The sequence below is a fragment of the Pyrus communis genome, chromosome 1 (genome assembly GCF_963583255.1).
Source record: "Pyrus communis chromosome 1, drPyrComm1.1, whole genome shotgun sequence".
Classification (NCBI taxonomy): domain Eukaryota; kingdom Viridiplantae; phylum Streptophyta; class Magnoliopsida; order Rosales; family Rosaceae; genus Pyrus; species Pyrus communis.
In genome coordinates this window covers 23,040,117-23,111,206 of record NC_084803.1, presented here as the reverse complement: position 1 = coordinate 23,111,206, position 71,090 = coordinate 23,040,117, and the positions used below count along the sequence as shown (strand labels likewise).

Here is a 71,090-nt window from a genome sequence, read left to right as displayed (position 1 = left end):
AAGAATGCCGGACAATAATACTACTACTAATTTCTAAAACCCTTAACAACTCTTGGCCCATTACAATTGAACCCCCCATACTTAACTCCTTACAATTTTACCCTTAACTACCTTACAACTTAGCCCTTACTGTTATTAACTAAAACCTCTCTGTGATTAAGGCAATCACAACCAGTTCATAACAATACCTCCCCCTTATAAAACCTTGTCCTCAAGGTTTGCTCAGAGTTGAAATGTGGGGTATTTAGCCTTGAACTCATCAAAATCTTCCCAAGTAGTCTCTGATTCCTCTTAATCTTGCCACTTCACTAACAATTGGACCCCTGCAACATTGCCTTTCTTATAAATTCTCTTTGCCAACATAGCTACTGGTGTGTTTCCTGCTAACCCATCTTTGACCACCTGAGGTATGACATTCTGAGGCACCAGATTACTCCCTAATTGTTTCTTCAAATGACTCACGTGGAACACAAGGTGGATTTTTTTGTTAAATGGCATATTCAGTTTATAGGCTACTTTACCAATCTTTTCCCAAATATCATAAGGCCCATAGTACCTTGGTTGAAGCTTATGGTAATTGTGAGAGGATAAAGCCTGCAACTAATAAGGAACTAACTTCAAATACACGAAATCTTCCACTTCAAATTGCCTCTTAGTTCTCTTCTTATCATGTTGCACCTTCATGCGATTCTAAGCCATCTTCAGGTTGTTTTTTCAAGACAGATAAGACCTTATCCCTTTCCAAGAGGCTTTGTTCCACTGTTTCCACCCTTGCAGTACCAAATTCATAGGGTAGAATCTGGGGTGGTGGGTAGCCATAGACTAACTCAAAGAGTGTGAACTTGGCAGATGAATGGTAAGAAGTGTTAAAGTACCATTCAGCCCAAGGAAGCCACTGAACCCATCTCCTTGGTTGTCCTCCAACAAAACATCTTAAATAGGTTTCAAGGCACCTGTTCATCACTTCAGTTTGCCCATCGCTTTGGGGATGGTAGCCTGAGCTTATACACAGTTTTGACCTTTGTAGTTTAAACAATTCCCTCCAAAAAGCACTGACGATGATGAGATCTCTATCACTGACCACTGAACTTGGTACGCCATGTAGTTTTAAGACATTGTCAACAAAGGCTTCTGCCATTGTGATTGCAGTGTAGAGATAAGCCATAACTATGAAATGAGCACTCTTGGATAATCTGTCAACTACCATTAATATCACCGATTTACCCTTGCATAGAGGTAACCGCACTATGAAATCCATGCTGATGTCTATCCAAATTCTTTGAGGAATTGGCAAAGGTTGCAGCAATCCTGGTGGGGCAATGGTTTCCACTTTGTTCTGTTGGCACACTTGACAATCTGCTACATAGTTCTGAATATCTTTCTTTATTCCTTGCCAATAGAAGTTCATTTTGACCCTATAGTATGTTTTTATGACCCCTTGATGACCAGTAGAGGGAGTATAATGGTGCTCTTCTAGGATCTTTCTTCTCCACTCAGAGTGAGGGCTTAACACCACCCTCTTCTTGTAAAGCAACAAACCATTATCGACAATGTACTTTCCAAAGGTAGATCCTCATGTGCCATTCATTGCAAATTTAACCACTTCTTTTTCTTTGCTACAATCCACTCATCTTGTTCAGTACTTTTTCTCAAGTCATCTATCCAACCATTGTAAGGGTAAGAAATGGCATTGCATTCCCCCATGAACCGAGGGACAAGTTCATGTAATTGAGTCACTCCATGTAATCTAGACAATGAATCTGCAACTACATTTTGGGATCCACTTTTGAACTGGATCTCATAATCATACCCCAGTAACTTAGAAACCCATTTTTGTTGAAAAGACATTGTTAGCTCTTTGATGCAGGAAGTATTTACGACTGCAATGATCAGTCTTGATTATGAAATGCCTTCTCTGCAAAATAATTCTGCCATTTCTTCACAGCAGAAACCACAGCAACCAACTCTCTCTCATAAGTGGAGAGTGCTTGATTCCTTGAACAAAGTGACTGGCTGGAAAAAGCAATAGGCCTTCCACCTTGCTGCAACACAACTCCAATACCACAACCAGAAGCATCACATTCCACTTCAAATGGTTTCAAGAAATCTAGTAAAGCTAAAACTTGTGGAGAAATCATGGTGATCTTAAGCTTGTCAAATGCTTGCTGAGTTTCTGCAGTCCAAAGGAACCCATCCTTCTTTGTCAAATGACATAAAAGCTAGCAAATTTTGCCATAGCCTAGGAGAAACTTTCTATAGTAGCCTGTTAAACCCAAGAAGCCCCTCAAGTCCTTGATAGTTTTTGGTGTAGGCCAGTTTTGTATAACTTGGATTTTTCCAGGGTCAAGTGCCACTCCTTCCTGAGATACAACATGTCCCAAATACTCCACCCTATTTTGTCCAAATGAACATTTGGATTTCTTGAGAAGAGTTGATTGACCTGTAAAAGTTCAAACACCACCTTCAAGTGAGCTAAATGAGCCTCCCAGGTCTTACTATAAATGAGGATGTCATCAAAGAAGACTAACACAAATTTCCTCAAATGAGGCTGAAACACATCATTCATTAAACTTTGAAATGTAGCAGGAGCATTTGTAAGCCCAAAGGGCATTACTAAGAACTCATAGTGGCCCTCATGAGTCCTAAATGCAATTTTGTCAATTTCTCCAAGCTGCATTAATATCTGGTGATATCCAAAGCACAAGTCCAACTTAGAAAAATAGAGGGATCCATGCAATTCATCCAACAAATCATCAATAAGGGGTATGAGGTACTTATCCTTAATAGTGAGGGCATTAAGTGCCCTATAATCAATGCACATTCGCCAAGTGCCATCCTTATTCTTCACCAACAACATAGGAAAGGAGAATGGACTATGGCTTTGCCTTATGAAACCTGCCTCGAGTAGCTCTTGAACTGCTTTTTCAATTTCAATTTTTTGCAATGGTCCATAGTGGTATGGTCGAATGCTTGGTGGTTTTGTCACTTGCAGGAGGGGAATGTGATGATCATGGTCTCGCTATGGAGGTAGCTTAGTGGGCACGGCAAAAATAACCTCGAAGTCATTCAATAGCTGCTGCAATTCCTGCAAATGAGTTGAACTCAATTCACAGGATCCTAACTTCTCATTTTCCATGGAGTACAATAACAACCCCAAATTAGAGTTATTTAACTCTTTTTCAAGCTGATGCAGTGAGACTTCTTGAATGCTTGAGGCACGAGAGGAATGATGGGATAACTTATAAGTATGGTGGTTTTTGGTGAACTCCATAGTAAGGAGCTGGAAATCCTTTAACACAAGACTTACGGTGGAAAGCCATTGCACCCCCAAAACCACATCACAACCACCTAGTGGCAGGGAATACAAATCTGTGGAACAATGATACCCTGCTAAAGTCAACTCCATAGCCTTGCAACAACCAAAACTTGTAACCTTCCCCCCATCTGCAATCATGACCTCAAAAGACTTGGTGGTTTGAGCTTGCTATCCACAATGTTTTAATAGTTTGGAATCAACAAAGTTGTGAGAACTACCCGAATCGAGTAAAATCTTCACAATGTGGCCACTAACTTTACCAAGCACTTTCATAGTTTGAGCTGTAGGACCTCCATTTGTGCCATAAAAAGCACACTCACTGAGCTCTATGTGCGGTAACATAAGTTGATCCTCCCCCATATCTCTTTCTGGAACTTCTGAATCTGACATTTCCATCATGAGCAGATGCTTAAGGCCGTACTTATGCCCATGGACCCACTTGTCATTGCAGAACCAACATTCACCACGTTCCTTTTTCCTTTGAATCTAATCAGGGGTCAATTTCCTAATAGCAAGGTTGCTAGTTTTAGGCATAGTATGGGAAAGAGGTGTGACGGTGGTGGAGGAAGGTTTAGAAGATGTATAAGGCCGAGGCGGAGGCAATTTCAACTCAGTGAGTTTTGAATCAAGTTGCACTGCAATGGCAATAACCTCATGCACATTTGCAGGTTTCAACAATTTAACATCATAGTGCAGTTCCTTTTTTAACCCCTTGAGAAAGCAACTGCATAATAAAAGAAGCAAAGGAATATTCTATTAATTTCCATATCTGCCTGTTACAACCAACTTGGGAACATGTATATCCCACATGCTGCATAATCCCTAATATAAGAATGCCACCTAGACAATACTACTAGTAATTTCTAAAACCTCTAATAAATCTTGGCCCATTACAATTGAACCCCCATACTTAACTCCTTACAATTTAGCCCTTACTGTTATTAACTAAAACCTTTATGTGATTAAGGCAATCACAACCAGTTCATAACACAAATGTGTTAGGTTTCTAGTTGTAGTGGCATTGTGCATATGGTGTTTGCGAGTCTGGGTGAGAGTGACAACGAGCAGTGCAGTGGTGGGTAAACTCGTTTACGGGTTCAACGTGAAGTTGCAGCAAATCGATGAGGATTTGTGGCAGTTCAAGGTGCAGATCAGCAAGATGTGATGGTTGCAACATATCTGAGATCCAGACTCAACAACAGCACGTTCAAACTTCAAACATCAAGCGTTGGCTCCTCTCTGGTAAGACTTGTCTCATGCGGCGTGACTCAGACACCAAAAACAGATTCAATTTTTTTTTCAACGACAAAACCCTAATATAGGTACAAAAACAAAACAAACAACAACCAAACCGATATTCGACGACTGAAAAACAAATTGATACCACCAAGAATAGATCAACCCCAAATGATCGAACCTGCTCTGATACCCAGTTGAATATCAAAGTGCGGAACAAACAAGACTACAAAATAATAAGAATATTATTAATAGACAAGAATGCCGGAACGACTACAAAACCCTAAGGGGGCGTTTGTTGCGCCGGACTATCTCGGACTGGATTAGCTTCAAGGACTAAGCTGGATTGGCTTAGACTAGACTAAACTGGACTAACTTAGTGAATCGTTTGGTGCAGTATTGGACTAAGAAGCTAGATAATAACAAATTCTAATATTATTTTATTTAATATATAAATTATTAATATTTTATTATGATCTTATCTTTTTCTCCATCTTTTCCTACCATTTCCGTCCCACTCTTTTCCTCTTCTCTCATCGTCCCACCCTCTCCCTCTTTTTTTCCTCTCAGACCTCTCAATTCATGTCTCTTTCTCATTCCTGGTCAAACTCCTTATTGATTTCAGTCTCTATTTCTCTGTCCTCCCTCCCTCTCTAGCTATACGTTGTTCGAACGGAACCTCACGACTCCAATTTTTCCGATGAGTTGCAGGTTTCCCGATGTGTTTTTTGGCTAACCCTCATTAAATTGGATGAAGTTAGCATCACCAAAAAATTCATCACCATCCCTGGACCAAGATCTTAGCTTTGCATGCTCGAATTTGTCATGGATTTGAAGAAGCCTAAACAGGCCGAGACTTCCAGGCCATTTTCCGGCCACATTCAACCACATTTTGGCCTTGATTCAAGTAAAATCATAATCTTGTCACTCCCAGCTTCAATTTGGTATATTTTATATGAAAGTTGGTTGTGAAATGGATCTGAAAGAGAGTCGGGAAGTTAATGATTGATCTAGGTGACCGGCAATGACGATGAGTCTGTCGGGAGTGGTCGTTGAGCATGACAAGGATGAGAAATAGAGGATAGTCTTAGTTAGTCCCATGGTTATTGGGGGGTCTCACTAAGACCTCTTAGTGAAGGGTTTTGTCCATGCTAGTCCCCTTTAGTCTCATTAATGTTAGTCCCAGCATGGAACAAACACAGTATTGGACTAATAGCTAGTCCAGTCCAGTCCAATCCGAGTTAGTGAGGGCAAACAAACGCCCCCTAAGAGGCTACATTGTGACAAACTTATTTCTTAAACTAAATTACAAACAATATTTATAGAGAACTAAACCTAAGAAACCCTACCTCGTATGGGCTAGGCCTAATTCCTAAACTAACAAGGAAAACCCAAATACTAAAATAAACATGAATGCTAATATTTTCCATCAAAGAGAGTAAGTATGTGATAATTGCATTACCAGATATGAACCCTAGATAGGGATATTTATACTAGTAAGGAGAAAGACCTTTTAGGATAGGAATATGTATTATACCAAGAGAATATTTAGGACTATATATTATGTACTCTTAGAAGTGTGATTACTTGCAGCGCATGTCAATCCCTAGATTATAGGAATATTTGAGAATATAAGAAACTCATCTAATCCCCAATTAGATCATATTTTTATGTCTTGTGGAACCAAAATAGTCAATCTCAACGAAATCAGAAAGCATATTGTTTATGATTCTTTTGACACGTGGCAATCTGGCCTTGTTACCGTTACAAAGTAATTGAGACTTTCCGAATTCAGACGCACGATCTAAAAAAATGTGTCGTTGAGATAACAATGATGGGGGGTCATTGCTTCGCATGTGCACGAGAACTGTGAGCTACTTTTTGCTTTTACCAAGTTGCCCCAACCGCAAAAACACATGGGCAAGACAGTCCAAATTCAACGGTGAGATGATTTTAAAAAAATCTTCTATAAATAGCATGGATTTCTCCTCCAATTCCCTCATGCATCCAAAATTTTCTAATATGGGAAACCTTAATTGCTTAGTGTTCCAGCCTCTCTAAGTCTTCAAATTATCAAATTTTTTTCTCTTTTTTCCATAAAAAAATGACAGCCTTGAGTGTACAGCTAACTCCTGCCACCAATTACAACACTTTCCTTAAACCTCCAATGATCAGAGTAAGCAATAAAAAAGATTGTAATTCCTTCACCCATCATTGTTGGGATTTTCTAAATGGGATATAGATTCGTTAAAACTTCATAGGAATTAACCTCTTCTTCCTGTCAAGTTACTCATTCTTAGCCTTCACGCTCTGCTCCACAGCTAAAAAAGTGTCATTCTCCTCGTAGTTTGTGCATACAGATATGGCTTGAGTGGAGCGCTGAGATTCTTGAGCGATTCTCCTCCATTGGAGCCCTCTTGGTATCAATTTGAGGCAGACAATGATGTAAACTTTGGAACAATAAATGCCTCCACCGAAAAAGAACTGGACTATTACCCTTTAAGAATCTAAAGATTTTTTGCAAAGGGTGATGGTTTGTCTCCGGTAGAATTGTTTTATGCAATGAATACTTGCTCACACATGTTTGCTCAAGTTATTTACTCAAGCCATTGATCTTGTTAAAGTAAACCCCTTAGAACCTCTCATCCCCTACTTCCTTATTGTGGAATAAGTAACGCAGTCAAACTTGAATAAACTTGTAAGCTTATGTGAATTTTAGACCCCTTTGATAACATTGCAGGAAAAATGTATCCCCTGAACTTAGTGTTTATAAATATCCTATTGTGATGACCGGAGTACCACCCTACTCCAACATCATGTTTAAGACACATGAAAAATCTCTTGCTCTGAAACTTGCTTTGATGCATTTATCGGACTAAGGATGAAAAGGTGATCGTCTCTGTTCGGAATGGCCTCTAAATCTTAATGTTAGTTCTACATGTTTATCTTAATGTTAGTTCTACATGTTTCAGTTGCTTTTGTTAGGTCAATAATAATTGCTAACATTTGCAGAAGATTAAACTAAGCGTTGCGAGGTATTTTATGCATGACTTTGAATCCATTTATTAGTTCACCTTAACCCATTTCGAGTCTAAGAATTTTAATAATCGCAACGTGTAACCAAGAAGAGGCTTCCTTCTCAGTCTGAAACGCGTGCCCATACCTAGTGAACCTTAACGAAAAATTCGTTAGGGACTTGGTCGCTTGCATGTGGGGATCAGAAACACCTTTGGAATCCTTTTGTTAAGTTACTTCCATGAATCAGAGCTCTATTGGAATAAAATTCCATATTGAGGATTTTCAAGTCTGGATGCCTTCGTCGAATCTGCTTTAGGCAAGAGATCACTACATAACGTACTCAACTTAGTACGCTAGTCTGGGATAGAAGTAATCATACTTTGGGTCTGGAATTCAGAGCCACCACCTAGTTGATTTTTTATTCGCCCTTTTCAATTATTCCTTCGAATGGCCAGGGCCAAGGTTTGAGTGTATAACACACGACCCTTAAATTGCATAAACTTTCCGAAAGCCGGATGGTGCATTAGAAGTTTCTAGACAATGGGGCCATGTCACAACGTTTGTAGTCCGCCTAACATAACCACACTTAGTATAGCTCGAGTGTCCCAAGCTACTACCTGGAACATCATAAAATGGCCTTTATCACAAGAGACTCCTCTAACATTATTAATTTAAAATTTTAAGCTTGCACTTTTGCTGAGTTTCAAAGCTGTGTGATATTTGAAAAAAAAAAAAAACCAACCTTTTCCGATGACTAACCACACTTTATGGAAAAACCAACCATTAAAACCATCTGGTCTAAGAGACTTATTAGGGTGCATAGAGAAGCAAACATACCTATTGCCCTCTGGAGTCGCCCTTAAAACATATTACAAATGCCCTTAAAACTTATGACGTTTTCAAAGTGTCATTAAAACATTTTTAATGACATTTAGGTAACTGTCATTTACTTCCTTTTAGCATTATTGGAAGGAAACTGTTGTTAGCACTTCAAAAATCTCATTTTATGCTCCTCACAACTGAGATTCTTTTAGTGCCAATAACAATTTCTATTGTTAGATAGAATATTTTTCCTCCCCAAATAAACTCAACATAAACAATTTTTTGTTGGAAAATATTAGTATTTAAGTTTATTTTAATGTTTGGTTTTCTGGGCTTAGCCCGTTTAGCATAAGGGTTTCAATTTCTTATCTTTTAGGGTTATGATTAGTTTATTATAAATATCATGTTTGTTATTCAGTCGAGAAAAAGTCAATCAAAATATAGTTATTCGATTGTAGCCGTCTCGACAATCTTGTTTAATCAATAATATTCATAATTATATTTCGTTTGTTAGTTCAACTTAGTATCAGAGCAAGTTTGATCATTCAAAATTTAATTTGCTTCTATTCAGTATCAGTTTGTTTGTTTTTTTCTATTCACAGTTGTCGTTGGCATGTTGCAGAAAAAGTAAAGAAAAGATGGTAGAAAAAGAATTTTTTTGACGATGGTTTTGACAAAGCTCTGACCTGAGAACCACAAACTCGGATCAAGTTTGTCTTGACCTTAGGCCATCTCCAACCGAAGGGTCCAAAGGGCTAGAGGGCCGAAAATAACCCAAAAACTGTCTCCAACCGAGGGCTAGGCCAGAGGGCTCGTGGGCCCCACTGAATCTGAAAGGGCCAAAGGGCTGGTCCCTTCTAGCCAGCCAGTCAGCCCCGGGCTGGCCAAACTTTTTGCTTAAAACTGTCGGACATAACCGACAAGAATAAAAGCAATAGTGTCGGTTATAACCGACACGAATAGTTGGGAAATTTTGAATACAACGACTAGCTAACGTCAGCTATCCGTTATTTTTGAATTTTTTTTTTTTACAGTTTTATTTATTTATTTTTATTTACAAAATTTTTTTCCTATAACTTCTATTTTTAAATTCTATTTTTTTCTATAATTTCTATTTTACAAAATTTGTTTCATATATTTTTTTTAAATTCTATTTTTTTTCCTATAACTTCTATTTTACAAAATTTGTTTCATATATTTTTTTTAAATTCAATTTTTTTTCCTATAACTTCTATTTTACAAAATTTGTTTCATATATTTTTTTTAAATTCAATTTTTTTCCTATAACTTCCTAAGTCATTATGCAACATTAAATTAAAATTAAATAACATAAAACAACATTAAACAATATGAAACAACATTAAATAATATTAACCAACATAAAAATTATACAACATAAATTTAAGTTATTGTAATTTTTAAATTTAAATAATAAATTATGTTTGGTCCTATGGCTCTTTGGTTCTCGATTGGAGACGGTTTTTTGTGATAGCGCTAAAACGAGCCCTATGACCCTTTGGCCTTAGGTTGGAGATGGAGACAAACATGACAATGTACTGTTCATTAAAATATTAATATCTTGGAGAACCAGATGGCCAAAACAAGCCATCTGATCAAACCTCGATTGGAGATGATCTTGGGCCTCCCTATTGAGCCCCGCTTGAATGAACCCACCATGCCAGTATCCGCTGCCACATCTGACTAAATGCGAACCGCCCGATCCATTGACCAAATCCATCTGCTGCAGCTGCTCATGCACCCAGTCGCCAAGCCCGCCGTTGTTGTCCCATCGCACCCAGAGTCACCACATCGTACCAGATCCAGATTGACCACCAACCTGCACCCAGTTCCACCTCCATGTATTACACCGTTGCTGCTTCCTTATTATAGAGGAAAAAAACAGAAAAGAAAAAAATATAAAAAAACAAAAAAAAAGGAATAAAAGGAATAAATATAGCCTATTGCTAGGCCCACACAGGCAAAGGAAAAAATGGTAAAGTTTGTTTTAGGCCCACACGAGTTGTTGGCCTGTTTGGAATTGTTTTGTGACCGTCACTCTAGTGCTGTACATGTGATCACTCAAGTGATAGTACTTTGTTTTTGTTTGTTCGTTGCTACAATTAAGATATGGAAATCTCGTCCTTTTAGTGACGGGTTCTTTGCATACTCTCAATATTATCCAATCTGAATCTATAATCAGTTCGCTTAATGAAGCGCCATGAGTTTGACAGGATATTGGAAAACATTAGTATTTAGGTTTATTTTAATGCTTAGGTTTTTTGGTCTTAGCCCGTTTAGCATTAAGGTTTCAGTTTCTTATCTTTTAGGGTCAGGGTGAGGGTTAATTTATTATAAATATCATGTTTGTTATTCAATCGAGAACAGGTCAATTAAGATGTAATTATTCAATTATAGTAATCTCGGCAATCTCGTTTATTCAATAATATTCATAGTTATATTTGATTTGTTAGTTTAACTTTTTTTTCTCTAAATCCAAAGTCAACAACACTCGTTAAAAATTTTCCTGATTGCACAAAATATTGATTGACTCAATAGTAATATTGAAAATATTTGCAATTTAAAACAAATTACCGGAGAGGCATTCACAAACATATTCTGAAAAAGACATTCTTATTTTAGTACGGCGTCCACGTGCAACACTACGTAGGGGGTACATAACTGTTTTAACCGAAACTCGAGGGACGCCTGGCTTTGCTAGAGTCAGAGACCTCTTCCTTCTCCCTTGGACATAATTGTAGCCTCACTTGATCTTCCTCACAAATCATTTTCTTCTTCTTCTTCCCATTAACCAAATGCCCATTTCTCTCACTCAAACATAAAACATCGCAGACACTCAAATCTTTAGCAGCCATGGATGAAGAATACGACGTCATCGTCCTCGGAACCGGCCTCAAAGAATGCATTCTCAGCGGCCTCCTCTCAGTTGATGGTCTCAAGGTAATTCAACCTCTGCTTAGTTATGAATTCAAGTATTCTTTCTTTGCAAATTAATTATAAATAATTAATAAGGTTGGGAATCATACTTTCAATCACTATTCTAAAATTTCTCGCTTAGCGCTGAGGGTTAATCCTTGAGCGTTTGAAAATTAAGAAAATGCGCCTAGATCTGCTTAGGCGCTCCTACCTAGACCGCCTAGGCACCTGCCTAAGTAACGACTCTAACTTAGACAAAAAATAGATAACTTTTTTTTTGTTCCAATATTTATACTCTATATTTCATTCTACTTTGCAATTTATGTATCCTAATGCAATTATGTATTTTTTTAAGAATAAACAAGCACTTATTAATACGATATATCATAATTTACTTAAATCCGTCTAGTCTGCCTAAGCCACTGCCTAGCTGCCTAGGCGCTAGGCTCCAGGCCACCGCCCGACTAGCGCTTATTAATACGATATATCATAATTTACTGAAATCTGCTTAGTCTGCGTAAGCCACCGCTTAGGCCCCGCCTAGCTGCCTAGGCACTAGGCCCTAGAACAACGCCCGACTAGCGCTTGGCGTCTTTTAAAACCTTGCTCTCAACATGATTCATGTAAATGCACTTTGGTCTGGAGTGCTAATAGTTTTGTACTTTTGAGATGCATTTTCATAAAACTGAACGCACTGATGAGCATTTACTATAAAAGTTCCATCGGTGATCTCACTCTGATTAGGTTTCATTCATTGCAATTTGTAAGAGAGATCAACATCACCTGGATTTAAGATTGTCGTTGCTATCACTTGTCGATAAGAATGTTAAGGCTCCTAATATGTTATTTAATTACCCGAAATAGGTACTGCATATGGATAGGAACGACTATTATGGAGGAGAGTCTACCTCACTCAATCTCAACCAGGTAAGTATCTTAATAATAGTCCTTGGTAATCTTTTTGGCTACACAGTTTGGCTTACTTTCTTGTGACACATTCCTACGCATGTGATTTGTTTTACGGCTTCGGTTTGTCTTCTGGTTTTGGATTTCAGCTCTGGAAGCGATTCAGGGGCGAGGATAAGCCTCCAGAAACTTTGGGCTCGAGTCGAGAGTACAATGTTGATATGATCCCCAAGGTAAAAAGAACGATGCATATGTTTCTTATGGTTGTTCTTTGATTCCTTTTTTTAGTTTTACTTTCCCCCAATCTTCATATATAGGTGATGATCATGATGTACCATTTTCTGTGTTAATTTGCATGTTAATTTTTAAGCCTGTCAATGATGTGATCTTGATATTCAGTTGCTCGTCTTTACCACATTCAATGTTTCTTAACGAAGAAATCTGTTTCAGGAATTTCATTTTGTTTCGTTAGTCTGAACTTTGTTTATTACATGAAGTCTGCTTAAATGCTGATATTTCTGACAAGTGATCGCTTAAAAGTACTAGGTTTATTTTCGGTTTGTTCTACATGTTGTTCTGATAATTTGATTCTTTACAACCTCCGTGCATATTTTGACAGTTCATGATGGCCAACGGAGCTTTGGTTCGTGTCCTGATTCACACTGACGTTACTAAATATCTGAATTTCAAGGCTGTAGATGGTAGTTTCGTGTATAACAAAGGGAAGGTGTGATTACTAATAATTTTCAAGTTCACTGAGTGCTTATTCATGTATCATCTCTATGACATATATGGAACTATTAACTTTGGTTCACCCTAATTTTGTTAATGAGGTTTTGCATTATGTTTCCAGGTCCACAAAGTGCCAGCTAATGATGTGGAAGCACTTAAATCTCCACTTATGGGATTATTCGAGAAGCGGAGAGCTCGAAAGTTTTTCATTTATGTGCAGGACTATGACGAGAATGATCCAAAATCTCATGAAGGACTTGACCTCAACAAAGTCACAGCACGAGAGCTTATTTCGTACTTCTTCTTTCTCACATCCAAAATTTGTACAAACATGTTTAATTTCTGCATGATGGAGTTAAGATTTTTGTTACTGACATAGGAAGTACGGGCTAGATGACAATACTGTCGATTTCATTGGGCATGCACTGGCTCTCCAGCAAGATGATAATTACTTGGCCGAGCCAGCTATGGATTTTGTGAAGAGGATGAAGGTAACGAAGCATGAACTTTTTACTATGAATATGCTGGATATGAATTATTAAACTTCTTCCCCAATCGAGTCCTATACGTGTATTGAATGTGTACTAAGAAAGAACTGAGTTGCTCCCTTTCGCTACACCTTTCTTAACTAACAAGGCAATATATGGACAATGCCAGAGTTTTCAAAAGCACTAATCAGATGTACCCTAGAAATTTTTCTCAATCCAACTCTACAGTGTTCTATAATATACTCTACTTTCCTCCTTTTGGAAAGTTATATGCAGAGTCGCTCGCACGCTTTCAAGGAGGATCTCCTTATATTTATCCCCTGTACGGTCTAGGAGAGCTCCCCCAGGTATGCTTTCAACCATTATTTCTAGTATCTCTTGGATATGCAACTCAGTTCCTCTGACTTTATGTGCTACGAAATTTGCAGGCATTTGCTCGGTTGAGTGCTGTTTATGGTGGCACCTACATGCTCAGCAAGCCAGAATGCAAGGTTATTTTTTCATGCATATCGAAAATTATCTAAATTCTCTATTATAAACCTTTTAATCCATCCTTTCGTACGTGTTATTGATACTTGACTGATGTTGCGAATTTGCAGGTAGAGTTTGAAAGCGGGAAGGCCATTGGTGTGACTTCCGAAGGAGAAACTGCAAAATGCAAAAAAGTTGTATGCGATCCTTCATATTTGCCTAACAAGGTAACATTAAGAAATTTTTTAATATCAGCAGGGTCATCTGGCATGAGAAGCTTTTTTAAACTGATTTGAGTTCCAATCTCCGTCTCGTGCAACAGGTGAAAATAGTAGGGAAAGTTGCCCGTGCAATATGTATTATGAGTCATCCAATCCCAAACACCAATGATTCTCACTCGGTCCAGGTTATTCTACCCCAGAAGCAACTTGGACGTAAATCTGATATGTAAGCTGTTACCTCTCATGCCAAGATCACAAATTTAACAAATTATGTCACGTTGCAACTAGAACTAATATATCACAAGGACCGTAAGACCTTGTAATAATGGTACTCGATCTGATATGCCTCTGTTGCAGGTACTTGTTTTGCTGCTCCTACTCCCACAATGTAGCTGCGAAAGGGAAATACATTGCTTTTGTGTTAACGGAGGCAGAGACCGATAATCCTCAGGTGGAACTGAAGCCTGGAACAGATCTCCTTGGGGCCGTAGATGAAATCTTTTTTGACACTTACGACAGATACGAACCTACTAACCAGGGTGATGGGGACAATTGTTTCATATCCGCGGTGAGAATGAATGAATTCTTACATCTTCATTTGATTATTATCGTAAGCTCATACATTTATACTTCAATTTGTACTCATGACAACTAATAGTCCTCAAATCACAAACCCCGCTTTCACCTGCTTTCCACACAAAATTCAACATAAGTTGTAATTTCTCTGGTGTTGGAATGCATTGCAGAGTTACGACGCAACGACACACTTTGAGACTACCGTCCAAGATGTGATTGCCATGTACAGCAAGATAACTGGAAAGGTAACTCTTCAAATTTACTCCAATCAGCCAACTTATGTAATTGAACATGCTGGATCAATCGTGTAGAACTTAATTAGCTGCTGCCTGATAAACAAATCCGTCGAGTTCAAATTTGAATTCTTCTCACTGCACCGTGTTTCAGGCCCTTGACTTGAGTGTGGATTTGAGTGCTGCTAGCGCTGCTGAAGAATGAAATTTCGGAACAAGAGCAGCTACAACACTGTAGTTCATTTCATTTCCTCTAATTTTTTTTTCAAATTTCAAGCTTATTCATCATCTGTTTCTGAGATTCGTTGCGTTCGTTAAACATGTTAATTAGCAGCACCTTCTTTGCTTAAAAAGTTATTCCACTCCAAACGGTGTAGATTAATTTGATCATTCTCAAAGAAGGATATAGAATGTTTGTTCTTCTGAATCTGACACCAATAAATGGGTCACATATATAATTGTTAAGCAAAATTTAGTTGTTTACTGCTGCAATTTTACGTTTATTCAAGTTTAAAAGATAATTGATGATGTAAGTAGAGTAAGTAGAGCATCACGTGATATGCTTAACCTGAAATCATAACTGGCCCTAAGATTTGAGGGCCCAAGGCGAGCCACTGAAAGGAGGCCCTTGAGTTCTCAAACCCTTAACGGCGTCGTGCATTCTTATTATTTTTTTGTTCCGATAATCTATTACACAACGAAAGACTAGCTGGTGCAGAAAATAGAATCATTTAAATAGGAAGACTCGAAATGGGTTGTGCATTCACCTTCCCTCCTTTTTTCTTTCTTTTTAAAGTTTCCTATTTTTTCTTCATCTTCCTTGAGGGACAAGGTTCCTGCTTCTAACCGCCTAGCAGCAAATCTCTGTAAATACATCAACATATATTCCTGTTTTTAACCTTACCATGTTAAAATCGAATAATTTTTTATCAGCGCTAACCCGGATAATTTTTTAAGAACATATTCCATCTTAAACACAAAACCAGATGATTAATCATCTTAAGAAATACATTAAAACTTTGTTGCCGTCTACTCCCCTTTGGCTTTTGCAAGAGCTTTCTTCCCCTGTCCAAGCATATACCCGTACATGTGAGGACTCCCTGCGACAAATAATCCACGGGAAAATGAATAAAAACCAGTTAAATTGTTTAAGTATGGTAAAAATATGCCTGTGAAAACGGTGCATGCCTGGGACATATATTCCTAGGGCAACGATTGCAGCATAGAAGTAATCGAAACAGAAGTTCCACTTGTTTGGCATCCTTATAGAATACTTCTCAGAGTTCTGCAAGTGCATCAACATATTTGATGAGCATAGATCCAATAAAGACTACTCTACACGCTCTTTGTAGCTGCGGTGGATAAGCAGAAGATGATATGCAAAGTTCCCTGTACTAGATGAGTAATAAACGACACTACCCCACACCTAACTCTCAAAACCCAGGAAACCACCCCATTTACAACACCCTTCTCACAAAAAAAAAAGGCAAAAGAAAAATTATTGGTTTTACGAATTATATAGTTTGATACCTTCATGTGTGGCAGGGCAATATATATTAGACCAACTTCACTTGTGATGCCAGTTGGATACAACAAGATGAAGGTGCTATACCTGCATGGCATTAAATACGCAATAACGATGAATGAATGAATCGCAGAACTCAAACAGCTCAAGTTCTTCAACGATCTCAAAACTGATGAACTACCTGAGCCACAAGAGCCATGAAGGTGCAAAACCAAGAGTCTACTTCATGCCAAAGAAAGAGTATCGAATAATCTGCAATTACAATGAATTGAATCTGAATTGGTTTCCTCCTCCTACTACTACAACTAACGAAAAAGTAAAAATGATTACAATCAGCATCAGGATGCATGTATTAAAGCAGCCAACATCCGACTGCATGTATTACTTTAAGTGAGGAATTTTAGCAACTTAAACAGAAAAGAAAATGTCCTGGAATTCTTCAATATTCTCTGTAAACAGAGCTTGTTATAAAGGCCTTACCATATTAGGTTTCTAAGGTAATTTGGGAGCAGAAAACATATGTACTGAGTTGCTCTTAGTACATGGTTTCGATCCCTAAACGTCATTTTACGTGTGACAACTTTTCAAGCCTAATACATGGACAACATAACTTAGGTGACGTGAATAACACAATTGAGGCGACATGGATTATATGTGGCCGTTGGGCTTCACACATGAGACAACCTGCTCTGACACCATGTAAAATTATATTTGTGTTAATTGTATTGTTGATCTCACAAAGATACAAATATATACAAATCAATTGACTTGGAGTACAAGAGTGAGAAACTAAGAGAACTAAGAGACCATAAGGCTATGTTTGTGTGATGGACTTTCATGTCCCAATACATAAAGGAAGTTTGCAGAGAAATAATTACAAAATGTTTGACATGATGGATTAAAAATGCATTATATGAGTATTACAATAGCATGTGATAGAAATTTGTAAATAACTATTTAAAAAATAACGTGGGTATTTATGGAATGTACTGTGTCATGTACATGTACCTATCACTTGAATCTAAGCATGAAAATAATTCAATCCAGAAGATTGTGGGTCAAATACCATATGCACTGATTAATAAAAATATATGTGACGAAATCAACTTCATCGGCTATAAATCTGCTTACATGAGTTTATGTACTAATTGGACAAATCTAATTATTCAGAATTTTGCGTGTTGCACGCTTGACGCAGTGACGTATCTATATAAGATTCAAAGTTAGCTCATAGAATGGAGACTATCATGGTCCATGTGGTGGACCGATTAGAATTGGAGTGGAGATAATGTATTAAATTAGATATGGATATAAACCACCGTTTGATGTTGTTAATTTCAATACCGCACGAGATATCGATCCTCGATACAAGTTTAGAAAAACAAGGGTGAGGATGTCCGTTTGATATCCAAAAACTGCTTAGCAATAGTATAGTCGGACAAGTGAAGAATGTTGGGGGTGAACTAAAAAGGTTTAGGTAAAGGTAGATCTAAATGTTGGCTGAGTAAACGTCTTGTAATAAGCGGAGTAGTTATGAACCCTATAGACCATCTTCATGCCGACGGCACATAGGGACCTGGATACCCACCCTATAGTTACTTGACGTCCCAATTCACACTGTGCATCAGTTTTCACTAATTCAAGTCGTTTATCACGTTTAACTTAGAGAATCTTAAATTTACTTTAAAAAGTTGCTAAAGGTGCTAATTACAGGTGCAAGCTCAATTATCCTTGACAAAGGCAGGGCTCCTGGTGGAGACACGATCCAAATTTTTGTAAGTGGACGCCTTTTTGAAATGTTTTGATGGACATATTCATGATTTTGATAAACTTACATGCCTTTGTGTTTAGTCTTATAGACGAGACTAGTTTGAGTTGTTGAGTACCTGACATTTAGTTATGTTTACTTTGTGATTTAATTTCACCACATGATTTGTCATATATTGAGTGTAGCTTTATTTGTGTCTGTAGGATAATTGCATGTGATATTATTTCTAGTAAAAGCTAGATGTATTTGTAGACATGTAAATTTTGTTGCATGTAAATTTTGTTGCATGCAAATGATGCATCACAAAGCTCCACGTGGCATCTGACTCGTCGCAAATAGACAAGTTATCAATGACATGTGGCACAAATCAAGCAAAGGAAGCTCAAAAGGATTCCAAAATTTGGCCAAAAGGGGGAAATACCCCTAAAAATCGGCAAGGGGTCCAAATTGTTCCCAAAACCGGAAAGAAAGGTAAAGCATCTTCACAAAACAAGAAAGAATTGAAGATTGCTCGCAAAATAGGCAAGAAAGCCCTATAGATTTCGGCCAAGCAAGGGAAAGTGGTTGAAATTAAGATACAAAACATGCCTAAATTCTCCCATGGACATATCAAGACGCAAATCAAAGCCAAATCCATCCAAAGGTAAGTTTTGAGAAGTTTATAACTACAAGGTCCTCAAACAAGCATAAAGGTCGACAATTTCTACATCAAAAGGCCGAAATTCTCACAAAAGGAGAACCTCTGCCAAATCTTTGAAGACTAATACGCTGCTAAAGCTCTCTTCGAAGAACGCACAACCAAAGCCAAAGCTTTCTTTCGACCAAAGCCGAAACATTCCCTTGAAGAATCTACAAGCACTTGTGTCGATTGTTTCATGACTTTGTTACAAGCTCAAATCTTGTAACTACGTTCGATTCAAGATCAATTCGTCAAGACCCATGAATCAACAAAATCCCACAACAACATCACCTTTGCCGCAGGTCATACACAAACCTAGAGGTGAAGACTATCTATGCATTGTTTCAAGCTCAAAACTTGAAGTAACCATTCAATCGTTCGTCCAAGATCAAGTCATCGTAACCCTTGGATTAACAACCTACGCATCTACATCAAATTTGAAGACTGAATTAGAGGAAAATTGTAAATAGAGATTGTAACCCTTCAAATTCATATTGTAAATAGAGATTGTAACCCTACAAATTCATCAATACAAATCTACTTTGTACACGTGTTTTCGTTTTATTCGTTGCAGGAATTTTCATGTTTACAATTTTGGCACGCCCGATAGGACCTCTCTGTCTCTCATCTCTATCTTCAAATCCACAAGAAATACACATGGCATCAAGAAATGATCAAGTTGTTCCCGCAACCAACGTGAAGAAAAAGAACATTCTTGCAGCAAGTGGTGGCACTTTCAACGTCACAACTCGAAGTAAGGCAAAATCTCTCTCTGTCGTTCCTTCCACCCCTACATTAACTCTGTCGAATAAACAAAAGCACCCGAGGCACAAGCCCGTGATCACCCTGGCCTCGCTAAGGGCGCCAAGGGAAGAAAGCCTGATGAGGGATTCTGAGTCGTTAACTTCTGATGCCGACTCAAGCAGTAGCTCGTATCCCGTAGTCATGCAAGTCATGACTACTGGTGCGACTTCAATCAAAGAGTAGCTGAACGAATCAATCGTAAGGCTGACAAAGATCGTGGAGGAAAATGACTTGCAGATTGTTACACTCGTTAATCGTTTGGAGGCGCAGCACGACGAGAAAGCTGATCCGAAGGTTGATCCACCAAAGGAGGAAAGTGAAGAAAATGAGGAGCCTCTGATGGACAAAGCTGAGGAGAAGCTAGAGGTAGACCAAGTTGCGACCTTCATGAAATCTTTCTCTATCCAATAGCTGCAAGAGATGATCACAAGCACGATCAAGGCGCAATATGAAGGAAGCTCGCATGATTCCGCGTTGTACTCAATACCGTACTCTAAAAGGATTGACGCCTTGAGGATGCCAATGGGTTATCAGCCACCCATATTCATGCAATTCGATGGAAAGGGCAATCCTAAACAACATATTGCCCATTTCATTGAAACCTACAATAATGCTAGGATGGAGGGAGACTACCTCGTCAAGCAGTTCGTGCACTCACTAAAAGGTAATGCCTTTGATTGGTACACTGACCTTGAGCCCGAGTCTATCAACAGCTGGGACCAGCTTGAAATGGAATTCCTTAACCTTTTCTACGACACTCATCACACCGTAAGCATGCTGGAGCTGAAAAATACAAAACAGTGGAAGCATGAACCTATCGTTGACTACATCAATATGTGGTGTTCATTAAGTCTGGATTGCAAAGATTGGATTTTTGAAACCTTCGCCATTGAGATGTGTGTTCAAGGCATGCACTGGGGGCTACATTATATCCTTCAAGGCATCAAACCAAAATTTTTTGAAGAATTGACAACTCAATCCCATGATATGGAGTTGAGTATTGCCAATCATGGGAAGAAAGAGCTAATCACTAACTTAAAAAAGGATAAGGTGTTCTCTCCAAATGTAGACAAGACTGGGAAAAAGCCCGCAAAAAAAGCTTTTGCCATCCATACTACCCCCATCAACACCTCTGCCTCGCCCATCAAGATCTCCCCCAAAAGCAAAATAAAGGATATGAAATGTGCGCCTTCTCGCACCCAAGATAGGTGCAAAAACACATTGAGGGAACTGGAGTAGGAGACGTACCCTTTTCATAACTCTGACATGGTTGCAATGCTCGACAACTTGCTGGAAAAAAAGGTAATTAAACTACTTGAATGCAAGCTCCCCGAAGAGATGAATCGCGTTAACTATCCTAGGTACTGCAAGTATCATTATATTATGAGTCATCCTGTTGGTAAGTGCTTCGTCCTCAAGGAGCTCATCATGAAGCTAGCACAACAAGGACAAATTGAACTCAACCTAGAAGACATGGTTACAACACACATTACCATGATTGTGTTCAGATACTTCGATCTCGTGCCTCTCCAAGTGACGCATGACCACTTTTGTCCATGCTCAAGCCACATGACACCTTCCGTACGATCATCATTGGGGGCAAGCGACCAAAATGCGCCTACCGATGATGAAGAATGATGGACATTGGTAACTACAAAAGGACAATGAAGCCAAGACCACAAGCCACAAGGCCAAAGGTGGAACAATGAAGAAAGCACCGCCGCCGCAACAGTAAGAAACCCAAAACAAACGTAAGAGCTACTCAGCCAACGTACGTTGGGGAACCTATAGAGCAAAAGCCACACATTCATGTCTCATTGCACGAGTACTTCCCGAAAGACTTTTTTCCAACAATGCATTACCATTGCCTGTCGCATGGTTGAAGTAGAGATAGAAGAGCCTTCAAAAGGCAAAGCTATCACAATCAAGGAAGAAAAAACCCTTACGCCCAAAGAAGGCATGCCAACATACTTTAGCATCAAGGAAACACTGTTATTGCCCAAGGAGATGCAAAAAGCACTAATAACTTTGTTATGCACTCGACGCAATGAGGCTCGAAGCTCAACAACACTTGGAATGCTACCAAGCATGGTTATCCAAGACATTCAATAAAAAGGTCCGCCCAAGGTCTATCTTGTCTTGGCATTACGAAGGCCTATCATCACAACTCACAAGACAAAAAACAAGTTCACATCAAAATGGGTTTGATCTTATGTAATACAAGAAGTCTACACCAACGGTACCTACTTAATCATGGTGGAAGACGGCTTAAAGATCGACCTCATCAATGGAAGATTCTTGAAGCGTTACCACCCCTAAACTAAACATCGAATGCTCCTCGATTGCACGAGCTAAAATTGCAACATGGCACCAAATGCTTCTCGCCTGCATGAGCTAAACTTGCAACACGACACCAAATGATCCTCGTTTGCATGAGCCTAAATTGCATGCGACACAATGCTCCTTGTTCGCACGAGTTTAAAAGGTGACACTCGACACACTTTGTTTGCACAAGTTTAAAAGGCGACACCCAATGTTCCTTGTTCGCATGAGCTTAAAAGGTGACACCCAACGCTCATGGCCCGTAAGAGCATAAATTGTGTATGGAAAAACAGAAAGAAAAAAAAAATTCAAAATCACCATCAAAACTGTCAAAACCATCAAAAGCAATCCTCGCCTATTACGATGAAAAAATTCCTCCATGCTAGGAACAACCTCATCTTAAAACTTACCCTGGATCGGTAAACCTCCTATCTTATGGAGATCCCAAAGTGAAATTGACATCTCCCCTTGTGTCATGTGAAGTGTGTTGGTCACTGAACACCGATGCTCGAAAAATGCACGAAGGATGGAAGGATGGCGATCATAACTAAACAAAGATGTGTATATAGCGTGATAGAGGCCCACATTAGTAACTTCATCTTTAGATTAGCTCAAGACATCTTCAAGGCATTCCTAATAAAACTCAACAAAGACGGCTTCTCCAGTAGTAGACAAGATACAATTCCAAGTCATAGCTTACGGATGTGATCCCCAAGAAGCTCAAACGAAGCCGGTGAATTGTCACGAACATGGTGCGAAAGATTCAAGATAAGAATCTTTGACGTACACGCCTTCTTTTTTGTATTTGGTCGACCAAAATATATCACCTCCTAAGATACTTCAGAAGACCATGACTTGATATGCATTGAGTTGTCTATTGCGGAAGAACAAGAGGCTCAGTCAACGACGCATAAAGTTTCAACGTCGTTCCCCTATCTTACGAGTTGCATTCCTTTGCTAGAATAGTGATGATATTGCTCTTAAAGCACTTAAAAATACCATGGCTGCAACGAAAAAAAAAAAAAACAGCATAAGCATAAGAGTAGGGTGACAAGAAGAAAAAATTTGCTTCATTAAAGCAAAAGACATGAGAGACAAACCTCGTGAACATTGAAGGATGACGATAACAAAGTCACAATGACGAAAAGAAATTAGCCACAAAGCTTGAGTAGCACAGCAAAAAGGGTAGCTACAAGACAATCCTTCAAAGCACGTTACAGTAGCAAACAAACCAAAATGCTATGTAATCGCATTATACAACCCTGCAACGATTACGCAAGCAATTTCTTGCACTGCACGGTAACGTCACCACCGAGGGAAACCACGATCAAAAGGCACTACACATCGTAACCTCGCTGCAGTCTTTTGCACATCACCACACAGTAAAAAGTGACGCACTGCAACAAGCTTTAAATAGCTACAAACTCATGGCAGCAAGCAGCACACACGACAAGGAATTATGAAAAAATACACACCCAATTGTCCTATAAATAAGGGTCAATTGCCTCCTAATACTATAGAGAAAGTATATACCAAATAGCAAAAGGAAAATCAAAACAAGGAATCGCATTCCAGCTGTAACAAGGAAGCAAATTCCAAGCAAAAAAAGGGTAAGATGATACACTGCAATAGGGAAAAATGTTGTTTTTTTGCAACAAAATCAGCAAAGAAAAGAAAAGGAAACAAAAAAGAAAAAAAAGAAAAAAAAAAAGGAAAGGGCTTAATTTCCAAAACGTCAAAGGAAAGTACCTTTCCTTGCCAAAATACAAAAGACAATCCCTCCAAAGCAAGGACAAGCCGTCAAGTTTCCCAAACCAAAAGGGAAACACTCCCTTGGCTAAAAAATGGAAAGGGAAAGGGAAGAAAAAAATGCAAATCCTACTTACCTAAGGACAAGCATTAAATCTTTTCAAAACCTTGAAGGAAATCACCAAAACTTTGCAACACTTTGAAGGAAATCACCCTCATTACCAAAATTGAAGGAGATTCCTACCTAAGGAAGGAAAAAACATTTTTCTCACACCCACAAGGAAAAAAATCCAAGCCTCAAAATACACCAAATGTATTTTGTCAAAATTATGGAAAATCAATATGCACAATAAGTATGTGCCGATTTATCCATTTTCAAAAATTTCATTCAAGATTAAGCCTCTAGAACCCTTGAAGAAAATTTTCATTTCATTCAAGACCAAGCCTCAACAATCCTTGAAGAAATATTTAGTTCAAGCAATATGCCTCAACGTCCTTGACAAAATTCATCATCTCAATTCAAGAAATACTCCTCAACGGCCCTTGACAAAATTCATCATCTCAATTCAAGAAATATGCCTCTACAACCCTTGAAGAAGCAAACTAATTCAATATCAAGTCTTGAAACCATTGAGTTAGAACATTCACATTGCAGGACTTCAAAACACATTTCCTACACGTGACAAGTACATACCTACAACGCGCCTTGAAGTGGGAACATTTGTAGACATGTAAATTTCATTGCATGCAAATGATGCATCATAAAACTCCACGTGGCATATGAGTCATCACAAATGGACGAGTCATCAATGATATGTGGCACAAATCAAGCAAAGAAAGCTCAAAAGCATTCCAAAATTCGGCCAAAAGGGGGAAATACCCCTTAAAATCTGTAATGGGTCCAAATTGTTCCCAAAATCGGAAAGCAAGCTAAAGCATCATCACAAAACAAGCAAGAATTGAAGATTGCTTGCAAAATAGGCAAGAAAGCCCTATAGATTTCCGCCAAGCGAGGGGAAGTGGCTGAAATTAAGACACAAAACAGGCCTAAATTCTCCCATGGACGAATCAAGACACAAATCAAAGCCAAATCCATCCAATGGCAAGCTTTGAGAAGTCTATACATACAAGGTCCCTTGACAAGCATAAAGGTTGACAATTTCTACATCAAAGGGCCAAAATTCTCACAAAAGGAGAACATCTGCCAAATCTTTGAAGACTAATACGCTGCCAAAGCTCTTTGAAGAATGCACAACCAAAGCCGAAGCATTCCCTTGATGAATCTACAAGCACTTGTGCCGATTCTTTCAAGATTTTGTTACAAGCTCAAAACCTATAACGATGTTCAATTTAAGATCAAGTAGTCAAGATCCTTGAATCAACAAAATCCCACATCAACATCACCTTTGCCGCAGGTCATACACAAACCTAGAGGTGAAGACTATCCACACATTGTTTCAAGTTCAAAACTTGAAGCAACCGTTCAATCATTCATCCGAGATCAAGTCATCGCGACCCTTAGATTAACAACCCACACATCTACATCAAATTTGAAGACTGAATGAGAGAAAAATTGTAAATAGAGATTGTAACCCTACAAATTCATCAATACAAATCTACTACTTGTACACGTGTTCTCGTTTCATTCGTTACAGGAATTTTCTTGTTGACACTAGTAAATTTATTAGCTAGTAGATGCTAACAATACACAAGTAGACGTTTGTGTAGACACACATGCAAGTACTTGCACTAGTAGATGCTAGTAATCTATTGCAGTTTCTTAGGTATGATTTCTAATGTGTGATTGGCATGCATTTCTCAACTATATATTGTAGTAGATACTAGTATGGAGATGTAAACTATACGAGTTTTCTAAAATTGGAATTAGTGCTTTCAAAAGAATTTAATTAGATAAATGATTATGATCCACTCACATTTTGTTTTTAGCCCCTCAGGACCTAGTGAGGCAAAGGTGGTAGTAACGATGACGAGTGGGCTTGGCAGTAACGCATTCCTCCTTTGAGGTAGAGTGATTCTACTTCTGTCTTTTATTTATCTAGTTGTAATAAATCATAGCCAAACCTTCGGTTATGCTTGCATAACGCATATTGGTGGCGTTGCATGTACTACTGCTATGCTCTGAACATGATGTGACCTGTAATATTAAGGTTAAATTCTACTGTGTCCCCAAATGGGAAGGATGTTGTAGTCGACTTTTCGTGCATGATAATTTAGTTGTTTATAATTATTACTTATAGCTTCGTCACCATTTTGATGATGGCCAACGCATCTCCACCTTTAATTTGAGAGTTATCGGAATTAGAGTGTGTTAATCTAGTCCTTTTCACTTTTACAAACCTCACGTGTCAAATTTTACACAAAAAAACGGAGACATTTAATAGTTTTGGTTTTTCATGTGAAAAAATAACACATGGCAATTTGCTTTTGTCAAAGGTAAATTGCAAAAGTTGCTTCCAGTCTCATCTAAAAATGATAAAATCCCAACTACCAAATTTGTTACTGCAACAGTCTCTACTTTGTTTCATGTATCGACGTTTCATTTTCAGGTAGTGGCATTTTTGAGAATCTCCAAAAAGGTGATCCCTTTTTATTCCACCAATCAAACGTCCATATAAACCCAACAAAATATCCCCGGTTCCAACACTGAGCTCTCTCTCTCTCTCTCTCTCTCTCACTGTGCTCGAAAGGAGATCTATCTTTTTATTCCTGTGATCAGAGATGAATTGTCTCCAGAATCTCACAGGGTCTGTCATCCATTTCCTACGCATATATTCCGTAAACATTCACCAATTTTCTTTACCAATTAATTGATCTTTTTTTCTTTTCCTTCTCTTTTTTTTTTCCTTCAAATTTCAGATCCTCTGTTTTTCCTCTCCGGAGCTTCAGAAGCAATCCCACGGGGAGGCCGTCCTTCTCTATCGCAACTCTGGTATGCTCATCCTTCTCCATTACGTATAATCTGCGTATGCATGCGTGGTGTGAAATTTTTTGCAGATTTTATGAACTTCTCTCGCTCAAATGCAGGGAACGATGAGCTGCATCGATCTACCCAGAAGCATGGCTGTGAAGGTAGATTAAGATTTTTGAAAAGTTGTGTGATATTTTCATGCTTGGATCTTGTAGTCGTGTTTTTTACTCTATTGGCTTGGTTTCTTTTTTGGGTAATTTGTTTTTTCTCGTGTTAATGAAAGTTTGAGTATGGGAGATGGAAGTAGACTAATAGTTATGTATGTATTTTGTGTCAATTGTAATTGAGATTACTTCAGCTGTATCATTTTCCGAATTCGGAAATAAGTGTAGTTAACAGCCTGGTGTTACTGGTTTAAGCTGCTAAAGTAAGTGGTGAATTGTTATGGTTTAGGAGAAGTAGATAATGGACTCATGGTCGATGCGCTATGAAATTAACCCGCATACGGTTTAAGCGTTTGCACCAAAATTTGTACCTCCAAGTTATGGCCGTAATACATGATCGGGTATGAACTATGTGCATTACTAAACATCAACAGGGGGAAGCCATAGACACCGTTCATTTGACATAATATCATTTGTCTGTGATGGCCCAATTATGTTAAGTAGTTTCTGTGGATCTGTGTGTGTTTTTGTAGAGTAATTGGGATGAGCAGTATGCATGCCTTAATTCGATTAGTTGTTCAATTTTTGAGACGTGTTGTCTTGTATCTGTCGTCGATCATGCTACTTGGTGTGACTCTGTAGGCAATTTCTGGTTCCACCTCTAGCGCTGAGACGAGTGGTGCTCAAGCAAAAGATGAAAAGTCTGAGATATATAGTAATAACATGACAGAAGCCATGGGTGCTGGTAAGTTAAATGCTTAAAATTTTAATAGACATGGCTCGATATACTGAGAAACGAGATATGAAAATGTAAGATTTTTGAGTGTTGGCAATATGGATTAGAGGGTGTGCAGTGTTTAAAATTTAGATTGATTTCTTCCAATGGTAAATTTTTATTGTTACTTTGTTTTTGTCATTGTAGCTAACAATTTCTCATATAATCTTGATGCAGTCTTGACCTATAGGCATGAGCTAGGTATGAACTACAACTTCATACGTCCAGATCTGATTGTGGGGTCTTGCCTACAGGTGATCCTTTTTTTTATTTTTTTTTATTTTTATTTTTATAACTGGCCATATGAACAACTTTTATCCATTGTTAAAGCTTCCTAGTCTGAGTATTTTTATTTTACTTTTAACCAGACACCTAAAGATGTTGACAAACTCCGAAGCATCGGCGTGAAGACCATTTTTTGCTTGCAACAAGATTCAGATTTGGAGTATCCTGAATATGTTGTCTTCAAAGTTTTCTTTTGACATAAAGAACTCATTACTGGAAAAAAGCATATTCACGTGGTTCACTTCATTAGGCATGAGGTAATATGTGTAATGTGTTCGCCATTTGGGGCAACTGTGACAATATAAGTTTAGTTAGAAGAAAATTAAACTATAATTTCCTTAATTAGAACTTCCAGATATTTTAGTGTCGACATCGGTGCCATTCGAGAGTATGCCAACACATTTGATGACATTGAACACTTGCGTGCTGAAATAAGGTTCGTTATTTGAAAAATTATTGGTGTTTCTCTTATTCTCGTTCATTTTCTAGAATGAATTTCTGAAGCAGTTAACTTCAGTTTCTATTTCCCAATTCTGTGACAATTATTTGGAATGATCTTTTTTGTTGTTGCTCTGTTTGGAGAACAATATCAATAACCAGCTTATAAACTTTCACTTACAGGTTTTTATTTCCATTACATACATGCACATTAGGACACATGACACATTCATATATAGTTGCTTCATATATGCAGCCTGCTAATGTCTGATGTTGCAGGGACTTTGATTCATATGATCTACGTCTCCGGCTTCCTGTTGTTGTTAGCAAATTATATAAAGCCATAAATCGAAATGGAGGTGTCACTTATGTGCATTGCACTGCTGGACTTGGAAGAGCTCCTGCAGCTGCGGTATGTTGTTAATGGTGTATTTGAAACAATGTTTTAAAAGGCTCGTCGCCTCTATTTTGAGGGTGTGAGCGGAGGGCGTCGCCGGAGCCGCCTAGGCGCGCCTCAGGGCTTTTTTTTTTTTTTTTTTTGTTTGTAACTCCCAAACCCAAATTTTGGGTAGGTTTTAACTGCCTCATACCTCTTCCTTGCACTATCGTCTCTCTGCCTTTTTTTTCTGATTTTTATTTTTTTTATATATTGGATGTGTGTGCTGTGTGTGTGCATTGTTATATGTGTGCTCATTGTGCTTTTCATCCTCTATTTTATATATATATATGTGTGTGTGTGTGTGTAATATATGTATATATATGTGTGTATATATTTATAATATATGTGTGTGCTCAGCGTAATTATTGATTAATAATCTTATTTTTTTAATATAATATATGTGTACGCTTGGTGTATATATTAAAAAATTTAGGTCCCGTGAGGCTTTGCCTCTTGCCTAGGCCGGGCTATCCCTTGGACGCCTCGCCCACGCCTCACGCTTTTAATACATTGTTTTGAAAGTAATTTTATTCTTCCCAATGTTTGCGCAAAATAGCAAACACCTTATGGAACTAATGGATTAAACCATTCACATGGAAGCCCACCCACCTACTTATCAATTTATATTACTTACATAAATTAGTGTTGTGTTTGTGCTTTTGGCATCAATGGCATGTATATTTTCATCCATCAACATTTGTGTTTGTGTTTAGTACTTTGAGACTTCTTCCTCTTTTATTTTTCAGCCAGAATTAATGCTTAGTTCAATATAAATTCAAATTAATCTGTTTGACGTCCAAGGTATACTTTTAGAAAATTGACCAGGGAAAATGAACAAGGGGAAAAGGTTTTAGTAAATTAACATAAAGTGGGGAATATTTTTGGTCAAAGCCAAAACATACGTTTAGTAGATTATGTAGAAGGGAAAGCACATACTGTCTGTATAAGGACAAAATGTGGGAGTATAAATGCAAAACACTGATATTTGACATTATAAATGCAAAACACTGATATTTGACAAGCTGATTCCTGTATTGTAGTGAACCCCTGTGACATGTGTTTTCCGTGTGGGGTCTCATATTTCCCTTCAGCTAAAAATTTTGTTTTTTCTTTTAGACCATCCGCAGACCTTGCAGTTTCTTGAGCCCTCTTGACAGACTGCTTCCAATCCTGTTCAGAAATCTATAAAGTGAATACGAAATAAGCTGACTTTCTTGCCCAATGGACAATGATTGGTTTTATTTCAGAAGGCTTGGTGAAATGCTAATGTACTCAGTTAAGAATTTAGTAAAATTTGTTAGAAAATCATTTAAGTCATATGAAGCCTGCAGTGATAGACGGGCATTCACAAGTAAATGCATATCCAAATAGTCTTCGATGTGAGAAAAAACAGTGAGAACTGTTGAGAAGGCTCCCGTTAGTCGTAACATCAAATTGTTTTTAACTTCCAGGCAGTGACTCTCATTTCATATACTTGTTGGATTGTCTATTACACAGATCAGTGTGGTGTGTCAGTTATTTCGTTTTAACACTGTTCCTGAATGTTGTTATGATGGCAGTTGGCTTACATGTTCTGGGTACAGGGATACAAACTTACAGATGCTGTCAATTTACTGCTGGTAACTATTTCTTTGACATATTCCGATGGTTAATTTATCAATATTCAATACAACATATCTTGTTGGTAAAGAGTTCCTGTACATTTTATTTATTGAAAATGAAAGTTCCAAGTTATTTCTCAAAAGTAGAAAAAAAATGCCAGGAGAACCTTGAACTTGAAGCTTATTTCGTGTGACAGGAGATCGTTCTAACATAAAACCAGTCATTGATATTGGACAAGTTTTGGATTCACGAAACTATGACAGGAGAACCTTGAATATGAATCTTTAAAACCACTCATGAATTTTATGCAGTTGTAAGACATTGCTATTTTCTGAAGAAAAAAGTTTCAGAAAGTTCGAATCAGTGATATGATAGCTAATTTGAGCAAATGGGAAAGTGGGCAACTGTACTGCATAAATTAATGTGGAACTTAATAACGTCTCAGAAGTATCTTTTTTCTGGATTTAATGCAGAGCAAACGTTCGTGCTTCCCAAAACTGGATGCTATAAAAAATGCTACCGCAGATATTGTGAGTCTATTTTTTTTTTCTTTAATGTCATTTCATATATAATTGCGCAAGTTGTCTTCCAGTTTTTCAAGTTTATCAATTTTCAACTTGAAAATATGATGATATGGTAAGAAGTTTCAGGGTGCATGTTGTTACTTCATTCAAGTGCATGGTGACTCTCTCTTTAATAGAAAGTTTAGACCAATATTCACCAACAACACAGGAATACATCCATTCTTTTACAAGCCATTACATTCCTTAACAAAAATATCTTCCCAAAATTGCCAGGTGGTAAATGCTTGCTGGTGATTGTTTTAAACTTTTAATTTATGGGAACTTTAACGAAAAGCTTCCGGTACTGTTCACTTTAACGAAAAACCATATTTTTACACTAAAAAGCCAATCCTGGTACTATTCACTTTACCCTTTATTTTGTTCTTATCGTTGAAACTCAAAGTTTTCATGCTCTTTTCATTAGTTTTCCTTTTAATTTATTGATGTTTGAATTCATTAGTAATCTAAATTATTGTAGGGTGGTTATTTTCCCTTTGTTCTTTTGTTTTACTGAAATTTGCACCAACCACCTGAACTTCCAGGGTGTGCATATGCTTGCCACCCAAAGAAATATTTTTAACAATTAGCACCTAGGCTTAGATTTGGTGCCTAATTTACCACCTCCATCTATTTCTGAAACAAAGTTCATTTGATCTGATATCTGTCTTATTTTATTATATAAATATGAAGTTATTAAAAACTCATATGTCACATATCTTCTCATCATAAAGCTTACAGGCATGACAAAAAGGGTTGTCACATTGACTTGGGGAGGTGATAATTGCTCTACAGTGGAAATCTCAGGACTTGATATTGGATGGGGTCAGGTAATAACCTTTTTCAACCTTAGCAGCAGACTTAATGTTTGATATAGCTTCAAACTGTGATTTTAATGTATAGTGCATGCTATCTCTAAATGCATAGTATGGTATGGACGGTTTTGATCAATGAGGATTGACTCTTGGGTATTACTTCCCAATGCTCATTTTTCATATTAATGTGATAGAGATGATGGGGAAGATTAGTCTTGTAAGAAACGTGGATGTATATAATCATGTACAAGAGATGCTTGCACCTTAAGAAAACATGTCGTTCTCTTCATGACCAAGCAGCGAGTAGAGTTGCCACATACATATTGTTCAAAGGAGATTTTGCATATCTTAGTAAAGTACTTGAATGATAGCTGTCTGGCCTATTTGTAAAGACAAGGTCCTAGTAGCGGCTAATTAGATAGGATATACAGATGTCACTTGTAAACTCATTGCTGGTCACTAAAACATAAATTATGTCATTGTGGTGCAACCTATGACAAGCAGTGCATTAGATTGATTGTTTCTGTGCCATGGAGTTCAAATTTCATCAGAACAGAACTGCTGTTGACTTGAATAGTGCTGTGAAAAATAGTTGCTTCTTCTTTGGGTAATGGCCAAGAAGTTTTCCATTTGCATTTCTTGTTTATGGTGGACAAGTGAAACATAGTGTTTTTGAATGCTTAAGATATTGTAATTTCAAACTGTTGGAAATTCGGTGATAAATGTTTTCTTTTCAATCTATGATTTACTCTTGTGATGCTTGTCCAGAGGGTTCCTTTAGAGTTTAATAAGGAACAGGGTTCGTGGATTCTCAACAGGGAATTGCCGGTGAGCATTTTTTTGAATCAAAAGTTTGCTTATGTTTGGTCTTTCAGGTTCAACATGGGTTTTTCATAACACATTGAATGTTGCATTCATCGACCAGCTTATTAAAATAAACTCATGCTTTACAGGAAGGACAATATGAATATAAATACGTCATTGATGGTGGGTGGACGCACAATAAGCACGAGCCTTTCACCTCTCCCAACAAGGATGGCCATGTCAACAATTATGTTCATGTAAGGTTCAGCTTTGAGTCTGTACTTCGTAAATGTTGAAGAACATAAAAGGAAGATATCCTAGCGGATAGGGTGTTGGGTTTCTACTCATGCGTCCTGGGTTCGAAACTCCCCCCTTCCCTAAACTATTGTAATAGTTTTGAACCCTCCCCCCTACCCTTAATAATAATAAAAGGAAGATATAAATATATGTTCTTTTATAAGAAAATCTTGAGGTTCTTTTGTTATCGTGGGCAAGAATAAAACAGTAAAATCTCGAGATATAATGCCTGTCAGGGCTTTGTTTTTGGAAAATTTTGTTTGCGCATAAGTTTTAGTCTTAAGGAGGCAATGTGACCACTGGACATAAAAAACTTTCCGGATATCTTTCACTCTTTGTGAAAAAATGCCAGATATGTTTCAGGGAAATTGGAAAGGAAGTTATAAATTTGCTGCATACTTTGTGGGAATAGGAACCTTTGATCTCATGGTTAACGGATTCTAATTGTCCAGATCGCACCATATTTCTTCTCATTGGCTGAGCTTCTCTTGCAGGTTGTTGAGGACGACCCTAACAGCGAAAGTGCGGCCATACGGAAGAGGTTGACTGGTGATGATCCTCATCTTACAACCGGGGAACGACTGAAAATAAGACAGTTTCTCGAATCTTGTCCCAGTGATGAGTGAATTACAAAAGGGCAATACAAGTGTTCTAGCATGTAAAGTAGTAACTGTACGAGTTCCCTAACATCACATGTTAACATATATGAAATAAATGTGGTATAGTATAGTTAATGATCAATAAATTAAATTCATATTCCAGCAACAATTTCATAATAGAAAGGAGAAGAATTTTAAGTGACTGACCTGATTTATGAGTGGAGATTGGAAACAGCTGATCAATGTTGTAGAGATCTTTGCAGGAGGATGAACATAGGAAAGCTGTGTTTGATTGTCGCAGAGGTAAGTCCTGCTCAACTTGAAGTTTCCGCTGCCTTCGCTTCATGATTATTGGTTCAAGTAGATTCGATTTGATGCGAGTTTGTCGAGAGAATTTATGATAATTGAATACTTGCTACTTGCACAAAATTCTACTTATATTTGTTTGATCCGTAAACCCGAAACTTAACTGCTGGAGGGTTCAAGACTTGTAGAGATGATGATAGGATGCGTTCTGCAGAGGTTATTAGAGATTGTGGAATTCTCGGGGTTACTGCAAGTGACCAATTATTAGTAGTGAGCTTGTTTTATTGAATTCTTGCCTGTTGTTTTTCTGAATTGTAATTTATAATGTAGAAGTATTTGGGCTTATGAGTCAAACTTTCGGTCTGGTGTTCGACAAAGTGATCTAACATTTGGACTCATTTGAGAAACTGAATACGTTTATTATTTGTATGAAGGGTTGAAATTCTATTTTCTGCCAACTTATTGACAAGATTAATTGTTTTGAATGCAAAAAATCATCTTGAGGGGTTTTAACTTTAAATTTTGAGCCCCATCTTGGTTAATATTGCTTTCAAAGGTCATTCCATACCTAAGCAATGTCATACTGTTTAGTCTTTCTGACCAAAACGGTTCTTGAGATTAACATAAATCCCTTATTTTGATCCTAAAAATGAAAATCGATAGAAGTGGATGCTGATTTTGCCCATCGTAAATCATTTTGGTTCTTCCATGCAAAGTTGTCAATGTTCTCGTTAAACTGTCATATGAACGATCACGTGAAAGTGAGGAGTTATACCAATCTCAAACTATTTTAGCAAAAAAAACCTACTTATGTATAATTTAGTGGTACGCATTTTATTGTATTTCAAAAATGAAGATGGCATTTTACCATAGTGACGGAAAGTAATCATGTATATGCACTCTGATGCGGAATCAATCCCGATTGATTTTTCTCTCTTAACAACTAACAGGTTAATCTATTAATTGCATTGTTGTTCGTAAAAAAGAATTTTATTCGTTTAAATGGTGACTTGATAACAAAATGACAGGAGATATTGTTGTATAAATTTAGAGACTAAAGAGAGAAATATGGAGAGAGGAGAGAAGGGCTTGAATAGTAGATAATTTCTCATGCCTTGTGATTTTATTTATACTACTAGGTCCATCTCCAACTCTTAGGTTAAAATTTAAAATTTAACCCAAAAAATTTAGGTTTTAACCAAGAAATAGTTTTTATACTTTAACCCTTCCAGTAAGGGCGGACATAAAAATTTTGGAACCGCAAAATCAAATCAAACAAATTGTAAAAAACCGTGTTGACCAAAAAAAGTCAATCTAGGTTCAAGAATCTGACCGAACTGTACATAACGGTTCTGGTTTTTAGGTTGGTAGAACTATTTAGAACCAGACCGAATCGTGAATATAAATAATTAATTAAATTTAATAGTTGTATACAAGTGTCACTAAATGAGTGGTGAAAACCAAACTGGTTTCACTAAGTGCGACTGCATGGGAGCATTTCTCAATTAGTTTTTCATTTGCATGGTTCACCTATTGAGATAAGGCACATATTTGAAAAAATGAGGTCATTTTCTCTCATAGATCTCCAAATTTGACATTCAGGTTTTGATTTCCCTTTTTCTTTTTTCTTTTTTACATAGAATGGTTTTAAGGTGTTCAATTACATCCTACTTTTTTTTCTTTCCCATTTTCCTGGGCCTTTTTAATCTCTTGATAAGTACCTTTTGGGCTTGAATTATTGAATTCGTACTAACATTCTTGCTGCATATTAAATGTATTTGTACGTGTGGATGTATATTTGTATTATGAATGTATATGTACATTTGAATTGTGTTTCTTTTTGTTTGTTTGGTGTTAAGGACATTTGCATTTTGATTAGTATTTGAAAAGGATATGTTTTGTTTGTAACTTTGTATAACCATTTTAGAAGTCGTATTTGAATGCAAGTATGCAAAAAACAAGAAAAAATTAGGGTAAATGACAAAAAAACTACCTCAACTATTGGTCTCACGACACTGTCATACATCATCTTTTTAAATTGACAATGTCATACCTCATCTTTAAAATGGTTCAATGTTATATCTTCCGTTACTTGGCCATAAATTTTTCAATTAAATGCTAACGTGGCTTGATTCGGGGTCCACTTTCTATTAAAAAATTAATAAAATATTATTAAAAACTAAAAAAATATTATTTAATATATTTTGAAATATTAAAATAATACAGAAAAGTTAAAAAAAAAAAAAAAAAAAAAAAAAAACCCCTCAGTCCGTCCCTTTCCCCTTTCTCTCTTCTTCCCCTTCATCTTCTTCCCCCTACCTGCTTAATCTTCAAACAAAAAAAAAAAAAAAAAAAAACCCCAGTTCATCCATCCCTCCCCCCCTCCCCACCCAACCAGTAGAAGAAAAAGAAGAAGAGAGAGAGAAAAGAAAAAGAAATTTCTTTTTTTACTTTTCTTTATTATTTTAATATTTAAAAAATATTAATTTTTTGGGTAAAGTACAAAAAACTACTTTAACTATTGGGGTCACGACAGTTTCATACCTCATCTTTTAAAATTGACAATGTCATACCGCATCTTACAAATTTGTGACAATATCATACCTCTGTCAATTTTTCTGTTAAGTGCTGACAAGACAAGAGACTGTGACCACTTTCTATTAAAAAATTAATAAAATATTATTAAAAACTAAAAAAAAATATTTAATATTTTTTAAATATTACAATAATAAATAAAAGTAAAATTAAAAAAAAATTAAAAAAAAAAAAAGAAAAAAAAAAGGAAAATTTGAAAACCCAACCCCACCCGCCCCCTGGAGAAGGAGGAAGAACTAAAGAAGAAGAAGAAGAAGGAGGAAGAAGAGGAGGAAAAGAAAAAATATATATTTGAAAACCCAACCCCACCCTCCCCCCCCCCCCCCCCCCCCCCCCAATCAAAGGAGAAGGAGGAAGAAGAGGAGGAGGAAACAAAAAATAGAAACTGCAACCCAAAAAAAAAAACCCAGAAGAAGGAAGAAGAGGAGGAGGAGAAGAAGAAGGAGAAGAAGATGAAGGAGAGGAAGAAGGAGAGGGGAAAGGGAATGCCACACCCCTAGGAAATTTTTTTAATATTTAATTATTTTTTAATTCAGCTGGATTAGTGAGTGGTCCTTGTCTCTTGCCACGTCAGCACTTAACATAAAAACTAACAGAAAAATTGACGGAGGTATGACATTGTCACAAATTCATAAGATGCGGTATAACATTGTCAATTTTAAAAGATGAGGTATGAAACTGTCGTGACCCCAATAGTTGAGATAGTTTTTTGTACTTTACCCTAATTTTTTTTTATTAGTCTTATATAATTTTTTAATAGAAAGTGGGTCTCGAATCAAGCTATGTTAGTATTTAACTGAAAAATACACGGTCAAGTAATGGAAAGTATAACATTGGACCAAATTCTAAAGATGAGGTATGACATTGTCAATTTAAAAAAAATGAGATATGATAGTGTCGTGAAACCAATAGTTGAGGTAGTTTTTTGTAATTTACCCAAAATATTAAGTAAACTTTGAATAACATTTTGATTTGGCATACAAATGATTTAGTATTCGGAACTGTAAACCGGCATGAACCGAACAGGAACCGGTATAAATGAAATCGTGGCATGAACTAAACGAGGATCGATTTGAACCGATCGATACGGTTTTAGTAAAAAATTTAAGCGGAACTGCAACGAACTGTTGATATTTCCCGGTTTCTATGCCCTTTTGAGGTTGGAACTGCACCAAACCGCACTATGCCCACCCTTACCTTCTAGGTTGAATTTTTAGCTCGAAATGATAAAAGAATGAATTTATGAAGATTTTTTTTCTTAAAGTAACTTTAAAAAAAATTGTAGATTATCCTAGTTTAATTTTATGAAAATTTCAATCTAAAAATATTTAGATTCCAATAAATATTGAAAAAAAATCACTGAATTGACACCATCAAACTCGTGGAACACTATGAAATTGAAAAAAAATATGAAACACATGAACACATGAAAGATTTTTTTAAAATTATTTTAGTCATTGGATTTAAATTTGGACTTTTATATCTCTTTTTTTAGGGAGTTTTAACGAAAAACTCACGGTACTGTTCATTTTAACGAAAAACCATATTTTTACACTAAAAAGTCAATCCTGGTACTATTCATTTTACCCTTTATTTTGTCCTTATCATTAAAACTCAAAATTTTCAAGCTATTTTCATTAGTTTTCCTTTTTTTTTTTTTTTATTGTTAGATTTGATCATATTAGATCTTAGCCAGTTGATTCAATGTATTTATAAATATAAAACTAAAAAAAATATAGATATATGGTGGACCCAGCCCACTAACCTAGGGGAAATTCTGGTTTAAATCTGCCCCAAAAATGAGTTTTAGGTTAAAACTCATATTTGGCTCAAGGTTGGAGCAAGTTGGGGTAGGTTTAGATTGTTTAGAATCTAAAATTTGAGTTTTACTTCAATGGTTGGAGTTGGTCTAAGGGGAGAGAAAAACTTACTCTCCAAATAATACAAACACTAATAGGAAAAGTTTAAGGAAAGTGTTATTAGCACTCCAAAAATCTCATTCTACATTCTTCACAAGTGTATTTTTCTTTCTAAATATAGAAAGTTTGGAGTGTAGAATGATATTTTTGGAATACTAATAACAATTCACAAGTTTAAAATCTCTTAGATTCCTACATAATCTCTACTTAAAATTTATACAATTACACGAGTTATAATGCTACCTATAACAAATAATCAGTTTTTATCGAGTTCCGCCGTTTTTCTTTTCTTTTTTTAGAAAAATAGAAAAATATTGGTGGGTATACAATATTCCAATATGGTGCTTATGTCATCCACTTCCTCCTTGTCTTCCTTATCCTCCATGGCGTCTCTTGCTACCTCCACGTGTTCCAAACGCTCCTCGTGAAGGCTATTTTTGAAGGCAAATCGAAGGCTCCAGCGAAGATCCTCACCCGCCTGCGGCTTCACGTATAGAAACCGAGACCTATTTTTGAGCAGAGAAGGATGACAACGGGCTTTTTTATGAATCACGAATATGGCAATACGATATGATATGAAACGGTGATATGTAAATTTGGAAAATATAAAATACAGTATGAACACGAAAAAATTTATAATAAATATATTTAAAAAACACATTTTAAATAACAATAAAAAAATTTATTCCCAAATTTGAACATTTTAATTCAAACTCTCCAATGAAGCCACTTAATACAATGATTTTTTTGGTATTCATTCATCCTCATTTGTAAGTCGTTGTCATAGGTTTGACTTTCACTAGAGAAGAATTTAAACCAAATCATTGTGTGAGGTTTAGTTATGCCCTCACTCTTTAGTATAAATAATATCGTATGTATTAAAAAAAATCTTTTAAAAAAGGTTGGTAGTGGTGCAGGTCCAGTGGGCAATGCGTAGTTTTGTGAGTCTGTTGGGCTTTAGTCCCATTGAAACCCTAAAAAATAATTAAATAAATAAAAGAAAGAATGTGGTATCTTCTTCGGAAGGCCTTCTTCCAACAGACAGCGAGCTGGTTTGATATTGTTGTGCTTTAAAAAAAAACTGATTCTACTGTACTGTGAGAATAAGCTCATTTTTGCTGCTCCACGTTTTCAGTTTTTTTTCATCCAAAACAGTGAAAATAAACTATTTTTAAGTGTTTACCAAACACCTTTTTGATAATTGAACCTAAGACATCAAAAAGAATGTCACTAGGCTGTAATACTAAGCGGCGGAAAAAGGAATGAATATGATTCCTAACAATTACTAACACCTAAAGACATTAGGTATGTGGATCCCATCAATTTAGGTACGACATAACTCAAAAATAAAGGTACCCATTAACATAGGAAGATTGTTTATCCGATATACCCTATCTTTCACATTCTCATTCTTTTTAATCTCTTATTCCTTTATATCCCCGTACCATGTAAGTAAATATAAGTGGATTACTTTTTTCCACATGGGGCCATATTTATTTTTGGTTGGGTACAATTAAATTAATCAGTATAATTATAGCATAAGTACAATTAAATTAATCAGTATAATTATAGCAAAAGTACAATTAAGTGACTCCCAACAACTGTGTCTCAATACCTTGAAACACAAGTTCCAATAAACTCAGCCTACGGAGTACATGTATTGAGCCTTGCTTCCTGAAAACCTATCTGAATTTGGGAGGTGGGTGAAAGGGAAGGTTATGGGAGTTGATGTTAAGATGTTAAACTTTCCTCCCCAAATGTTTCTTCCAAATTTCAAGTCCAAGAAGGATCAAAATAATTGCGCTATAAAGATTCACATTAAAAGAATGCCAATCATCTTGTAATTACCAAGTCCAGTACAGTTTATGTGGATAAGATTCTTGTTTGAGTTACAATTCCAAGCAGCTGGCCTTATCTGACATAATTGACGGAGCCATATAGCACTAATAAACTCAACAAGGCCGTTAAAGAAAACCTGTTTGTTTTGATCATACAAATATTTAGAAGGGGGTAGTCAATTAGGATTTTAAGTAATTCTTTAAAAGTCTAGGTGTGTTCAACCGAGATTTAAAAAAAATTTATAACATTCCAAATGAATTTTATTAGGAATTGATTTTAAAGGATTTTAAAAAGTTGGGGAATTCTAAAGAATTGGAGAGATTTCGTAAAGTAATTCAAGCATTTTCAAATCTCACCACTCCTAAGAATTTGAGGGAATTCACTCAAAATTTTACATTAGACACAGTTTTATCACACAAACTGATTAAAAAAGGTAAAAGTTACTTGTCCAATTTTGAACATCACTTTATATATATATATTACAGAGTAAGGCTGGAGAAATGAAACATTTCATACAAAAACTTTGTAATATCTCTACAAAAGCTGAATAAGAAGGCAGGATACTGCCGGTCAATATGGTGAACATGTACACGCTCTTACACAAGTTTCAATTGTTCCAAAATATTCCTATCATCCTGCGCAAGTCACTCAGACCACACTGAATGCTGATTGAATTGTAGACGAGAACCGCGACGCAATGGTCTGGGACGCAAACTGTTGGATCTGCTTTTTCGCATCTGGAACCAACATCAAAGTGTTTTTAATCAAGAATACATAAACAAATATCCCATCGCATGCTACAGGGAGAGGGAACAGATTGAATAAATAAATAAAGAAGCCACCTCATTGTCCCACAGATATGAAACTATTTCAATATATTACCAAAGGCCAAATTTAAAGTGAGCAACCTATCAAGCTAGGGGCCGCCCAACATATGCTCAGTTGGGAAATCCACCCCATTGAAATATGTGTGTATAGAAAGGGGAGGATGTATGCAATGTTATCTAACAGTCGTACGTGATGAGTAACATGCATATTATTACTCGCAAGAATGAGCGCTTAATAGCTACAGTACACTATCATCTACTTAAATATCTTTCATACAACATATACCTCTCCCCACCTTTTTTTTTTTTTTTTTTTTTTTCAATTTTTATATATATATATATATATATATATATATATATATATATATATAAAGTGTTTTTCGTGTAATCTGTCCAAAAAACTTTTAAAACCCCTGCTTTCAATATGAATGTTTCACTAAAATAGCTGACACAATGCACTATCAGAAGGCCTAGAAATGCTAAGGTTTAAGCAGACATCCATCCTATGACACTCAACACAGAAAAATATGCCATATATCAATATATCTAACGAAAAAAATCAAATCAATGCTTCCATACCTTTGCGGCATTTGGTAAAGCCAACAATATTTGCAATGCTCAGGGTCAAACAAACTCCTACAACGAGGAGATAATCTGCCTGAAACTTTATTAGAGAAAATATTCCAAGCACAATCCATGCGACAGCCTGCCCAAAAATGAAAACAGCAACTTGAGACGTCAAAATGAAACTGTTCACAACTATGTGCACATTCTACATACATGCACACATGCATCCAGATCTTCCAGGTTACAAGTGCATGAAACCATACAGGACCTTGCTATATATTTTTAAAAGACTTTTCAGTTTCAATATTATGCATATCATCTTCAACTCCAAGTGGATCTGTCCAGCTTCTTATAGAACACATAAGTAACGCAATGCTTTTAATATCTACTTCTATAACTTAATGCATATAACTGATCACCATAGACCACCTAATGCATCTGCTACCTCTTTAAGGAAAAATCGTACAAACGAAAAATTGGTGCCGCACCACTTGAAGCCTATTTGCTTACCGTGATGTAAAGTGTCCACCAGAAGAGCCATGAATCCTTTTTGTTCATCCGGGCCAATGACTAAAGGCATACAAGTAAGGATCAGCATGGATGATAGTCAGGTAGTGACAGAGTCAATGGTAAACAATCTTATGCCACTGAGCTTAGTAGTAAAGGGAAGAGAAACCGATAATACAAATTTTTGTGATGGTAATACAAACCTCTTGGTCAAGGCATTCAAATTTCCACACGCTCTCCCCAAGATCATTTATTTCATTCCACCACCTCAAACCAACTAAGATGCGTCCACTGACATTCTTAACTACCCAGAAATCAAGAGCGGCAAGAAGAACAGTCACGACAAAAATGATGACAAAGTTATCAAAAAAGAGGGCAGAAAGTATGTAAAAAGCCAATGCTCCAGCCTGTGAAAGAAGGAACATAATGTTACTTAGAGAAGGAGGCACCACATTTGTAAGTGACAATCGTTCGTTTATAAGAAACACTAAACAAGAAAACTGTAGATACTAGACCTTGAAAAGAACATGGAAGAAACATGTCTTTGGGTTGGCATAGTTTTCCCCTTGTGGCTGCACATGAAAGTACAGTAGAATTAGCTAAATGGAAACAAAAATGAAAAATGGCTACAACATAATAGGCTCATGTTCAAAACAACTCCAGGCTTGCTAAACAACTACAACATAACGAGTTCCCAAGTTCATCGGAAATGGCCAATATTAGGGGGAAGTTTTCAAGTTCGGTGTCAACTTGCATATTATTATTTTATCTGCTAAGGGAAAATAATGTAACACCTTTGATAAGAAATGCAATCCTCTTGTGACATATTATACTCCTCCGAAAATTGAACTCTTTCTTCGGGTGTCATAACAACATAAACCCTCTTCTTATTTTTTGTTTCTCTTTAACAAACCCTTTCCCATTCAAAAATTGCATTCAGCTGCCGATCTTATATCGGCAGATTAGAATTAAGTACCTGGACAATGCTAGGCCTCCTCTAAGTAGGCACCATACGGATCCTTACGGAAAATAATCCATCACAATATAAATTGTACCGATTCAAGGCCTCACTAAAGAAGGATACTTAATCTCCTCTTCGTTTGCACAATTTTCTACTTAAAATTTTGAAGAAAAACATCCACCTAAACAAAATCTGAAATCCAAATCTACCGTGGAAATTTTCCAAACGAAAATGTTGACGAATATTCTAATCGTTTCCCATTATTTTCTCAGCAACCAAACAAGAATGCAAAACCCATAATCCAGATCCGTTACTAACCCAAAAACCCTCGCAATCCCAACATTAAACGCAGCAATGAATGGCACAGAAATCCGAGTAAATGAAATTGCAAATAGTAAGCAACGAATTGAAGAACCGAGACAACTCACCTGGCTGAGATCCATATTTCCCAGCTTGTGGTTTTATGGGGATATCTCCGCTCCTCTCTCTGAATTCCGAACAGGAAAATTTCTGAGCCCTCTCTCTTCGTCTTCACCTTTAGATGCAGCTCTTTTTTTTTCATTTTTTTCTTTTATTTATTTATTATATATTATTTTATTTTCACAATATTTACGTGGGCTTGGCATCATCTCAACTAATTCGGGCCCAATATGGGCTTTAGGCCTTTTTTCTTTGAAGGTGACAACTTCCACAATGAGAAGGTGACGGGCTTGTCGATGCCGTCTGATTTTAAGCATACTGCTGAAACATTAAATTAATGTGTGGTACGAGCTATTCGAAAATATACACGATAGTGGCGGAGTCAGGATTTTAGCTTAGGAAGGACCTAATGTAAGTTTGTGAGTGTCAAGGAGAATGACTTCTAGTTCTCGACAAACTTGTAATTCGATTAGTTAGTTTTCGAATCAAACTTGATTTATGTTCCTCCTTTTAGTTTGTGGTTTGATACTGGCTGCTCAATTCACATCACAAATACCTTGCAGGGCTTCTCAAAACTAAAGGAGAGAAATAATGAAGTTTACAATGTTTTTGTTGGAAATGGGAGCAAAGTAGCAGTTGAGTCCATTGGCAGTGTTTCATTAAGGCTTTCTTCTGGTTTCATTTTGTTTTTAAGTCCAGTACTCTATGTACCTTCTATGAGAAGGAATTTAATTTCAGCTTCTAAGTTAGTTAAATAAAGTTATACTTTTATTGGTGACAATGAAAGTGTAAGACTTTTTCATTCAAATAAATTGGATACTTTGCTCGGTTATGCTTCTCTCCATGTTGATATGTGGCAGTTACAATATGATTATTTATATGAATGTTTTACAGTTTGTCATATTGGTTCCAAAAGATTATTTCAAAATGAAAATTCTCCCACTCTTTGGCATAAAAGACTGGACACATATCCAAAGAAAGACTTGTGATTTTATCAAAACAAAATCTCGTAAGAAAACTTGATTTTGAAAGCTTACCAACTTGCATCGATTGTTTGAAAGGGAAAATGACCAATACCAGAAAATTAGGATCCACAAGAAGCTACCAACTTTAGAAATAATTCACACAGATGTGTGTGGTCCTTTCCCAAATAAAACAATATGTGGTCATTCATATTTTGTCACCTTCATTGACGATTTTTCAAGATATTGTTATGTGTTTCTTATAGCTGAGAAGTTTTCTGTTCTTGATTGTGTTTAAAATATACAAAACTGAAGTTGAAAAACAACTTGATAAGAACATTAAATAGTGAGATTGGATAGGGGTGGTGAGTATTTTGGCAGGTTTACAGAGACTAGACAACATAAGGGAGCTTTTGCATCTTATCTTGAGGCATTAGGAATAGTTGCACAATACACTACTCTAGGTACTCCATATCAAAATAGTGTGGTAGAAAGAAAAGATAAGACCCTGAAGGACATGATTCGATCCATGTTTTCAAGGTCCAAGCTTCCAATTTTTCTATGGGGAGAAGCACTCAAAACAGCCAACTATACACTGAATAGGGTTCCAAGCAAGTCTGTCAAAGTTGTACCTTTTGAAGCTTGGACAGGTAGGAGGCCAAGTTTCAATCATTTCCATGTCTGGGGATGTAGGGCTGAGGCTCGGTTTTACAACCATCAAGAAAGGAAGTTAGATCCAAGAACTGTAAGTTGCAGGTTTATTGGATATGCTGACAAGTCCAAAGGTTTCAAATTTTATTGTCTTGATTCCCACACTAGAATTCAGGAAACCAATAATGCAAAATTCATTGAAGATTTGGAAGAAGGAATAGTGCAACACAGCAGCTCAGATTTTGAAGAAATTAGAGATGATCTTGATCAGGCTTCTGCAACAATGCATGCACCATTGCTTGTAAGTCAAGAAAGTTCATATTCTCTTCCCGTTGTTCTCCAAAATGCTCAACTAGAGAATACCATGTTCATTCCAGTAACTGCACAGCCACAAGTGCACAATTACAACCGTGAACAACAAGTGCCTGAGCAACAAATCCCTGAGCCTGTTGTTGCTTAGCCTTTGCACCAAGAGCAGCTGCCAATAAGACAGTTAAATAGGCAAAGAAAGCATGTGATCATACCTGATTTTGTCTATTTACAAGAGACTGAATACAATATTGGACATGAAGACGATCCTACCACTTTTAACCAAGCTGTCAATAGCTCACAAACTTACATTCTCCCACTTGAGTGTATGGGCGAATGTAAGCTTAGTGTAGATTCTCCTTAAGTGGGAGAATGTAAGTTTGTGAGTTTGTGAGTGTCAAGGAGAATTTACACTAAACTCACAAACTTACATTCTCCCACTTGTAAGTTTGAATAAATGATAGGATAATTTACACTAAATTTGTTTAAACTATGAGAGGAAGATTCGAAGACTGAACCTCAAGTGCATGGGCAAATGCTCTTACCTAACTGCGCTACAAACCTCTTGCACTTAAAACTCTCTAGTGTGAAAATTCCCTTGGCTACACGCAACTCTCTACAAACCCAAATCGTACAAAAGAGGGGTTGTGGAAAGACTTTTTAGTGTAATGGAAACACAATCTGGTACACCAAGGGGGTGTTTGTTTGGCCTCACTAAGTGGGACTGGACTAGACTGGATTAAGTATTTAGTGTAATCCCATGTTTGGTAGGTAGAGGGACTGAGTTTAATGGGATAAACCCGGACTCGCTCAGACAAAGCCCTTCGCTAAGAGTTCTTCGCGAGGACCCCCAATTTTCACGGTACTACTAAGCCTAGAGAAAGAGAAATTTGTCGCTTGTCTGCGAGAGAAGACGTCCTACTCCTTCGCACTCGTCATCTTCACCGTCCTCTGCGTTCTGCTCGCCGTCATCTGCTCCTCGTCAGGTAAATTTCGAATCTGACGATTTTCTTTTGCTGATCATGAACGACCTCGTTGAACGACTTCGATTTTGTCTGGTAAATTATTCTTGGGTTATGAACGACTTCGTTGTTTTGGTTTGAAAACTTTTCAATAACTGATCTGAGCAGTTGAAAATAAATTAGGGTTTTGATTTTTAGGTTCAAATTGATATTAAAGTTTGGCTTTTACTGAAGTGGATTTGATATATATATATATATATATGAATTTCATCTAATATTTGTTCTGCCATCGTTGAATTTCATCTAATAATTGATATGTATATAGTCTATGATTGTATGTGTCTGTATGTATGTACGTACTATGTGTGTGTGGGTGTCTCATTCTATATGGGTATGCTGATTTTGGGTGTGTGTGTGTCCTGGAATTCAGCATATTCAAATCCTTGCAATTGGACCAGAGTTTGTTCTGATTTCAAGGTAACTTCTCTAAATCTCAGTGGACTTAATTTGTCTGGCACTTTGTCTCCGAGCATTTGTAATCTTCCTTACTTAACTAAATTCAATGTGTCCAAGAACTTCTTCTCTGGTCCTTTCAGTAGTGAGCGAAGAAAGTGGGTTTAACTAAAATGAATCATGCTCTGAAAAATATCTTGTTTATCTACTGTAAGTTGGAACTAATGGTCCTGCTTCAATTTCCTGCATCTAATGGCTCATGTTCATGGGTTGTTTGTCTTCTTGATTGATGAATCATATTGCAATATATATGTGAAGTCAATGAATTCTGGGGCTTAATTGCAAGCAATAATCTTACCATTGCCTCCATATCCTGTTTTGATCTGGGTTCAGATTTTCGTTTGGGAGATGCATCCTTATCTTTCTTTGTTTGAGTATTCGTCTACTGTGATCATTGGAGTTTGTATATATAAAAGAAGGAGCTCCATGGCAAAAATGAATACAAATAGAGCAACCTCAAAAGCTGTAAATTGATTGGAGCTCCATGGCAAAAATGAATACAAAAAGAGCAACCTGAAAAGCTGTAAATTGATTGCTCAAAGGCTAATTTTTTTGTTAATTAGTTAGATATCCTGTACAAATAGAAAATAGAATGAGTGACTTGTTTCTTTTCCGACTTGTGATAGCTACATATTTGAATGCCTTTATTGTTTGATTATGTTTAAAATATCTTTGTTCAACCTCTACTTCTTGATTCAACAGATTAAAAAGACCAAAGAAAAAAAAAACTATAATCCTTAATTCAAACTGAGCATACGAGTATTCTTGTTTGATCTCTAATCCTTGTTTCCATTTAGTTCCTCTTGCAAGCTTGTTGGGTTTTTAGTATCAAAACTTATAGAAGTAAGTAATCAAAACTGAGCACAAAAAGGATTTGTTAAGTAATGAAGTTACCTAAAATTCAAGCATTTGTAATGCTTAATAAGCTTGTTTCTAGCACTTGGTAACTTATATAAATCAAGTAATGAAGTTACCTAAAATTCAGTTAAGTAAGGGTTTGGCAAATTGTCATTATCTCGAGATTCTAGACTTGTGCACAAATAGGTTTCATGGAGAAATGTTGACCACTTTCTGCAAAATGACCAACCTTAGAAAGCTTTACCTCTGTGAGAATTATGTGTTTGGTGAAATGTCTGAGGAGATAGGGAATTTAGCTTCACTTGAAGAGCTTTTCATTTACAGTAATAATCTTACCGGTGTCATTCCCACGTCGATTAGTAAGTTGATTTGTGTTGATTTGACTGTGAAGTTTGAAAGAAATGTCGGTTGGTGAAGAACCTTGGGTGGGGATTTGTGTTGATTTGACTGTGAATTTCAGAATCTAAGTTGAGTTTTTTCAGAGTGTGTTCAATTTGACCCTTCACACAGTTCGTTCCTTTGATTTTGGTGTCAAATTATAATGCTCAATTGAAAGATTGATATTTTTATACACATTGGATGTAACTATGTAGTTATTTTCACCATGTCTATCGAATTTTACTAGATTCTTTGTACTTCTATTTATTCAGTACGATTGGTGGTTGTGATCTTTTAGGCATGGAATTTATACACAGAAGGCAAGTCCATTGAAATGCTCGATACATCAGTAGGAGACTCCAGTAATCCACATGAAGTTTTGCGGTCAATCCATGTGGGTTTTTTATGTGTGCAGCGAAATCTGGCAGATAGGCCAAGCATACCAGCTGCAGTTCTGATCTTGAGTGGTGTGGATTGCCTGAACCTGAAAAACCTGGTTTTTACAGTGAAAGGGATCTAGATGACAACAAAGTCGATCCTTGTGCAAACAAGGTTACAGCTTTTTCATCTGACGAAGACACTTTTACCCTACTCAAGGCTCGATAGTTGATATTTCATGTTGCTGTTTATTTCATCATAACTTGATCTGATGTCTATTGAAGTGAGTCAAGTCAATCAGATATTTATTGAGTAATCCTACTTATACATTTTCTTGCTTTACATATGCTTTGCTCTGATATCAGCGGTGACTCGATTGGAGATGAATTCAATTTGATTAGATGATACATTAGAATTTCTGTGATTTGGATTCAACAAATTGTTCACTGTATTTTTTAATGTTTGCTGCAGTATGGGATGAACTAATGGTTTTTTTCTTTTCGGTACAACTTAATATAACACGGTTCAAAAAAACACCAACATGAAAGGTAATAAGGCAAACGACAAAGCAAACAAAGCTGCAAAAACACAACCAAAAAAAGCAAACAAACCTTTAACTTTAATCTGCAACTTTAAACCAAAGATGAATAATTAAGAAAAACATCCTGAACCATGTCGATTGTTGGGAGAACACTATGTTATATTGATGTTTGGAACAATGCTACTCTTGAATCATGTATGTTTCTTTTGTTGGCAAGAAAATTTGGTTTTTGTATTTTTATTGAGTCTCACTCTCATCCAAGATTATTAATTTTAATAATATCTTTAATAAAAAAAAAAAAAAAGCAATTAAAATAGAACAATAATGTAGTCCTAGTCTGGGCAAACACCAAATTGGTGAACAGTACTGTTTTCATTATCCTGGTTCTTAGTCCGACACTGCACCAAACACTTCACTAAGCTAGTCCAGCTTAGTCTAGTCTAAGCCAGTCCAACTTAGTCCCTGCAGCTAGTCCAGTTCCAGACAGTCCGGTGCAACAAACGCACCCCAAGTGTTATAATATTAGTCCGGAGAAGTTTTTTTCTTCAAGTGTTTATTTACTCTTGTACTATGACATTTTGTGTACTGGACCATGTTCCTGATACACTGAAAAAGTGTGGTGTTATCCACACACCAATTTTTATCTCTTACACCACCTTCACAATTTCCGACCTATGGATTGAATGACTTAGAAAAATATTAATGGACAAATGTTAACAAAAGTGCATGCAAAATAAAAATAAGTGTGTGAATAGTACTATCTCCTGAAAAATCTCTCTAGATTTTGTGGTAAGGGAAGGCATATATTTTGTGGTAAGGGAAGGCATAGATTTTGTGGTAAGGGAAGGCAAAAGGAGAAAATCAGCATAGATCTCTTGTTACTCCACCAGCAAGCACAAGCAACCACCTTATCCTGGTTTAACCAAACCTATTATGGTACCTTATCTTGGTTTAACCAACCCATCATGGCATATATCGATGGGAGGTTTGCAACTTTCCAGAGGGATCTAAAACTTGGACATTTGGAGAAAAACCAATACCAAAGTAGTAAAAGAAGAAGAAAACCAATTGAGTAAATTGAGCGAATCATCTTGTTTTAGACTACTCAAGCTCAAAATAATGAAAGAAAATAGCACCAATTGTTTCACCAGTGTTTTAACGTTTAAGCAAAGTGATCTAGAGCATGATCATTTTGTTTAGTTGGATTTAGTTTCCACTTTGTCGGATAAAATTTTGTTTTAAAGTTTGATAGACGATAGTTGGCGAATAAGTAAGAAATTAGACAAATTGATCTAACATTTGGATACATCAAAGAAATCAGGTTGAGAAAATGTCGCTTCTACTTAATTATTTTCAGTTTTTATTTTTTTTCTTCAGATTAGGTTCTTTGTATTAGCATGATTGGTTCTTTGTGTCCACATAATCATCAATTTCAGACTTTACATTTCTAGTCTTGAACAAGTTAATCTATTGAATTTTTTATTTTTTTTTCTATACAACAACATATTGAGAGTAGTGAGAAAACAAATTAATATTGAATTCGCTATTCACGATATTTAAACATAAAATTTCTTAGTTTCAAATAAAGAGGAATAAATAGATATGGATAAAACAAATAGAATCATAAAATGGACTCGTCCTAACCAAATTACTTAAAGATTAATTTTGATGGGTAAATGGTCAATCAAACAGCTGTTGCAGGGTTTGTTATTGGAAACGATCGGGATTGCAGGGAACCAGAAGCTTAGGAGAAAACACAAGTTCATGGTTGAGGCAATTCGTCTACGAGATATGCTAAAAATGGCTCGGAAGCAAGGTTATAGAAATATTTGCGTGGAAGGCAACTCAAAGCTAGTAATTGATGGGATTGAAGGGAGGTCTAAATAGATATTAGAAGCATTATTGCAAATATTACAAGTCTGGCAGCCTCTTTTCTAAACATATTTTTCGAGAAACAAACTTTTTTGAACACAAGAGATTAGTAGCTCAATACTATCTTATTTGGAACCGCACTCTTCCTTTGCGTGAGACCCACACCCTATCTTTTTTTCCTTTTCTTTCTTTGATCTGTATTATTAAATATCTTTTGATGTATTTTGTATTAACTTTTTTTTAATCGTATTGAAATTAAATGTTCCCGTGACTTTGCATGAAGTCCATTTTTTCCTGATAAAAAACAAAAAAGGAATAACTTTAACGTAATAGTAAATAACATTAAAAAATTTAGGTGTAAAAGATGACGAGTTTACCTAAACATTCAGCCATATTAGAAGCCGTTGGAAGATAGATATAAACTATAAAAAAAAAGTATTTTTCTTGCAGAATGTGCATAACCGAATGATGGTCAAAAGAGCAGCACACAACAACCCAACTCATGTGCTGTAATTCCCAGTTCACAGTGAGTCACTGTAGTGTCGGTGCTGCCTGAGCACCAAGAGCCAGCGGCAATGTCAGGGATTAAATTTATTGACAAAAATTTTACAAATTAAATGACATGAAAATTGATGATTAAATTATGAATTAAACGTTGATAAACATGTTCATTCCCATTGATGACACGTCATTTAGATTGTAAATTTCGTCTACAAATTTAATCTCTTTAGCATTACCGAAAACAAATTCATAGAGATACCCACCCACAAACGCAACGGTCCAATTTTGCATTCCTTGTACCGTGCAAATTCCAATAGAGAATACATAATTGAGTGTGATGCCAATGATGTGGGAATCACAATCCTACCCTCCCTAAGACGGAAAATACAAGTGACAAAGAAAGCGATTCTTATAAAACAATACTCAATCATTTAATATTAAAAAAAAGAGGTAACTAATCATCCAATAAGGAAAACGAAAAATAAACTTCTCCTGCAATTAAAATATAAAGCTCACTCTTATCACTACAGTTCTTAATTCATATAATATAAATCAAACCTATAGTGTTCGATATCTACATATAATATGAATCAAACTCAACGGAGTATATAAACAAATTAAATTGTAATATGAATCAACGGAGATTATTTTCACACATAAAACCACCGTCAAACGCCTTTACAAAACCAAACAACGGTCGGAACTGTGTTTAATTAACACAGTTACACAACACGAAAGCACTCTGCTTTGCTTTGCTTTGCTTTTTCTTGGTACCAAAATCCTTACAAATTTACCTTTTATCTCTGACAACGACACGCTTCACAGAATCAATACAAAGCACACAGTCCAGGTGTCCATCTCAAAGCGCCTTTACTCTCTCTCTCTCTCTCTCTCTCCTTTACACTCTCTCTCTCTCCACCAACACCCACCCACCCACCCCCCCGGGCGGCCCTTTGCTTTCTCTCCCTTTATTATTATAAACTGACGATAATGGCTGCTTTCTCTCTCTAAGCCGCTACATTTATAGCTGCGTTATTCCCCCCTTCTTCTTTCTGGGTCTCTGTAGTTTCCACTGCAGAGCAAAACCCAGATTTTAGTTTTCGGATCCAAGCTTTGGAACAATGGCGGTCGAGCTTCAGTTTTCTCCCAGAGGAGGAGCACTCGGTGCTCTTCTGCTGCTTCTCCTTCCAGTTTTCTTGCCCACTTTGTTCAGTCCATTGGGCCATGCTTCTCCTTCCATGTACTCGGTATGTTTTTTCCTCTTATTTAATTACCTGTTTCCCTAGGATTATACTTACTTTTTACCTGCTTGTTTTGACGGCTAGTAGTCGCAACGACATTTTTTTCTGGTGGATTTTCTGACCTTTTTGTAGTGGTTTTCGTTATTGTTCAATTTACTAATGCTGTAAACGTAAAATTAATGTAAGATGGTGATTTCTTAGCCAAACTTAAAAGCATGGGTCAGATTGCGTACATGTTTTTGCTTTTATTTGTTTACTGGAATTTTTCTAGTAGATTTGAACACCGACAAACTGAGTATCCAAGATTATCATAAGCAATTAAAACATACGTACTAGAGCTAGAGCGTGAATCGGTCTTTTAGGATTAGTCACTAAGCTGAATAAAAAAGTTGTTGAAATTTGATAAAATCCGCTAGAAAATTTCAGAGAGGTGAGTTTTTTATTTGATTTGATAAAAAAAAAAAAAAAAAAAGACTATACCTTCGCCTTGTATTTGATATGAATATTTAGTAATCTTTCGGGAGGCCTATTTCAGCGTCACAAACTTTTTTGTTTTCACGCCTGGAGGCTCCTAATCTTAATAATATTTAGGTTATGAAAAAATATGAAAAAAAAAAATGGCACAAAGTGAGGTTAAGATGGAATTTTTTTTTGTATGCTTGGGATCATGAACACATTGTTTGACTTGTAAGAATAGTATGGACCTTCACGTTCACATTTAAATACTGCTTTTCTTTTAGGGGCTTAATGTGATGACGAAGTCGACTTTTCAGGAATGGAATGTTCCAAAATCTAAGCACCAACTCCTTCTCAGGAGTGCTTTACAACGCCAAACTGTGAGTAAGAGTTGGTTAAGAAGAAGCACATTTGTTTCTTAAGTAGTTGACTGATTTTACTGCATAAAATTCTCGACTGAAAAGGAAAAAAAAAAAAAAATCCTTACCTTGTGTAGTCAGAAGGGGAACTCGCGGATCTATGGGCTCCATTGGCCAGCGAATCATGGAAACCTTGTGCAGAATCATCAGTTGCCCCTTGTGAGTAAAATAGTGTTACTTTGTCTATATCCCTGTCTCTAAAGTAGTTTTACTGTTGGTTGCAGAACTAATGTGTTTTACAATGTAATACTTGCAAGTGCTACTTTTTCGGTGATTGATGCTTTTATCTCATGCAGCATTACCGGAGAACTCTGAGGGATTCATCCAAGTGTTTCTTGATGGAGGGCTGAACCAGCAGAGGATGGGGGTAGGTCTTAAAAGTTTCTGATGCATCTAATAAAGATCTGTTTCAAAGCTGTATAACTACCTGGCTAGTTCTTAAATTATTTTATTTGTAGATATGTGATGCAGTAGCAGTCGCTAGAATACTGAATGCAACCCTTGTGATCCCGTACCTTGAAGTAAATCCTGTATGGCGAGATTCGAGGTATTTGTAGAAGAAACGTTGATTTTGTCTTTGCACTGGTTATTCATGTTCTTGATCTCTTGAATTCTGATTGGTTCTTTTCCTTCCTCTGCAGCTCTTTCATGGATATATTTGACGTTGATCATTTCATTAATGTATTGAAGGATGATATTAGAATAGTTAAAGAGCTACCTTCTGATTTCTCGTGGAGCACGAGGGAGTACTATGCAACAGCAATCCGAGCTACGAGAGTTAAGACAGCACCTGTCCATGCTTCAGCCCACTGGTATCTAGAGAATGTATTGCCCGTAGTTCAGAGGTCAGTATCACCTGAATTTGTTGACTGAAATTTTAGTGTTCTTGTTGTATAATTTTCAGACCTTAGTAGCTATTGAAGTCAATGAAAAATTATGGCTTCATATCTTAGATTTCTTATATGCTGAATTGTATGTGGTTCAGTTATGGAATAGCAGCGATTGCCCCTTTCTCCCACCGCCTGACATTTGACAACTTGCCTATGGACATCCAACGGCTACGCTGTAAGGTCAACTTTCAAGCATTAGCGTTTGTCCCTCATATTAGAGCTCTTGGAGATGCTCTGATCAGCCGCCTTAGATATCCTTCTACCAAAAGTGGGGGAGTTGGTACCAACTACTTGCAGGAGATGCCAGATGTGAAAGAAAAGCAAGGGGCAGGGAAATTTGTTGTGCTGCATTTACGGTTTGATAAGGTAATGATATTCATAAAATTTGATATACATCCATTTGATTTGTCTGATTTATTTTGCCACAAAAGTTCTGGAGCATACAGAGAAATTTTGGGATAACTGGTATGAGGAACTGCTTTATGTAAACTAGTGATGTCTGACTTGAGTGTTTTATGTTCTGGGGGACGGAAACAATGGACGGATTGTAACACATTATATGTCACTCCCTAACTTACACTTTAGTTGTAACTATTGAAAAATATGAAAATTATGTTCTGTTTATTTTCACTCTGCTCAAAAAAAAAAAAAAAAAAAAAAAAATTCACTCTGCAGGATATGGCAGCCCATTCGGCCTGTGATTTTGGTGGTGGAAAAGCTGAAAAACTGGCTCTGGCCAAATATCGACAAGTGATCTGGCAGGGAAGGGTCCTTAACTCCCAGTTCACCGACGAAGAGTTGAGGAGTCGGGGGCGTTGTCCATTAACTCCTGAAGAGATTGGATTGCTGCTTGCAGCTTTGGGATTTGACAACAATACTCGCCTCTATCTTGCTTCCCACAAGGTTCTTAGAATTCCTTCTGTCCAACTCATCTCTCATCCGAGTGAATTGGCAAATTTCAATTAGGAAAGTCAATTTCGTTTTGTTTTCTTCAGGTATACGGTGGGGAAGCTAGGATTGCAACTTTGCGAAAATTGTTTCCACTTACGGAAGATAAAAAGAGCCTTGCTTCTTCAGAAGAACGGGCCCAAATCAAAGGAAAGGCTTCTCTGTTAGCAGCGGTTGATTACTACGTTAGCATGCACAGTGACATCTTCATTTCTGCTTCTCCAGGAAACATGCACAATGCACTGGTAAGACTTCTAAGTATCTTTTTATCAATTCTACGAGGTCATGTATTCCCATTACCATGGTCGGTACTTTCAACTCATGAGGGTTGTCTCTCACCCGCATAATGTCTTTGAGCACCCATCCTTACACGAAGGCACGAGATTTTTAAGGCAATTGGGAGCACCATATATTTGTTTTCACATCCTCTCCATTTGATAATGTTCTGCAACTCATAAGATGCTGACTAAAAAATTTGTGTCAACAGGTAGGGCACCGAACTTACGAGAACTTGAAGACCATCAGGCCGAGTATGTCGCTACTGGGCCAGCTCTTCCTAAACAAAACCCTTAGCTGGTCGGAATTCCAGCAGTCGGTAGTAAAGGGGCACGAAAGCAGGCAAGGGCAAATCAGGATCAGAAAGCCTAAGCAGTCCATATACACCTATCCTGCTCCCGACTGCATGTGTGAGGCATGAGTTTACTGTGATAGCGGAGGAGGCTAAAGCGAGTTCGACATCTCATTATTGGTAAATAAAGAACAATGCCGATTTCCGTTACTCGTAAAACTACATAGCTAATATTTTTCGATAGGATGCAGTGGGTGTGATAGGTGGAAGAATAACGTAGAAGTGCAGTTGTAAACTTGTAATATTTGTTGACGGGTTCGGATGTAATTGACCTTTACAGGCAATACTCTTACAAAGAAACAAATGTGTTTGTTCTGGTTCCGACTTACATGTAATGTATACGCAAGCAATCATTTTATCCAGTCCAATAACAACTTGCCAAGTTGCAAAAGTCCCCGGCCATTCTCTACTACTACATCATTTTCAGCGACTACATTGCTCCACTAAAGTGTGGAGGATTTTGCTGTGATCTGTTGTGCACGTGTGTGATTGTAACATTTATCAAGTGTGCGGGTCTTGTAATATGGTCAAAATCATCAAATGCACGCATGAGTGACGAGACTTTATTGAAGCAGAATGAAATCTAATCAGCCCGCCGCAAACGGCCTACCGGGATCAATATTATCAATTTGATGGAAGCCTACATTTCTGTTTGATGTATGGTCGGTTCACTGAAAAGGGCCAACAAAATGGCATACCCAGTTGGCAAGAGTAACGAAAACTAGCTTGTGTAAATGACAATGTACAGTGCCCTGTTCTCAAAGAGACTAGGGAATTGCATGGCGCAAAAGCTACGACTCCCTCGATCTTCCTAAACTCAATCATTTCCAGATGTTGACCCTGGTGCAGCCGGAACCTGATCATTTTTCTTACCCTTAATAGGAGATGCAGTTCCATTGTGGGAAGGAGCCAAATCGTTTGCCTCTGCATGAGCTGAAGGGGAAGCCATCGCCTCCTCAATCGGAAGGGTTCTCTTTGAGCCCTCTAAAGCAACACCAAGCACTATGTTTTCCTCTATAGCAGGCCTTGATATTGGTGGCTCAGGAACGGGCGCCCTTTCACCTTCCTGTTTCACTGGAAAAGCCGTTGATCCACTTGCAGTCTTTTGTTGCTTTCTGTCAGAGTTCTGCATCGAATTATCAGATGCTATGCCCGTTGCTCTCGAGTCAGAATCAGACTTTTCAGTGTCTCTAGAATTTGACTTGGAAACAGAATTAGATGTTGACTTCACTGTTTCTTTGTTACCAACTTTGGGATTAGATGTAGATGATTTTGCACCCTTCGGGTCCTCCTTTGTGTTTGAATTTGGCGTGTCTCCACTCTTGGCATCTGCTGTGGTATCAGATGTTGGTGTTTCTCTGGTCTTGGAGTCAGATGCTGATGTTGCTCCGGCTCTAGAATCTGACTTGGTGTCAGAAGTTGGTGTTTCCCTGGCCTTGGAGTCAGGAGATGGCCGCGTTGTGGCCTTCCCATCTCGCTCTCCACTGGTTTGCGTACGACTCCTTTTTTTATCTTCTCCATTGATTTTGTATGAGGGTTCAATCAGTATGAATGGGCGTCTGGATCTTGCTCCAGCATGGTTATACATTGAATCTGCAAATGGCACACTGTCCAAATCGGGATCGCTATACATTTTCTGAACTGTACGAATTGGTGTGGCAAGTCGGGCCTTGTGATGGCTAATGACTCTAAGAAGATCCAACATTATAGCTTCCTGTTTAGTCAAACATTCAGTACACTTGAAATGAGCATAACCTTCAATATATCAAGGAAACAGAAATAATGATGGCAGATTATTATGTAACAATCATTCAGGCAAGAACAAATCTAGTTATAATAGTCCAGAATCACAGTATGGCAAGAACATCGTCTGCCATTTTTGTGTCGTCATTGGTGGCGGCACAATGAAGTCAACCAGTTTGTTATCTTGTATCTGTAAGTAAATTGATAAAACCCTTAAAACTGTTTTGACATCTTCTGTGCTACCTTCTGAGCTTCCAGGATCTTAGAAGAAAAAGGACACTTATCCAGTTATGTTATCGGGATTTCAAGTCGTGATCTCCATAACTCCATCATGAGGCTTAGTCTACCAGCGGCATCATCACATGGCAAATTCATCAACAAACTTAAAATCCTATCTAATAAAATTTTCGGATGAAGGAATTGGTTCACTAGAGATAACTATTGTGATGGAGGTTTCTAGATCTGCAATGCGACTGTCTCTCAGAAAAAATATATTGATCTATTAAATGAAACAGGAGTGTTTGGAAGCTAAGCCAATGGATACTTCTATTAATCCTAACATCAAATTTGACGAGGCATGAGACCCAGATGTTAGCTATTCAGATGCTGACTGTGCAGAAGATCTCACTTGGCCTAAATTAAGAAGAAAACTGTGGCTGTGAGATCATCAGAGCTATGGCTCACACGACATGTGAGAATTTGTGGGTGAAACCTTTTTTTTAACAAGAAAGAGGTGCATGTGACAGTACTCCATGAGAATGTTTCAGGATAATAAAGACTATATGCATCTATAAGTACTTTGATATTTCAAGAGAGGACGAGACATCAACATGGATTATATTTTGTAAGACATGGATTGTGAGGCTATGGACTACCAGTAATTTGCAATTTCATGAGAGGATGAAACATATCAGCATGGATTGTTATTTCGTGAGAGACAGGTATACAAAGAAAAACTTAAGTCTATGAAAAGTGGGGAGATGTCTTTACCAGTGATTTAGGGAAAAGAAATTCCTTCTGATTTAAAAATATTTGACATGACAGTTATTTATGCTCCTAGTTGAGGGGCGGTGGTATGAGTTATAGATCATAGTATAATCATTATGTAGTGGGGGTTAATGTAGTTAAAGATGTTTTAACACACACACACACAGAGACACGCACACACCCAGACACAGACGCGCGCGCACACACACCCACGCACGAGCGCGCACACACAGATAGGGTCAGGATTGGGGGACACAGATCATGTGACGTAACACTAAACACTTCTAGTACATCTATATAATCAATATAAAAGCATAAAGCCCAGAATAAAGAATAAAAAAATAAAAAAATAATAAACTCTCTGAAGTGATCATCCTGTAACAGCATGCATTTCAATCATACTTCGCGAACAACATTTGTATCCATATCCTTATGAACTAAAGTATCTCGGGTATGAGGTTTTTGGTGCATGCAAGGTTTGGGGTGAAACATGCAAGGAAAAAGGGCTTCTAATTTGAGTAAGTGGCTAAGAAATTGTCATCTTTCCTTCTATGTTAGCATATTGTAGTTAAGCCTTGATTATGGTAAATTGAGGTCAGCTAATTGGAAGGTAGAACAATTTTTTTCTGAATTAAAATGTCCTTACCTTAACGCACAGATACTCTTCATAATGTGATGTCTTCACAAAACAGGAAATCAAGATCTGCAATACGCAAAAAATATACATATTAAACATATAATTGTCAAAAGATAAAACACATACAATTGTCAAGAAAAACACATTCAACATATACTTCTGTTGTTGAGACTATGAACACATGCTCATTGTTCAGTGTAAGAACACTTCCGCATACATATTTAAGCATTTTGAATTAAACAATTACTTGTTATCTGTTTGGTAACACCTTATTTGAATGCTGTTATTGGCACTACAAAATAGTCATGATGCACTTCTTTATCTTTTTTATTTTAAAGTCTCATTTCATAAGGAGCCGTTATTTTAAACAATACAAAACAAAACAGGACTGCAGAGTAACTATTTTTTTAATGGCAATAGTAACAACTCCCTAAAAACTATAAACAAACTTTTAAATAATTTTTATTTTATTTTCAGGTGGACCTGTAAACGGGTTGAATTCGGATCCGATCAGCCTTGATCCATATCCGGATCCATTCATAATTAGATTAATGGATCCGGATCCTATTTGGATCATTTTATTTGACTTGTCAATCCAGATCCGATTAGCATAGGATCGGATCCTTATCAGATTTAATTTAAGACATAGAAAAGATTAAAATATCATTAGTAACCTCGATCTTGTATTATATTTTTCTATTTTTAATTTAAAGTTTTATGTTGAATAATAAGAAAATAGAATATAAGTGTATTTTTATTGCATAAACAACTTAAACTACCATTATACAAAAGTATAAATAATATAAAAGTCAAATAATACGTTATGTTAAGTTGAATCGGATCATTATCGGATCGGATCCACCTTGACCCATATCCGGATCCATTTATAATCGAATTCTCAGATTCATATCTTATCCGGATAAACAGATTGGATGTTGTGATCCATATCCTATTAATTACATTGCATTCCATTCGGGTACGGGTCAAAATCTGATCCATTGACAGGTCTATTTGCAGGTTTGTGTATTCTCCCCCACTTCCTCACATCTCTCTCCCTCCCTCTTTCTATCTTAAGTAAAACAACAAAAGTTATTGCCAGACATCTGTTATCCTCCCTCATTTCTTCCTTGCATCTCTCTCTTAAGGAAAAAAATAGAAAGTTAGCCAAGTATCTGTTGCATATATACTGATTTAAGACTAAGGTGCTACTTGGTTTTTTAATTTCACCAACCTTTCGTCAATTTACTTCAGAATAAAGAGGTTGTATCATAACTTCAAAGCTCAAAATGATCTAAAACAGAAATTATATATTGCTGAGCTCCTTCCCACATAAATGAGAAATTAACTTGAAAAACAGAATCAATACATAACTCGCAACTAAACAATGTGGATTTACAAAATAAGTAAGAACGTAAAAATGTGAATACTAACCAAAAGAGCTTGGTTTTCAGGGGTAACATTATCCAGAAATACTCTTCTATGCAACCTCTGCTGCTCAACTTGAGGGTTCTTGGACAAGACTTTGCGCATGTCTGCAACAATATTCTGCACAAAGATAAGGGCAATTAACACACTAAGTGTGAATGCAATTACATCATTGTTCTGAAAACCACAGCAGCCATTGAACCATAAGAGGAGACGACCAAAATTCGGTGACTGGAGTCACTCCTTACATTTATCTTATGGACATCCAAATGACTGATGGCAAGGTGAGTTTTGATACGCCAATGAGTTTTTTGACTGAGATTTCTCACAACATTCACTGTGAACTGGTGGTTTGGAATGTGAACTGCTTCACGATCTTCACCTCTTATGATTGTTGGTGACCACCAACCCACATGCTGCAAGCAAGAATACAAGCACAGATTACTCAGTAAGTAAAAAATATTTCAGCAAACCAATATAATAAATTTTTTCATATAACTGCATAGTTTTCAGTTATAAATAAGTATAATTTACCATGAAAGAATGCATACTATCTATCTTTAGTCTTACTCCTGTTGTCACTTTATCCGAGTGCATGAATTTTCATAACTCTAATACAAACCTCAACAGTTCCAGATACATCATAGCCTTCGATTTTTGTTTGAATCCATTCATTTGCAACAAAAGGGCGAGTCGCATGAATCATTACACTTGACAGGAAATTGGTGAAGATCTAGATTTAAAAATAATAGGTCAAAAGTTAAACAAGCGTGGATATTTAAAGGAAAATAAGAAAAATTGGTAAAGAATTTCGGGATTTCACCTCACGACCAGCCAGAGTCAATAGTACTGTCCCAAGACCTCCTGCAGTAAGCCACCTTTGGGTAGAGAAACCTAGCAACTCCATGAATAACGAAACAGCAGCAACCCATACTGCAGAGTAAACAGCCTTCCCGGCAAATTGAAAACCCATCTGCCAAAAAAACAAAAGAAAAAGAGCTCTCATTCTTTGTGAAAACAACTACAATTCTTCACACACAAACAGAGTGAGAGTAAATATATCTAAGGAACAATTATGGCACGCAACACATACATTTCTTGTATTACTGGAGTCACCACTCTCCATAAAAAATTTCTGTGCTTGTTGAATTGCACTGCATGAATATATTACAATTAGTTATCAAGGAGGTCAATAAGCGTTACAACTTATAGACTGTCAATTGCATTGAAAAGAACAAATCAGTACAGCACAAATATATCAGTGAAGGCTTCTTGTTGATTGGTCAATGAAACATCAAGAAATAAAAAGGCCAAGTAAATATATTAAAGTTTGCATATAACAATCAAGCAAGAAGACTAAACCACAAAAAAGGCTGACCTTGATAAACAATAGGCAAATGCCAGAACAGTTGACAATGATCTTATAAAATCCAAAAGCCGTTTCTTAACAGCCTGGCTAGCTTCTGTAGATAGAACGACTGGATCCAATGCCCTACAAGAAAGCCACTATGATCAATACAGGCTTCACATTAAAATTTCACAACTATTTCTCTAGTGTTATGTTACGACGGAACTTTTGGGCCTGTTTGGTACCTTTTCTCATGTTTACTTCAGTTATTATTTTATTTCTCAAGATGAGGAAAATATATGGGGATTAGGATGAAGATGGTGGTGGGAGGGTGGAGGGAGAAATAAAGAACGCATGAAACAAAAGTTCAAAAGAAGAAGAGACTACTTCAAATAGGTTTTTAGTTTTCATTTTATGTACCATTCTGTATGCATTTCTTGCACCTTCCTCCACTCTTCTTCATCCCTCCTCCCTCCTTGACATCAAGTATAAAGAGAGATGCAACTCAATTCATATGTATGAAAATACAATCACTCCAAGTTGTGTTAAAAATTAGCCATGAAATTAGTATAGAAGATACCATATTATGTTGAATCTTCCAAAGTAAAACTAGATGTTAAGGTTGCCTTCACTTATGAAATTTTCTACCTCCGTCCCCGTCCCCTAGTCACCTGTGTTTTCTCTTTCTGGGATACAGACACTAATGCCTTACTGCAGTTTTGGAGGTGTGGTGCTGGAAGGAGAAACTTGGTTGGTGGCAAAATAGAATGGGCTGTTGCACCTCACGGTGCTGATCACATAGACGAAGGGAAAACGATAGTCAAACTTTTGATGGTGTTGAGTGTTCTCTTTAAAGACTCTAAGGTCCAAATCCACTATTGACATCTGTTTGAGACAATATTCCTTCCTTATCTTCTTCAGAGCTTGTAGTTTTCACATTTTTCTGACTGCAAATTTTTGCTTAAGGGAGGGTAGGAGTTTGGATCTTTTGTAACACTCACCGCGAAAAAGATATAACATAAAATTATAATTATTCATAATAATACAACATCAAGACACCTGCAAATGAGAATTGCTCCTGTCCAAAGCAGCAAAGGTTGAATATATGAGGTTGTCACATAATGCGTATTGCTCTTTTTCCAACTACTATCACTCTTCTGCAGGACAGCATGAAAGATTTTAGATAACATCATCAAGTGTCTGTCCAATTCAGAAGTACAGGCAAAATACTGTATTATACAAAATAAACCAAGAACACATAAGAAGATAAGCATACATGAAGGACGAGATTTCTGATCAGGCGCATAAGTGGTGGAAGACCCCATACGGAAAAAATAATGAGGCCAACTGATGGAACCAATTTGAATACAAGAGGACAACCTTGCAAAGCATTATATGATCTGCATAATAATATGAATATCTCTTTATAAATTTTAGGAAAGAAGATTATACAAATCAGAAATATAGAGTACTTAAGATAACAGCATTTGACATCATAAACTGATAGAAACATAAAAACCCAGACAAAATCACCAGCTGAACAGACAAGGAATACGAAAAATTACTAAGCAAGCACAAGCACCAAGATTTCCAAACTCGATGTACTTGTTAGACTTTAGTATTCATATCTAAGTAGTTTTATTGTAAACTACCATCACCCCTAGAGATCGAAATAGCATTTTGAGCAGCCCACCTGCTGCTTATACGTAGAAAGAGTCAAAGTATAATAATGACATAATACATCAAAATACCGTTCTAAAAACTCATCCAGGTTGATCAGGGGAAAGGAGTATGGACATTGATTTCCAAAGTAAAATGATGCCATGCTTATATATTGGTAAAAAGGTAATATGTTTGCTTATGTTAAAAATCAAGTAAAATTTGTCAAACACTGTTTTTAACACAAAACTAAAAGAATAAAAATAAGTAGGAACAAAGATTGAAAGGAAAGTATAGAGTAAAGCAACAAACTGTAGTCATGCATAAGTCACTGTAAGATTGAAAGATCTGAAATGGTAAGAAGTATGGGTACTTTTATTATAATGCACAAAACTATAGTTACATGTGTTATCATAGAATAATAAAATTAAGAAACCATAACTATAACGAATGCATATGACATGTTTATAACACACTAAAAAGAAAAACCTTGTCAACGCCATTGCAGCTGGATTCAAGCCATGTTGGCCTGATGTTAGCGAGGAATGGCACTTAAATGCTTGATATCTGTGAGATACAGTATGTAAGGGCCTGTATACATTGTCTGATAAACTGATACTCCAAAAATCCTGCTTCTGAAACTGTAAAGAAGAGATGATCTCAAGATTTTTCCCGAAAGTTACTAAATTTCTAAAGAAGAGAGCATCACTAAATACTATTTCCTAGGCAAGCTGTTAAAAGGGAACAAAACAACTTTGGTAATATCTGAGAATAAGAAAATTGAACAAGCGACTAGAATGAATATCAACAAAATGAAGAAATTTCACATATCACAGAATAACAGTAGTATTAAAACGCAATAATAGCATGTAATCACAATCTCTGTCACTAATAGGCCCAACCCATTTCCAATTTAATGCCTGTGGGGGAAAGAGGGAGAGGGGGAGGGGTGGGGTGGGGGCAGCATAAAATGAGCACTGGCAATGCTAAACATGCCTCGGACCTTTTTTTCTTTCTGTGTGCATTGTTTGTCAACAGACTTGAGCAGCATTATCGTAAGCACTTGATCATGAGATTTAATTTTAGGGTGGACGGCTGGAGCCTAAACTCTAAAGAGATAAGGCACGTAATATAATAATGTGATGAAAGGGAAGTACTTTGTAGATGTAACTTCTTTTGTGCTTAAAATGTATGTTTAAACACACATAGGGTAATGTTCCCTTGCCAAACTTACATTGCCATACTGTGATTGTGAATCTAGACCACAGCTACATCAAGAATCCACCTAATTAATGGTAAAATTCACAATCTGTTGTGTTGCCAGATGGTTTAGTAAGAGAACAATTCCCTACATGTACCATCTACAATAATCCAGAAAAGTAACTCAGCAATATTTTTACTATATAAAAAATCTAAATATCCATCTTCTCAATGGGAAAGAAAATGGAACAATTATGAACTCATACTGCAAATCTTGATGTAAGGCCGGTGTTTAAGGAATGTAACTTGTCCCTTCGTATTCCACACTGCAAAGATAAAATTACTTTAGGATTGAAAACACTCTCACAATAATATTGAAATACGAATTAAAACGATAAAGTTTCATAGTACCTTAAATTGTTCTCTGTACCTCTGATTCTTGCAAAGTCCCAATCCATGGGACAATTGCAATGAACCAGCAAGAACCATTGTTGGGTTGAAATTAGAAGGTCAGATCATAACACAACTCAAAGCCACCTTCAAAATTCAATTGATATGGATAAAGTGATCAACTAGTCTTTCACAACGTTGCAAGCCCAGAACCAGCTTAAGCTAGTCACAGATTCTAGCAAGCCCTGAAACATGAAAGCATATCATCAAATTCAAAGCTAAACACATGAACACTTCCAAAATGAAATAACATCAAGTAATCGCTCAAACATTAGTAAATTCTTGATGCATGAACAACCACATAATAGAGAAAATATTAAACGGGAAACATGGTAGTTTACCAAACTCGTGACTGAATCAACTTTAGTAACATGATCACTGAAAAGAGCAGGGCCATCCATTCCATATACATTCTATTTAACCATTCGGTCTTGTGCTCACACATTGGTTTCTTTACAAGCCTTCATGTTACTCTAAACTGTGGCTAATCTTTGGCGGGTTTTCCCTTCTGGAAACACCACCCTCTACCTTAAATCTCATCAGCTCCTACTAGTAGATGCATTAATTTATCTACACACGGGAACGCTAAACTTCGAAAAATCAAATGAACCCACATGTTAAATTTCAGTCCGAAAGTAATTCTCACTGTATAAATTCCATTGACTGAAACCGAAAACCAAAAATTTCCCCCCTCCATATAACGATTTTGGCATGATTTCTTAAATTACATGGAATAATTCTAACAAAAATCAATACGAAAGGAAGGCAAGGTACCAAAATTCATAGACACACAAAAATTGCTGAAAAGTAAACTATAGATATATATATATATATATATATATATATATATTACATATATATAAACACTAAAATTTCTGCTAACTGACATGATATATGCAATATTTGAGCTCAATAATTTGAGGAAAAAAAGGGGATGAAAATTTAGAGTGTAAAAGATTACCTCGTAGGCTATGTAGAGCGACGACGGATTGGAATATCGGAGGCTTCAGAGGGTTCTCGATGCAATTTGGAGGCTGGGTTTCGTATTCCTGTATTCCTGTACGGAAATCGAAGGTAGGCGTGCGACGAAATGAAGACAAGAGGAAGAACAAAAAATTTCTATTTCTTTCTCACGGAATGTTTGGTTTTTTGGAACTCCAGATACGCAATCGGCATATTCTTTTGGGTTAATTTCATGTTTACCCCTAACTTTTGTGGGTTTCCATTCTGGTCCTTTTATTTTTTGTCCCAATGTTGTTTTGATTACCAAACAATAAATCAAACATAATTTAGTATAGAGAATTCTACTCTGAAGTGGGATTTTATTCTTGCTATTCTGGCTGCCTTTGCTATGCAGCCTACAATGATTAATTGGATTAAAAGCTACATCTCTTTCCTATGTTCTCGATTTCTGTGAATAGTGAGCTTGTGGGTTATTTTGTGAGCAGGTGTGGCCTTAGGCAAGGGTCCCTTGTCGTGCTACTTATGTGTCATTGCTATAGAGATGTTGCCCCGTATTATCAATGCTAAAGTAAGACTTCTCCTCTTTTTTGGTTTCATTGGTGGTGTAAGAGAGTTGCTTTAACTCACATTTGCTTTGCTGATGATCTTCTTACAGTGTGTTACGGGGATGAAGAATCTGCTCAGGTTCTTTATCAATCTCTTTGGGATTTTCAATTGCTTTCCCGTTAGCCTCTAGTGCCTCCAAGAGCCAAATTTTTATTGCATGAATGGAAGACATCTCTAAATATCTAGTTTTGCAATTGTTTAATTTTCACTGAGGATCTTTGATGGTCCGTTACTTGGGAGTTCCTCTAATCACTTCCAAGTTTTTCATGATTGCTCCTTTAGTTGACAAGAATGAAGCAAGGATTAAAACCTGGAAGAACAGTGTTCTCTCCTTTGCTGGGAGGTTGCAACCCATCAAGCTGTGCTTTTCCAATATTCAAGTTTTTTGGTGCTCGCATCTGATCCTTAAAAAAAAAAAAAATGCTTTTAGATATTGAGCAAAGGCTCTGCTCTTTCTTATGGTCTGGTAATTGTTTAGGGCGTTATGCAGCCAAAGGTGCACCTAAGGTGGCTTGGTATGACGTCTATCTCCCTAAGGCAGAGGGGTTCTTGGCTTAAAGAGATTACATTATTGGAATTAAGCTCTTATGATCCGCCATATTAGGAGCTTAATTTCTAGTGCTTTTAATTTATGGTCTAACTAGGTGAAGGTTTATTTACTTCAAGGTAATTCTTTTTGGAATGCCTCATTTCCTTCAATTTGCTTTTGGAATTGGAGGAAACTCCTTCATCTCAAATGGCTGGTTAGACCATTCTTCTTTCATTTCATTGGTGACTGGCTTTCCAACTCTCTATAGTTTGACAATTGGCACCCGTTGTAGGCCCTTACTCTTAGATGGCATTCTAATATCATTGTGGAATCTTGACTCCAACCAAATTCTTTGGTGAGAGAGATTATTGATGAGAATGGTTCCGGCTGAAGGTGGTCATTTTCTTCCTCTAATGATTTATTGGAAATTCGAGTTTATATGTTTCAGCTTTCTCTGAACCAGTTTAGGCATTATTCTATTAGTTGGATGTCGTCTCCTAATGCAACATATTCTGCCTCATCTGCTTGGAATGTTATTAAGGAGACCCATCTGAAGGTCCTACGGGATGGTCTCTTGTGGTTTGGCAAACATGTCTCAAGGTGGGTCTTCATTATTTGGCTTCTTATAAGGGATAAGTTATCTACTATTGGGAATTAATGTGGGGTGGCAAGTCCCACATCGACCAAAACCTTAAGTCAATGAGGCTTTACTTATAATCAAAATGGCTTAAGCTTACCCATAAACCTTGGCTTGGGCTTGGGATTGGGTATATATTAATATGGGCTCTTGGGCTTGGGTAGATGACTTAAGTATTAGGTTCAAATTTTTGTTTTTAGATTCATTTTGTCCGAAAGGATAAAATTGTTTTAATCAACAGTTACAACAATTCTGAAAGGATAAGAATGATTTCAAAAGGTTGTAACTGCATTCAATAGTTGCAAATGTTCAAATTAAGTCATTATATATATGGCTGCAGGGTTAAATGAATTCAGTCAATAAAAAAACTCTCCTTTTACTCTTTTATTGAGAAATACATATCAATTCGCGAAGAATTCAAGTTCAAGTGCAAGAACTTGAATTAGATAGTTGTATCCTGCAAGATAGACGTCCGTGAACTACTGCACTGATGTGGGGGCGTATTTCTGTCTTAAGATATTGTTACTATAATTATATTTCAATATAATCTATGTAATTATTATATATATATATATACACACATATATTATATAATATGTTTTTTATTAGTTCTAACAATCTAAAACAGAAATATGGATCAATCAAAAGTTAGTGTTGTCAAGCAACAAGTTGAGAAACCTGAGAAATTCAAGGGAATTGATTTCAAACGTTGGCAACAGAAGATGTTTTACTTGACAACTCTTAATTTGAGTCACGTCATTACTTTTGAGGCCCCTAAAGCACCAGAAGAGGGAGATATCTCTGCCGAAATTATGCAGTCTATAGAAGCTTGGACTCATAATGAATTTATGTGCAGGAATTACATTCTGAATGCTTTGGATGACTCCTTGTATGACATTTGTTCATCATATAAGACGGCTAGGGAACTATCTCTGGACAAAAAAATTAAGTCTGAAGTGGCTAGTTCCAAGAAGTTTGTGATCAAAAAATTTATGAATTACAAGATAAGTGACACCAAGTCTGTTGTCAAGTAAGATGAACTCTAAGTGATTGTTCTTGAGTTAGATCTGGGTTTGAAAGAAGGCTTCATGGTTGGCTCTATCATAGAAAAACTGCCTTCTAATTGAAACGACTTCAAGATTTATCCGAAACATCTAATTGAAGACATGAGCATGGATAAACTAATTCTCAAACTGTGTGTGGAAGAGAATCATCACAAGAATGAGTAGTATGATGCCTCATCGCTGGAGGCAAAAACTAATATTGTGGAAGGAGGAGACTCACACAAGGCAAAACCCTATCAGAAAACAAACACAAGGATGCTACAAAGAAAACACTTATTAATGTGAAAGGAAAAACCTTTAAGAAAATCAAATGAGGCTGTTGGGTTTGTGGAAAGACAGGTCATAGGGCAAAGGATTGCTGCCACAAGAAGGATCAGAATGCTGAGAATTCCAATCAAGCAAAGATTTCAAAATACATGTTTGTTGGTGTTGTATTTGAGGTCACTTTATTGACCAATTCCAATGACTAGTGAGTTGATACATGAGCAACAAGGCATGTTTGTGCTGATCAGAATATGTTTGTCCCTTACCAATCGATTGATGGTGGAGAAAATCTGTACATGGGAAATGCAACTGCATTTTCCGTTGTAGGGAAAATAAAAGTGACGCTCAAACTCACTTATGAGAAAAAGCTTTCACTCACCAATATTCTGCATGTTCCTGATATTTGAAAGAATTTGATTTCTGGTTCGCTTCTTAGCAACAAAGGTTTCAAGTTAATGTTTGAACCTGAAAAGTTTGTACTCACCAAGGGTGAGGTGTATGTGGGAAATGGCTACCTGGCTGAGAGGCTCTTCAAACTGAATGTACTTTTTGCTGATACTATTAATAATAATAATAAGCCTAGTGTTTCTTCTGCTTATTTGATTGAGTTTTCTACTTTATGGCATGCAATATTATGACATGTTAATTTTCGTTCTCTTCAAAGAATGGTTAACTTAGACCTATTGCCCAAATGTTTCACAAAGTATCTAAATGTGAGATATGCACATAACCCAAATATGCAAGACATTTATATAAATCGGTGGAAAAATCCAATGAAGTACTTGGTCTAATCCATAGTGATCTTTGTGATTTCAAGTCCAGACCAACTCGTGGAGGAAAAAAATTACTTTATTAACTTCATTGATGATTGCAGCAAGTATTTTTATGTCTATTTGATACATAGTAAGGGTGAAGCTTTAAACATGTTTAAAACATTTAAACCCGGAGTCGAAAATCAACTAGACAAAAGAATAAAAGTCTTAAGGTCAGATAGAGGTGGTAAATACAAATCTAACGACTTTGTATAATTTTGTTTAACACATGGAATTATACATCAAACGGCAGCACCATATACTCCTTAACAAAACAGAGTTACTAACTGTAAAAATTGGATCTTGAAAGATATGATTAATTCCATGTTAAACAGTTCTGGTGCACCACATAATTTATGGGGTGAAGCGCTTTTTGCTGCCAATACAATATTGAACCGAATTCCACATAAGAAAACTAATCAGTCTCCTTTTGAAATCTGGAAAGAAAAGTTACCTACATATAAAATGTTGAAGGTGTGGGGTTGTCTTGCTAAAGTTCAAGTACCTCTTCTGAAGAGATAAAAACTTAGACCTAAAATCGTGGATTGTTTATTTCTTTGTCAAGCCAATAATAGTGCAGCATATAGATTTTTGGTTCATAAATTTGAAATTGCAGACATCACTATACAATACTTGAATCTGCAGAAGCCGAGTTCTTTGAGGAAAAATTTCCTTAGAACGATAAGTCATATACTTTTAATCAAAGAGTACATGATGATACTACAAGAAATAATGAAAACCAAGATTTGGAACCACGAAAAAGTAAAAGAGCAACATTTGCAAAGGATTTTGGTCCTGATTTCTTTACTTA

General features: G+C 36.7%; 5 protein-coding genes and 1 long non-coding RNA gene across 8 annotated transcripts; 3 read left to right on the top strand and 3 right to left on the bottom strand.

Moving 5' to 3' along the window:
* Positions 1-11,229: 11,229 nt before the first annotated feature.
* Positions 11,230-15,433, top strand: LOC137719686 (guanosine nucleotide diphosphate dissociation inhibitor At5g09550). The gene is made up of 13 exons (XM_068458731.1): positions 11,230-11,350; positions 12,191-12,253; positions 12,382-12,465; positions 12,852-12,959; positions 13,086-13,258; positions 13,344-13,455; positions 13,719-13,799; positions 13,881-13,943; positions 14,052-14,150; positions 14,246-14,370; positions 14,502-14,712; positions 14,891-14,965; positions 15,108-15,433. The coding sequence occupies exons 1-13, from the start codon at positions 11,264-11,266 to the stop codon at positions 15,156-15,158; spliced, it is 1,332 nt and encodes a 443-aa protein (XP_068314832.1). The 5' UTR covers positions 11,230-11,263; the 3' UTR covers positions 15,159-15,433.
* A 685-nt stretch (positions 15,434-16,118) lies between these two features.
* LOC137729072 (uncharacterized) lies at positions 16,119-16,784 on the bottom strand. Its single transcript, XR_011067963.1, has 3 exons — positions 16,660-16,784; positions 16,484-16,565; positions 16,119-16,238 (listed from the first exon to the last, which is right to left on the bottom strand). It is a non-coding gene; the product is annotated as an uncharacterized lncRNA (long non-coding RNA).
* A 9,860-nt stretch (positions 16,785-26,644) lies between these two features.
* Positions 26,645-33,709, top strand: LOC137734976 (phosphoglucan phosphatase DSP4, amyloplastic-like). The gene is made up of 13 exons (XM_068474326.1): positions 26,645-26,750; positions 26,846-26,890; positions 27,536-27,638; positions 27,846-27,922; positions 28,037-28,113; positions 28,309-28,389; positions 28,671-28,803; positions 30,390-30,449; positions 30,906-30,962; positions 31,727-31,822; positions 32,576-32,635; positions 32,761-32,868; positions 33,403-33,709. The coding sequence occupies exons 2-13, from the start codon at positions 26,852-26,854 to the stop codon at positions 33,532-33,534; spliced, it is 1,023 nt and encodes a 340-aa protein (XP_068330427.1). The 5' UTR covers positions 26,645-26,750; positions 26,846-26,851; the 3' UTR covers positions 33,535-33,709.
* Positions 33,710-40,610: 6,901 nt separating this feature from the next.
* Positions 40,611-43,596, bottom strand: LOC137742368 (Golgi apparatus membrane protein-like protein ECHIDNA). The gene is made up of 6 exons (XM_068482226.1): positions 43,457-43,596; positions 42,583-42,639; positions 42,271-42,474; positions 42,071-42,130; positions 41,573-41,699; positions 40,611-40,903 (listed from the first exon to the last, which is right to left on the bottom strand). Exons 1-6 carry the CDS (start codon positions 43,469-43,471, stop codon positions 40,815-40,817), a joined length of 552 nt encoding a protein of 183 aa, XP_068338327.1. The 5' UTR covers positions 43,472-43,596; the 3' UTR covers positions 40,611-40,814.
* Positions 43,597-52,325: 8,729 nt separating this feature from the next.
* On the top strand, positions 52,326-56,281 carry LOC137734942 (O-fucosyltransferase 31-like). 2 transcript variants are annotated; one of them, XM_068474291.1, is made up of 10 exons: positions 52,326-52,620; positions 53,388-53,450; positions 53,567-53,648; positions 53,786-53,856; positions 53,948-54,036; positions 54,131-54,334; positions 54,475-54,745; positions 55,055-55,282; positions 55,375-55,572; positions 55,815-56,281. In XM_068474291.1, the coding sequence occupies exons 1-10, from the start codon at positions 52,495-52,497 to the stop codon at positions 56,022-56,024; spliced, it is 1,542 nt and encodes a 513-aa protein (XP_068330392.1). In that variant the 5' UTR covers positions 52,326-52,494; the 3' UTR covers positions 56,025-56,281. The 2 variants fall into 2 exon arrangements, with proteins under 2 accessions (XP_068330392.1, XP_068330384.1); XM_068474283.1 differs by having other exon boundaries at positions 53,355-53,450.
* Positions 56,282-56,521: 240 nt separating this feature from the next.
* On the bottom strand, positions 56,522-66,516 carry LOC137734931 (mechanosensitive ion channel protein 2, chloroplastic-like). Of its 2 annotated transcripts, none has more exons than XM_068474264.1 (14): positions 66,366-66,516; positions 65,366-65,589; positions 65,221-65,280; positions 64,244-64,395; positions 63,372-63,495; positions 63,155-63,252; positions 62,126-62,239; positions 61,841-61,901; positions 61,571-61,720; positions 61,370-61,480; positions 60,996-61,163; positions 60,754-60,867; positions 59,332-59,388; positions 56,522-57,669 (listed from the first exon to the last, which is right to left on the bottom strand). In XM_068474264.1, exons 2-14 carry the CDS (start codon positions 65,441-65,443, stop codon positions 56,773-56,775), a joined length of 2,184 nt encoding a protein of 727 aa, XP_068330365.1. In that variant the 5' UTR covers positions 65,444-65,589; positions 66,366-66,516; the 3' UTR covers positions 56,522-56,772. The 2 variants fall into 2 exon arrangements, with proteins under 2 accessions (XP_068330365.1, XP_068330372.1); XM_068474271.1 differs by having other exon boundaries at positions 64,244-64,389.
* Between the last annotated feature and the right edge of the window lie 4,574 nt (positions 66,517-71,090).

Bases quoted from the DNA above. Each gene is read 5' to 3' on its own strand.
- LOC137719686 (XM_068458731.1), top strand. From the start codon at position 11,264: ATGGATGAAGAATACGACGTCATCGTCCTCGGAACCGGCCTCAAAGAA. The intron at 12,466-12,851 runs GTAAAAAGAACG...ATATTTTGACAG, and splicing joins ATGTTGATATGATCCCCAAG to TTCATGATGGCCAACGGAGC. The intron at 14,371-14,501 runs GTAAGCTGTTAC...CCTCTGTTGCAG, and splicing joins CTTGGACGTAAATCTGATAT to GTACTTGTTTTGCTGCTCCT.
- LOC137734976 (XM_068474326.1), top strand. From the start codon at position 26,852: ATGAGCTGCATCGATCTACCCAGAAGCATGGCTGTGAAG. The intron at 28,390-28,670 runs GTTCGTTATTTG...CTGATGTTGCAG, and splicing joins CACTTGCGTGCTGAAATAAG to GGACTTTGATTCATATGATC. The intron at 28,804-30,389 runs GTATGTTGTTAA...TTATGATGGCAG, and splicing joins GAAGAGCTCCTGCAGCTGCG to TTGGCTTACATGTTCTGGGT.
- LOC137742368 (XM_068482226.1), bottom strand. The intron at 42,475-42,582 runs GTCTAGTATCTA...CTTCTTTCACAG, and splicing joins TCTTCCATGTTCTTTTCAAG to GCTGGAGCATTGGCTTTTTA. The intron at 42,131-42,270 runs GTTTGTATTACC...GTATGCCTTTAG, and splicing joins TTGAATGCCTTGACCAAGAG to TCATTGGCCCGGATGAACAA.
- LOC137734942 (XM_068474283.1), top strand. From the start codon at position 52,495: ATGGCGGTCGAGCTTCAGTTTTCTCCCAGAGGAGGAGCACTCGGTGCT. The intron at 53,451-53,566 runs GTGAGTAAGAGT...TACCTTGTGTAG, and splicing joins GTGCTTTACAACGCCAAACT to TCAGAAGGGGAACTCGCGGA. The intron at 55,283-55,374 runs GTTCTTAGAATT...TGTTTTCTTCAG, and splicing joins TCTATCTTGCTTCCCACAAG to GTATACGGTGGGGAAGCTAG.
- LOC137734931 (XM_068474264.1), bottom strand. From the start codon at position 65,443: ATGGTTCTTGCTGGTTCATTGCAATTGTCCCATGGATTGGGACTTTGC. The intron at 61,481-61,570 runs GTGAAATCCCGA...TTTTAAATCTAG, and splicing joins TGACTCTGGCTGGTCGTGAG to ATCTTCACCAATTTCCTGTC. The intron at 59,389-60,753 runs GTTAGTATTCAC...TGCGTATTGCAG, and splicing joins CTGAAAACCAAGCTCTTTTG to ATCTTGATTTCCTGTTTTGT.